Source organism: Euphorbia lathyris, chromosome 2, assembly GCF_963576675.1.
Source record: "Euphorbia lathyris chromosome 2, ddEupLath1.1, whole genome shotgun sequence".
Classification (NCBI taxonomy): domain Eukaryota; kingdom Viridiplantae; phylum Streptophyta; class Magnoliopsida; order Malpighiales; family Euphorbiaceae; genus Euphorbia; species Euphorbia lathyris.
The window spans coordinates 107,241,452-107,313,540 of NC_088911.1; the positions used below are offsets into that span (position 1 = coordinate 107,241,452).

The 72,089-nt window shown below is 33.9% G+C and overlaps 3 protein-coding genes across 3 annotated transcripts; 2 read left to right on the forward strand and 1 right to left on the reverse strand.

The window, feature by feature from the left end:
- Positions 1–4,425: 4,425 nt before the first annotated feature.
- Positions 4,426–7,187, forward strand: LOC136219348 (elongation factor 1-alpha). The gene is made up of 3 exons (XM_066006729.1): positions 4,426–4,579; positions 4,932–5,402; positions 6,032–7,187. Exons 2-3 carry the CDS (start codon positions 4,941–4,943, stop codon positions 6,911–6,913), a joined length of 1,344 nt encoding a protein of 447 aa, XP_065862801.1. The 5' UTR covers positions 4,426–4,579; positions 4,932–4,940; the 3' UTR covers positions 6,914–7,187.
- Positions 7,188–14,214: 7,027 nt separating this feature from the next.
- LOC136219350 (3-hydroxyisobutyryl-CoA hydrolase 1-like) lies at positions 14,215–19,528 on the reverse strand. Its single transcript, XM_066006731.1, has 14 exons — positions 19,448–19,528; positions 18,766–18,846; positions 18,541–18,609; positions 18,216–18,279; positions 17,820–17,899; positions 17,643–17,726; positions 16,619–16,703; positions 16,413–16,498; positions 15,628–15,749; positions 15,464–15,524; positions 15,242–15,340; positions 14,678–14,779; positions 14,541–14,582; positions 14,215–14,413 (listed from the first exon to the last, which is right to left on the reverse strand). The coding sequence occupies exons 1-14, from the start codon at positions 19,484–19,486 to the stop codon at positions 14,282–14,284; spliced, it is 1,146 nt and encodes a 381-aa protein (XP_065862803.1). The 5' UTR covers positions 19,487–19,528; the 3' UTR covers positions 14,215–14,281.
- A 6,281-nt stretch (positions 19,529–25,809) lies between these two features.
- Positions 25,810–28,546, forward strand: LOC136219351 (borneol dehydrogenase, mitochondrial-like). The gene is made up of 2 exons (XM_066006733.1): positions 25,810–25,870; positions 27,649–28,546. Exons 1-2 carry the CDS (start codon positions 25,833–25,835, stop codon positions 28,427–28,429), a joined length of 819 nt encoding a protein of 272 aa, XP_065862805.1. The 5' UTR covers positions 25,810–25,832; the 3' UTR covers positions 28,430–28,546.
- Positions 28,547–72,089: the final 43,543 nt, after the last annotated feature.

Here is a 72,089-nt window from a genome sequence, read left to right on the forward strand (position 1 = left end):
ACTATTACCAATATGCCAATTTTCTATATATTTACTAACATTTTTAGTTAGTAGGCTGTCATTTAAGGGTAATATAAGTGATGATAATAATAAATAAATAGTCATCGAAATACGCATAAGATGACAACGTACCAATATACTTATGTCATGTGAGATTATTTCAGATAACAGAGCGCAACTGTCATCTAAAGTTCTATTAGACGACAACGAACCTCATGACAGTTTTATTTTACATGAAATGACGGTTTTGAACCGTTGTCTGAAGGGTTTGTCAACGTAGTGTTGTTTTTAAATATTTGAGATAATGTTTTTTTTTTTTTTGCATTTTTCAAATGGATATTTTTTAAAAGAATTCAAGTATTACATGCTAAATAGGTTTTCCCTTTATTTCCCTACAATATGTATATTAATATATTTATGGAAAACAAAATTATTTATAATAAAATTTATTCCCACTGTTATTAAAAATTGACGTGTAAGAGAATTCATTTAGTTTCATAATGTTTAACAATTTACACATATTAATAGGGATTAAATGCATTGAATGTTTCTTAAAAAAATGCATTGAATGTGTAAATTACCCATAATACCCTTACTTATTGATTTATCTCTTTAAATGTATAACTAGTCGAAAACCCGTGCGATGCACGGGGTATGAAACTTTTATATAATTTAGATAAATAAATAAATTGACATATTTACTTTTAAATAATTTTATATCATGCTATGAAAAAAATTTATATTATGTATATTTGAAATTAATATATATTTTTTTAATGATAATTCAAATTAAATTAATTTTAAAAATAATTGACTACTTTTTTTATAGAATTTTAACTAAAGATGAATGTTTATTTATTTTTACAAAATTCAATGATTTGTACTTTTTAGGAATTTTAATACATTTTCATACTCCAAATATTCTGTGAAACAATAATAATAAAATAGCAGATTAATTAAGAAATATATTAGAATATAATAAAAAATCAAAAATTGAATTAAACTATAATTAAAATTAAATATTATATTTACGATACAAAAGAATTACAATATAGGTTAAACAAAAATTGAATTAAACTATAATTAAAATTAAATATTATATCTACGATACAAAAGAATTACAATCTATGTTAAAATGGAAGCAACATCAATATATTATTCTATAAACTATTACAATCAATTCAATATGTTAGATATAAAAAAATAAAATTCGTAAGAATTAGTCACAAATTCATCTTGATGATAATTATTTTGGTTGATGGAATTTCATGATCACCAAATATTCGAATTCAATTATTCATTCTGCTACAATAACCCAATATATCTAATTGAATCAGTTTAAGATGATGATTTCTCATATTTTCATCTCGTAATATCTCATCAAGACATTCGATCAATTTGTTCTTCATTCTTTCACTATATAGAATATCAACCATACTCGCAGATATCACTTATTTGACTTCATTAATATTTTCTAATAATTATATATTCTTGAATTTTGTAAGTAAGAAAAACAAACAAAAGAATCGAAAAAAAATGAAGGGACGAAAAAAATAATTAGGAGAGAACCATCTTCCTCTCGGGTTTTTTTTTTTTTGAAAATAAGAGAGAATGTCGAGACATAAGCGTATAAAGAGGAGAGTGAAAATATTTTTTGCCCATTAATTAAACATTTTATTTTTTCTTAATGAAGTATTAAGTCCATAAATTAATTTTAGTTAAATAGAATTAAATCGCAATTGTAACCACTCAGTACAAAAAAAACGTTTTATAATTAATATGTGAAATTAATTATATTAATTAGAATCATTATGCTCAACATTTGAGAATTTGAAGAGATTCAAATAATAATATTTTCTTAATTAATATTTTTCAATAATTTGTCCTATGATCATATTTCATTTTCATATGTTAAAAACTTTTGAAATACTAACAATTTTATACGAACCATAATATAATAGTTAAAAATTATATAAGCCAATGTTGCAAAAGCAATTATCTCAATATCCATAATTAATGTACATTTTTAGGATTTTGAGCATCAAAATTTATTTTTATTTACCTTGATTTTGAATTCGTATCTAGCATAATCCACATTCTTGAAGAATAAACATCTTATCAAGCGTATTAGACGCTTACAATCTCCTTGTCTAGAAAATTGGGAAAAAATAATTTTTTGATAATAATAACAATAATAATAATAATAATAATAATAATAATATAACATAATTTATATTGAAATAAACTTCATTGTAAGTATAATATTCCAATATCTCTTTAATATTTTATTTAATATGTCTCAAACTTCAATGAACAACTATCGTGTGAAACTTTATATCTATTTGTACCAAAATGCATAAAAATAAAAAATACAATCCATATCAATTAGCTAAACTCAAACAAAAAAAATGAGTGGATTTCAACATGTTCCGAATTAGAAAAATTAATCTAACTTCAATTAAAACTAAAAATTGAGTTCATAAAAAGCCGAAAATCTAAATTTTAGTTAGAGTTAACAATCAAAATGATAACACCTAGGAACATATACTAAAAAAGAATGCAAATATACAAAATCTTTATTTTAGTCATTTTGAAAAATAAATAAATAGAAAAGAAAACATGGATAAAGTAGCGAGAGGTATGGAATCTGGATAACGACAGAAATGGAATTTCATCTCTGAAAGATGAAACTATAACAACAATTGTTTAATAAAAATAAAACAACATAATTGAGAAAGACAAAAATTGAGTTCATATAAAGCCGATAATCTAAATTTTAGTTAAGAGTTAGCAATCGAAACGATAACACCTAGCAACATATACTAAAAAAGAATACAAATTTACAAAATCTTTATTTTAGTCATTTTGAAAAAAAAGACAAATAAAAAAGAAAACATGGATAAGGTAGCGAGAGGTATGGAATCTGGGTAACGACATAAATGGAATTTCATCTCTGAAAAACGAAACTATAACAACTATTGTTTAATAAAAAGAAAACAACAACACAATTGAGAACAAAAATAATTACAACATATGAAAAAAATCAAATAATTACCTTGAGAAACATAAGAATTTCTTGTAATTTTTGACACTTTCGTGTTTTCCGGTTTTAGTTGTTCATGCATCTTCTATTTCTGTCGGATTTCTTCAATTGAAGCTATCAGTTTGAAAAAAAAAAGACAAATAAAAAAGAAAACATGGATAAGATAGCGAGATGTATAGAACCTGGGTAACAACAAAAATGAATCTGAAAGATGAAACTATAACAACTATTTTTAATAAAAATAAAACAACAACATAATTGAGAACAAAATAACTACAACATATGAAAAAATCGAATATTTACCTTCAGAAATATAATACTATCTATCGTGACCAATGAATATAATGGTGGAAGACTATCTATCATGCTTTATATAGAAGTTTATTTGCGACTTTTGGATTTCCTTTGCTTTGTGTTTTTTCATCTTCCCGTAACTCTTGTTTTCTTTTATTATTTTAATTAATAGGCTAGTAATTATTTAATATATTATAAATATCAATTTGTTATTTTTAATTAATTAAATATTTATTTTTAATTAATTAAATATTTTTAATCTGATTTTTTACTACATTGACAACTTATCAAAAAGACCTCTAAAACACTTCTTCTCATTTCTCTCTACTTCCGTAATTATATATAGTATAGATATACAACCTTAATTCATTCAATTCAATTCAATGTATGTCATAAATTAACCTTAATTCAATGATTACTCCTAATCTCTTTAAATTATCCATAATACCCTTTCATATTAATTATCTAATACTCCAAATCGTTCATAAAAACACACCACATAAAATAATGGTTACTTTTAACTATGGAATCTACCTAAATTTATTTATAATTTAAAAGTAAAGAGCAATTTTACTTCTAATATTGATAAATTGAATCAATTTTAGACTTATAAAACACAAATATTTTTGTTTATCATTCTGCACCAATTGCATGACAATTCGTTCTAAAAAAGGAATTCGTGTTTTTTATAATTTAATAATAGAATTAGAACTTAATATTTATAAATTCGGTAAAGTTTTTGAATATTTTTTGTCTAATTCATACAAAAAAGACAGTATATTTTTTTTTAATTTTTTCACATTTCAACATATGTTTGTGATTTGTTGCTGATATGACACACATGTGAAGCGTAGATACCATCATTCATAATCGAGAAGACAGTTTAATGAATTATTTATCAATTTGATCCAATTTATCAACGTTAAAGGTAAAATTGCTCTTGACTTCTAACATTAAGGATAAAATTGTATTATTTTAGACGTTAAGAGTAAAATTGCTCATGAGTCAAAAAGTTCGAGGCTTAACCATTGTTTATATAAATAATTGTAAGCTTGGAACTCAAGAAATGACGCCACAGTGGCAACATCGTCATTTTACTTTAACACAGCCGACCAAGAGGAACCCTAGCTTCATTTGCCACTATATATATAAACATATACTCTTTACTCTCATCTCACTCTCTTCTTCTTATCTTCAGGTTTTGATAAGGTGTTGTAGCCGCCTCGTCAAGCTCTCTTACAGGTAATCAATTTATCTTCCTAATCGCTCTATACGTTCTACTCCCAATACTGCTGTTGTTTAGGTCTGTTTAGATCATGACTTTATCATCACTTCTCTACGCTTCTTAGTTCTTATTTCAATTGTTCCAATTTTTTGCTGCTTTTAAGTTTGGGTAGCTTGATTCTTCATATTACAATTGTTTTTTAGGTGAATTTGTGGTCTGGTTCCCTTAGATTAAGAAGCACGAGGCTATGCTAGTAGATTCAATTTTTACTGTGATTATAGATCTTGATTGCCTGATTTGTGGCTGGGGGACTTTTTCCTTGAGTAGTTAACTGAATTTAGTTGTGAATTTTGTTTGGATGAACTGTAGATATAAAAAATGGGTAAGGAGAAAATTCATATCAGCATTGTGGTCATTGGACATGTCGACTCTGGCAAGTCTACCACTACTGGCCATCTGATCTACAAGCTTGGAGGTATTGACAAGCGTGTGATTGAAAGGTTCGAGAAGGAAGCTGCTGAGATGAACAAAAGGTCATTCAAGTACGCTTGGGTGCTTGACAAGCTTAAGGCCGAGCGTGAGCGTGGTATCACTATTGATATTGCCTTGTGGAAGTTTGAGACCACTAAGTACTACTGCACTGTTATTGATGCTCCTGGACATCGTGACTTTATCAAGAATATGATTACTGGAACATCTCAGGCTGATTGCGCCGTTCTTATCATTGATTCCACCACCGGTGGTTTTGAAGCTGGTATTTCCAAGGATGGACAGACCCGTGAGCATGCTCTCCTTGCTTTCACCCTTGGTGTCAAGCAAATGATCTGCTGTTGCAACAAGGTAATCCCTAACCTGTTACTATTTCTGATTTTGCTGCTTATATTCTTGTGGCCGATTTTCAATAGAGGATATCCTCATAGGACATGTGCTTGTTGAATTTCAATGTATGGAATGTCCAGTTCTATGACGGGTGTTTACTTTGTTGGAGATTTATGTTTTTGCCTTTTGTGGGAGAGATAGCCTAATGGTTGATGGCTCCGGACATAACCCGGTTATTCTTGAGGGTTCGAATCCCTCTCTCTCCTCTTTATATGAACTAACTTCTATTTATTTGTTTCATAATCCCTGATTGGTTTTAACATTGTAGTCCGTCTTTGAGAGCAACTGTCATGTAGTTTGTAGTAGCAGTTCATTGTACTACTATATTTGCTGCTGCTGCCATTAATTTGTAAATGTTTGTGCTATATAGCTAAGCCAATTTCCCGTTTGCTGCTGCTGCTCAGGTAGTTTAACTTAACACATCAATGTTTATGTATTGAGATTTAAATTACCCCCCACTGTTCGCATAATTGTTCATTGGTCCAAGGACAAATTTCTCTTTATTGTAGCTGTTCTGGGTCATTAAAATATTTCAGATCTTATCTTTATTAATTTCGTGGCTTTCTTCAAATCTTCCTCTTATTTTTTAGATGGACGCAACAACTCCCAAGTACTCTAAATCCAGGTATGAAGAAATTGTCAAGGAAGTCTCCTCCTACCTCAAGAAGGTTGGATACAACCCTGATAAAATTCCATTCGTGCCCATCTCTGGGTTCGAAGGTGACAACATGATTGAGAGATCAACCAACCTTGACTGGTACAAGGGACCCACCCTGCTTGATGCTCTTGACCAGATTAATGAGCCAAAGAGGCCATCAGACAAGCCCCTTCGTCTACCTCTTCAGGATGTTTACAAGATTGGTGGTATTGGTACTGTCCCAGTGGGTCGTGTTGAGACTGGTGTTATCAAACCAGGTATGGTTGTGACCTTTGGTCCCAGTGGACTGACAACTGAAGTTAAGTCTGTTGAGATGCATCACGAGGCTCTACCAGAGGCTCTTCCTGGTGACAATGTTGGGTTCAATGTGAAGAATGTGGCAGTGAAGGATCTTAAGAGAGGTTTTGTTGCATCCAACTCCAAGGATGATCCTGCCAAGGAAGCTGCTAACTTCACATCTCAGGTGATTATCATGAACCACCCTGGGCAGATTGGAAATGGGTATGCCCCAGTGTTGGATTGCCACACCTCTCACATTGCTGTCAAGTTTTCTGAGATCCTTACAAAGATCGATCGCCGATCAGGAAAGGAGCTTGAGAAGGAGCCTAAATTTTTGAAGAATGGTGATGCTGGTATGATTAAGATGATTCCAACCAAGCCTATGGTGGTTGAGACCTTCGCAGAGTACCCTCCATTGGGTCGTTTTGCTGTCAGGGACATGAGACAAACAGTGGCTGTTGGTGTTATCAAGAGTGTTGAGAAAAAAGATCCATCTGGAGCCAAGGTCACCAAGTCTGCAGCCAAGAAGAAATGAATGGTGCGGTCTGCAAGTTCCATTATCGCTAGTATGAACATTTCATACTACTATCCCAGTCTTTTAAAATGTTCAATTAGTTATGATTTGATGTTTACTCATCGTCCATTCTCCATCTGTTGTACTCAGAATTGGGTGCTAGACAGGCGGTGGTGACCTTGTGTGGGGATTTATGTTTTTGGGTTTTGCATTTTTCTTTCTGAACTTGTTGAGTTGGATTCTATGTTCTACAGAATTTCATATTTTACAGACTATTGATTTTCTTTTTCTGTCACTGTGTTGTATCTAATATTTTGACGTCCTTGGATTTCTTTTGCGAGTTCATAATATATCATTTCTGGTGGTTACTTTGTTAAAAACAAAGTAACTATAGTGTATCATTTCTGGTGCTTACTTTGTTTTTTGTGCTTACTTTTTTAAAAACAAAGTAAGCATAGTGTTTCCCATCATTTCTGTTTTGCAGGTGGTAGTTGCATTTTGTATACTTTTGATTGAATCTGATTTTAATTACGTGTAAAAATGGGCAACCTGTGCCTGTTTGATTTTACTGTAAGGCAATAGGTATTAGTTGTTTTTTTTCTGTAAAAATGTAACTGTTTTGGAATTTTATCAAATATTTTTTATCTTCCTTTTCGTATTGAAAGGTAAATAGTAATTTCAAAAAATTATATTAATTGCCTTTTCTATAAAATGTAGCTCTTTTGAAATTTTATCAAACACTTTCAAAGATAGTTAAGGTTTATGGATAATCGTTTTCTTCTCTTATGAGAAGAGCAACATACAATCTTACGATTACCTTATTTTTTTGAGAATTAGCCTTCACTTCAAGCGGATCTTCCGACACACGGAATGGACTATTTTTTCTATTATCAGACTTAGCCGATTGGACAGCTAGGATGGAATCGAAAGCATTCCGCTTCACCAAAACAATGAATGGGACTAGACCTCGCTACAAGAATTGACTCTTACGCGAAACTCAGTCTACGTGAAAGCAGAAACTTCGTTTCATCTCCATCCTGCGAAGTCTTCATCCTCTTACCCATTTGTTTAGTATTGAAAAGTAAAAATCAGTTTTGAAAATTGGAATGTTGTACTATTGTTCATCTTCAAAATTCAGCCAGAAAAGATGATGGTGATTGTGGTATTAGAATCGCTTTGTCTTGCAGCTGCATGAGCTTAAATATACATCCCTGTACTTGTTCTTAGAGAAGTCCGACTCTTTTGCATAATTCTCATTGAAGAAAATGCAAAAGTAGACCTGTTTTATGTTTCAGGCTGTGCGCAGTGGGCCTTTCTTCACGAAAATGCTCTCCCAGCCCATTGTTATTTTAGACTGGTTCCAACATCAAATCCTTATCAAGTCCAAATAAACCCACTTTTATATATATATATTAAAAATTAAATTTATATTTAAAAATAAATATTTAATATATAAATTTAATGATTAATATTGATAGAATGGATCGGGTGAATTTGGTTGGTTTGTGCTATTTTTATAAATTTAAATTTGTTCTCGGGTTGGGTTAAGAGTTATATTTTCTTGTACAAGTCTGGCTCACTTAACCGTGGGTAGGATGGATACCTTAACTCGTGAAATATCTATAATCCAATAGTTCATAAAAAAGAACTATTATAATCAACGTATTTAAATCATTTCCTATTTTAACTTTTAAAACAAAATAATTAAGATAATTTAATATTGCCTAAAATAATAAATCACCGATGAATGCGAGAGTCCTAACTTGGAAGAATAACAAATCAAGAGAGTTTTTTTTTAATCCAGTAATTACAGTAGTTTTTTTATGAACCATTAGAATTGGATTATAACCACCTAAATCCAATGGTTAGTGACCAAATACTTCTTGGATCTTAGGTCCATATGATCAGAACTGATGGCATGTATATGTGATTCAATAATGATGATGATGAGTATTAATTGTTGAACGTTTTTGCTTGATAATCTATAAATGAAATGTACGAAAACTATTGTATGCATATGTGGTTGTATTGTATATTTAATTAAGGGTAAATTTTAAAAAAACCCCCTGTGGTTTGATGTTCTTCCAAAAAAACCCTTGTGGTTTGTTAATACAAAAAAAAGGACTGTGGTTTGCGCCGTTACCCCGAAAAACGGAAAATGGCTTAACGGTGTTAAAATACTGACGTGGCACAGGGGTAAAGTTGGAAATTCGATTTTTTTTTATTTTTTTTATTTTTTTTCCTCTCTCTCCTCCTCCTTCTTCTTATTCTTCTTCTTCTCTCCTCCTTCTTCCTCTCTTCTCTTCTCTTCTTCTTCCTCCTTCTTCTTCTTCTTCTTCTTTTTTTCTTCTATTCTTTTTTTTTTAATTTCCGATTTTCGAAGAAATCTGGAAATTTCCGAAATCTAGAAATTTTCCAGATTTCTGGTCCAGATTTCAGGAAATCTGGAAATTTCTGAAACTTAAAAAAAAAAGAAAAAAAAAAGGTAGAAGAAGAAGGAGGAAGAAGAAGAAGAAGGAAGAAGAAAGAAGAGGAGAGAAGAAGAAGAAGGAAGAGGAGAGAAGAAGAAAGAAGGAGAAGAAGAAGGAAGAAGAAGAAGGAGGAGGAAGAAGAAGAAGAAGGAAGAAGAGGAGAGAGAGAGAGAGGGATAAAAAAATAAAAAAATAAAAAAAATTCGAATTTCCAACTTTACCCCTGTGCCACGTCAACATTTTAACACGGTTAAGCCATTTTCCGTTTTTCGGGTAACGGCGCAAACCACAGTCTTTTTTTTTGTATTAACAAACCACAAGAGTTTTTTTGGAAGAACATCAAACCACATGGTTTTTTTTTGGAATTTACCCTTTAATTAACTATTTTATTGAGTTGACAACTCACCTCTTGCCACCGCCACCACTTTTTAGGAACAAGAGATTAGTAACGCTCGCTTCGGATCGACCAGTATGTGGAGTCATTACCATTTAGGAGTTTTCTTTATTTAGACTATCATATTCAAGTTTATGAAGTGTTGAATTTAATTAATTAGATTTTATGTGAATTTATATTTTTTATGGAAGTTTTTAATGAGATGAATTGTATCGTTTCGAGGTTATATTGAATCAAATTTATCACCGTTCTAGCTATTTATGGTTTGTGAAAAAGGTTGTAACAACCTGTGCTAATACCATGGAGATATTGTCCTCTTTGGTATAAATCCAACACCTTGTGCCTCACGGGTTTAAAGCGCGTTTGCATGTATTAGGTTCCCACTTTACTAATAAGCCACAGTCACTCTCTCTCAATTTCCGATGTGAGATTCAGTTCATTCTTGGTCCCATCGTCATCCCTTAGGTTGCTCCTTGCTAAAGACTTCTACCCGGACACCACCCACTCCAGACCCAGTCATTACAACCCCACCAACTTATGTCTGGTTCGTTCCCGAACCACACATCGTACGCATGCGGAGAGTCGACCAATTTGTAACAACTTGTCTCAATACCATGTAGATATTGTCCGCTTTGATCCAAATCCAACACACTGGGTCTCACGCTTTAAAAAATGTTTGCATATATTAGATTCCCATTTTACTAATAATCCTCACTCTCTCTCTATTTCCGATATGGAATTTAGTTCATTCCAATCTTTTCCATCTAGTCTAGTTTAGAATTACAGGTACAAAGGTTTATATAAGGGTCATATTCTAATTAGCTTAATATTTAAGGAGTGTGGAGGTAGTTTATTGATACAACAGTACAAAATTATACCGTCATAAATATACAGTTACAATTCTTTCGTTAAGACAATTATAAAAACTTAAACTAATAAATACTACTCCCTCCGTTTCATAATAATTGTCGTTTTGAGGAATTTTTTTTGTTTCAAATTATTTGACGTTTTACACTTTTCAATGAGCATTAAATGTGTTTTTTCCAACTTTGTCCTCATATAATAAAAGGAAAGAAATTTGTAGAGAAATTTAAATATTAATTGCAAGAGGGTAATAAGGTAATGTTTAACTACCTTTTAGGCTAATTAATAGGTTTCTTAATATATGTGTAGAAACCTTAAAAGACAATTAATGTCACGTCCAGGTCTAAATTTCTAGAATTTATACCTTGATAGTAGTATATATTATAATTATTGGGTGTGTAATTTTTATTTGGTGCTATGGGAAAAGTTTGGAGTTAATTTGATGGTTTTAGGTGTAAATTAAAAGTTTAGGATAATTTTTAAAAGATTATATAAAGATGGATGACCAAACTGGATATTCGCCAGATTTGGATATATATGTATACGAAGAAGTGGGAGATTATCTTTTCTTTTTATTTCATTTTCTTTTCTGCTTCTTTCATTTTTCATCTTCTTCGTCGTTCTTCGATCGTTTCTCTACCGTTTCTTTGATTTACGGAGATTCAATCGTCCGAATAACTCACAATTGGAACTATAGCATCCTTATGTATAAATCTAAATCCTAACCGAAGAGTTTTTGAGTTTCGGCGGTGTTTGGAGGGAAACGTCTTAGACAGAATTTAGATGAGAATTGATCGGGTGTGTTTTCTTCAATTAATAGCCAAGGTAAGTAACTATCAACTATATTTTGAGTTTTATGTATATAGATATATATATTTTTTTTTGAAAGAAAGAGTCACTTTAGGGTTATGCAGGAATTTTGTAAATTGATATTCATGATTTTGATATTTTAGGAATTATGTATATAGATATATATATAATCAAAGAAGTTTCAGAAATTGATATTTTAGGGTTATGCAGGAATTTTGTAAAATTGAGGTTTTTTATGATTTTGCTTTTTATTGTGAAATTACGGTTCAAATGAAGCTATTGATTATGCTTCTATGTGAATTTCAGATTTTACTTGATTATGTTGATTTAAGGCTTAATTTGGTTGATTTACATATATACATATATGTTTTTTTTTGTTCCAATATATATATATATATATATAGTGAATAAAATGAATTTGATGATTTCTTACGAATTGTTTTTGGATTAAGAAATCTGTTGCGGTTATTGTTGTTATTATTTTGGATTGAAGTCCAAATATGATTTTTATGATACAAAAGGGCTAATTGAAGCCAAATGATTTATGGTTATAAAATAGTTTGGAATTTGATTGTGAAAGGAAATTTGAGCACGTTATGATTTTATGATTTTATATCCATCGAGAGTTATCCGGATCGGTGGTTTTATATTTGAAGACCATGTTCAGTGAGGGACATGGCCTGTGTACACAGTCTGAAGACCTATTGGGTATGGCAGCGAAGTGTTGGGTAAGACCATATGGGATAGGCAATGTTAAGAGACGTCTCGACTATATATGTGGTTATGGATTGATACTTAAGGGGAGAAACTCGAGGATGGATACAATGTTTTAAGTTCATTTGGATTATGTTTTCGGTTATGATTGATTTTGAGATAACGTTTTACGTTTGATTAAATACGAGTTGGTTTGATAAAACACTTATTTAATTACAATATTTTATAAGGTTTTGAATTCAATAATGGATACAAGATTATATATTTTTATGGTTTTGGTTTACTACTTTGACTATATTATGAACTTAAGTTTTGAGTATATTTTATAAGGTTTTGATTAAATCCCTTTATAAATGTATATATGTAGATATGTTAAATAAAGTTGGTTTTTATAGCTGGTAGTTTCTTACTGAGATTTTTGTCTCACGTTTTTAAATGTTTTAATGTTTTTAGGTGAGAACGTACAAGATATAGAGAAGGTTACCGACCGTTTAGGCGAAGTTTGGAAGTTGGCTGCTTATTGTTAGAATTATGGTTAGAACTTTGGTATTGCAATTGTATTATAATGATATTTGGTTAAATTGGAGACTCCTAAGTATTGATTATGATCTTTCTATTTTACGCCCGATGCCGATTGAGGTCGTTTAGGGTCGGGTGTGACAATTAAAATGAAACACAGGGAGTAATATTATTTATTTATTATTAACTCTTGCAAAACAAAGAAGAATTTATTGCAATTATCAATTGTCCTCAACCACATAAGTTTTAGGGTAATTAATTTATTAGTCCCTATATTTTGACAAAACACACTGTTTAGTCCCTGTATTTTCAAAAACACATGATAAAGTCTCTAACGTTTTTCTCGATGAACTGTTTAGTCCCTAATATTTTTCTCGGTGAACTGTTTAGTCCCTGCCGTTAGACTCTCATGAAGATTTTGTTTGTCAATTTGGATTTGCGTTCTTCTTTTCCTTTCCTTTAAACTCTAATGCATTTGAAATCAACTTTGAGTGTTCTTCTTCTTGATTTTCTTCTTAATCGTTTAAATTCGTAAGCATTGAGTCTTTTCTTTTTCTTATTCTCCATACAAATAGCTTCTTCTTTTAAATTGGATATCCTCTTCTAAAGTTTGAAGGTAAATAGTAAAGGGTAATTTAGTCATTTCCGAACTCATAAACGGTAAAAAAATCTAACAAACAGACGGAAGGACTAAACAGTTCATTGAGAAAAAGGTTAGGGACCTTACCATGTGTTTTTGAAAATACAGGGACTAAACAGTGTGTTTTGTCAAAATATAGGAACTAACAAATTAATTACCCTAAGTTTTATCAAGTACTTAGACCCCGTTTGATACGCTGTAATGGACATCGTAATGGAATGACCATTATAATAGAGGTTCATTACCATGTTTGATTAGTCATATCATTTTTATCGTAATGGAATCACCATTACATCATTCAATTTTTCTTCGCAAATTTATGTAATGTCCATTACAAACAAAATAGTCATGAATCCACATTACAATTAGCCATTGTATTTTTATTACTAACGATGAAATACGAAAAAAAACATGAAAACATAAAAACCGAAAAAATGCGAAAATGTGAAAAAACCGAAAACGAGAAAAAAATGCAAAAAAACGAAAAACCTGAAAACGAGAAAAAAATATGAAAAACACGAAAATGGTAAACGAGAAAAACACAAAAAAATGTGAAAAAACCGAAAAACGAAAAAACACGAAAACAGAGAAAAATATGAAAAACACGAAAATGGTAAAGCGAGAAAAAACACGAAAAAATGTGAAAAAAAGGAAAAAGACAAGAATGAGAAAAACAACGAAAAATGAAAAAAAAAAAATTGAAGAAAACATGAAAATCTGAAAAATGCAAAAAAAAAAAAAAACATGAAAATTGTATTTAACTAATATAAATATACGTATTGTAATGATAATTGCATTTTATGGATTTTATTAAAATTTGTCCACCAAACATGGTAATGTAATCATGATTCCATTCTATTACATTACACATTTGATTACATTACAACTTTGATTATATTACGTTTGCATTACAACGTACAAGACGAACCCTTAGAAATTAACATAATTGAAATTTAATGTAGTTTTATGAATAGAAATCAAAGTTTGGAGCTGGAAATTGCATGATTTCTAACAGGAAGCTGTAGATATTTCCAATCGTCTTCATCGATTCCAGAGAAACAAATATCCACCGTATTAAACTTCACTAATTCCAGTTTTGAAGGTTCCCACTACTTATTGCATAAATACAATCAGCAAACTTTATATTATAATTGAAAAATATTCAATTTTTATTCATATATATTTGAAGATCCAGTCCAGAGATGGAAATAAAATAGAAAAACTTATAAATCATACCTTTGGTTTTTTGTCTTTATCAAATAGCATTGCTCTTGAACCCTGCAAAATATTCCAGTATTTAATACAATAATTAACTTAATTAAGATTTTAATTATTAGACGTTAAAAACTTCTGTATAGTAATTAATAAACTACCTCAAAAAAATCGGCACTAGCAGTTGTCCGTAAGATATTACAACAAATTGTATATTCACGGATAAGACATTCACTCAAGCTTTGCCTTCTTCCTTCTCTAATCTATAAATTAATTAACACAAATTTCAAAATCAACTATAAATAACCATAAAAAATCAATTATAATAGATAACATTTTATCTTCAAAAAAAAAAAAAAAAAAGATAACATTTTGTTTATTTCATTTTTATTTCATTGATAGAATATAGATTTTTTAAAAAAAAAAATTTGTGCGCAGTGCACTTATATTAAATAAAGAAAAATTATGTTAAAGACAAAAGAAAACCCTCAACCCACCCCACCCCATGTGATTCGAATCCATAATACCCGAGTTTTTATTATTATTAATTAGAATTCTTTTATGATTTACTATTTCTTTATATTTTAAAGAAAATAATTAAATTCTGTTATTTAATGTCTTCCAAATAAGAAATTTACATAGAAAATAGAATTCAAATTTTCTAGAATTTTCATCAAAATAAATAATTCCAGATAAGAGATAAATGAAAATATAAAAATAGTTACCGATCTAAGAGTAATTTTGAGGCTTATTGGACTTCCTGACTTGATGGATTTAATAGCATCAGTAATCCAAGTTTCTGCTTTATTTTTTGCCTCTTGCTCCTGTAATAAGGAAATGGTAAGAATTTATAAAAATAATAATAATTAGGACTAAATAAATATAGATGTGCAAATAAATATTTGAGTAAACTAAGAGTTGGTATTTTCCAAAATCTGTATACTTACAAGGGCTAGCAAGATTTCTTCAATAGAATCTTTGGAGAAACATTTGTTAATTATCTCCAATCTAATTAGAAATACAAAACAATAAATTTCTCATTTATACAAAGACAATAAATAATATCTAAATAATAAATTCAAAATATGAAAATAGAATGAACTGAACATACCTTTTTAAAGAGCTGTTTTCTTTTATGATTGGTTTTTGAGCAAAATTGCTAAGAATTTGATTAATTGATGTTATATCCGGTGACTTTAGCGTTTTGAGTGTATTCTCCAGCAAATCCAAATCCTGATATAGCAAAAAGGAAATCGAAAGAATTAGACCATCATATATGATTTTATCGCTATCTATATTAAAAAAAATTAACTTTCATATATACGTATAACACATAAGAAAATAAAATTTTAGGTCCCTCCAACCATGGACCCTAGGTCGGCGCACCCATGCCTAGACCCAGGACCAGCCCTGACATTAAAATGTTAATTTTAAAAGATTTATTATATTTTGAAAATACAGATTCAAACTTTTCGATAATGTATTTTTGGATTATAACTTTATAATATTTTGGTTTAATACATATGCAGCTCTCTGAACTTGTCATTTTTCATTTTACCTCCTAAACTTAAGGGACAACCTATTAATCTCATAAACTTCCAAAAAGCCATCCAATTTACCCATCTTTTCCGACGTGGCTGCAATAATCCAAGCGCCAAGTCGGAGAGAAGGGATAAATTGGGTGGGTTTTTTGGAAGTTTAGGGGGTAAAATGAAAAAAAAGGACAAATTCAGGGAGCCGCATATGTATTAAGCCTAATATTTTTTCTAAAAATAAAACAATTATCTTTCTTAAATTTTTTTGTTATAAATGTCTTTAATATTATATCACATAAAATAAATTATTAGAAATTATATTAATATTTATTAGAAGAGTAATGCACATGGAGATAATTACTTTGGAGAAAACAAAATGAGTTGCCAAGCCACAATGAAGCATTTCTACTCCATCTAGTCGAGCTCCTGTTACTCCCAAAAATTCTCCTACATAATACATAATTAAATATAATTAAAGTTAACAAAAGAGAGACCATTAAACTTTTTTTTTTTAAGATCAAATAAAAATAAACATATAGTATATATAAATAGAGAGAACAAAGTTACCAAAATGTCCAGGAAGCCTAGAAAGAAAATGTGAAGCTCCACAATCTGGAAATAGTCCTATAGCAACTTCTGGCATGGCAAACACCTGTTTACAATTATACATTTTTTTTAATGAAAACAATTATACATTATTAATTCCTACATTTACAACCAACAACAACAGAGCCTTAGTCCCGAAATGATTCGGGGTCGACTAACATGAACTATCATATGAAACTATTGCAATCAAATCATGTCAGCGACACAAATTTTCTCCCTCCACTCTGTCCTATCTACTACCATATTCTCCTCAATCCCTAATAAACTCATATCACTCTCGATCACCCTCTTCCAAGTTTGCTTAGGTCTACCCCTACCCCTTACCGCTACATCCCTTTGCCACTTAGTCCTCCAAACCGGCGCATCAAGCGCTCTTCGTCTTACATGACCAAACCACTTTAGTTGGTTTTTCCTCATTTTTCTCAATAGATGTAACCCCTACTTTTGTCCTAATTCCTACATTTACGTGTCAAAAAATTCTTATATTTATAAATATTAAATTATTATAATTGTATTCCATGATATTTTGATATGTTAGTATTATTTCAGTACAATATTCCATATGTTTCATATTACATGTCTTTCTAACGAATTATACAGAAATTAAAAATATTAGAAAAAAGACTTTACTGTCTCTTATTTATTGATTCCACTGTGTTTATTTATTGTATAATAAGTCCATTATTCTAATTAATCTCCATAAATCCACGTTTTATAGCAGAAAGAATGTGACTTAATATGTATTTATCATATTAAATGACATGTATTATAAAACAAAAAAAATCTCTAAAAAAGGCATGTAATATAAAACACAGAAAAGTAATATATATAAAATATAAATGTAAATAAAGTAAATAAATTATTACAAATTTTATTTGGTTATTATATTATATTAATAATATTTTATATTGTTACCATTTTACCATGATTTAGCTAATTAATTCATTGCTATTTTGATAAAAAAAAAAAAAAGGGGGTAACTTACAGTTTTTTCAGTGACTATTTTAAACCTTCCATGCAAAGACAGGCCAGCACCACCACCCATCACAATACCGTCAATAAGTGCAATCTTCATGGTTATAATTATATACATAAATAAGAAAAGGTCAAGGTTTTGTTGCAAAATAAATAAAGGTTCATAAAAAATAAATATTAAAATTACCAGAGGTTTTTTATAGGTGGCAAGTAAGTAGTCCAAGTTAAACTGCTTTTCATAAAACCTTGCTCCATAACTCCAATGTCCTAAATATATTAATCAATAAAATCAAATTATTAACAAATCTTTTAAATAACTAAAGTTTTAAAAGTTAATTATTTGTCATATGCTTGTGCTAATTTTTTTTTTTAAAAAAATTTACGCACAATGCGCTTACATTAAAGAAGAAAGAAGAATCTCTACCCCACCCCACCCGGATGTGATTCGAACTCATGAATTCCCTAATCATAGGTAAGCTCCCAACCACAAAGCTAAGATCATATTACACTGACAAGATTAATTATTTGTCATATGCTTGTGCTAATTAAGTGAGAGTAAAATGAAGATAGAACAAAGCCTCACCTGATAGCATAGAAGTAACGATTGCAACAACATCACCTCCAGCACAAAATGCCCTTCCGTTTCCCTATTATTAAAATATAATTGCTGTTTTACTTATACATCATTCTTTATTTATAATAATAGAAACAAAATTGAAATTCAAAATGTTATAATGTATTTGTAAAATAAATTAAGCTATTTTACAATAATTAAGGGACTAAAAAATTATTCATTATTGAATAATTGAAGTAATTTTGGAAAATGCATGGTAATTTATCTAAAATCTCAACAAATTATAAAAAAATTATAATAATAGTGTAGAGGTGAAGTTTGTAATTCTTTCCACCTTGAGAATTACAAATTTAACAGTAGAATCCATTTCAATAGCTCTGAGATGTTTTAATAATTGGAAAATCTGCATCCAAACCAAACATTAAATAAATTGCAGAATTAGTATTCATGTTTAAATTATCATTATAAATAATAATTTTAATTATTTATAAGAATAAAAATAAAAAGTTAAATACAATTCACAATGGATAATTAGAAAACATATCTAAAAAATGCATACCATCTCAGAATTGAGACTGTTTAGCTTGTCGGGTCTATTCAATATCACTTTTTTGCAAAATGAATCTCCTTCAAATAATATCTGCTTCCATCGAACAATAAATATTGATTAGTTTTTTTTTTTTTTTTTTTGCTAAAATTTTGACAGAGTGGGGAATCGAACCTCAAACCTGTCAAGCAAAAGTTCAACACCTTACCACTCGGACCAACCCTCATTAGCATAAATATTGATTAGTTAATTGGACTGTTTTATTTTCTCATTTAGTTTGAAGTGTTTGATTTGACATGTTTTGTTTGCCTTTTACCATTAAAAAATAGCTTTTTAATCCATACTTTTTAAAAAAAATCAGTTTTTTTTTTCCTAATAACAAAGAACAATAACAAATAGTAAGTAAACCAAAAAGGCTTTAGTTTGCAAGACAACTTATTCCATTACAGATCTAAGATTTATTGATAAAGGTGTTCTAATTTCTATAAACATTTAATTGAATATTTTTAGTAGTTATGCCCTAAAAAATTAAAACTCTATATTCATTTCGGTAACCAGTGGATGTTGAAGCCCTTAATAACCACTAGACCCGTCACTGAACTTATTGGATCTCGATATTTAATAAATATTAGTTTATAATATCACTTAGGAATATATATATATATATATTAAATAATAATTAATATCCGTTTACCTGATTAAGCTGTCTATTGAAATTGCAATGGGAAGCCATGGTGATTAAGAAGTTGGTTCTGTGGTTTTCAGTTAAACTATAGAGTTGTTATTGAGATTATGAGACTAATTAGTTTGTTGGATTCATGAATTTATAGAGCAATAATATGAATATATTGCCAAAAGGAATGGATTAATGAATATCAATTAATAATTGACGTCTCTAAAAATAATAATAACTAATAATTGACGTAATGTGAAAACTAACAAACAAAACTATAATGTTTCAGATTACATCACAAATAAAATAACATAGCACCTAATCAAATAATCATATACTAATTGTTTCAGCTGCTTAAAATATAACCAGTAGCATTGTTCAACGCTTCTCGTTTTGGTCCATGAGATAATTAATTAATTGATTTGTTAGTTACATGAAATTTACAAATTGCTGTAAAAAATACAAATGTGATTAATTTTAAATTTCTCGAAAATTTAATAAACTTATATTGTAAATGTCACAGAATAAGATATCCCTTAAGTTTTCTTGTTTCATAATACAAGTTGTTTTATAAAAAAAAAAAACCATAAATAGAAAATTTTATCAACTAAAATAAGCAACTGCATTCTTCACGCTTATACTAGACTTTCCTTGAAACCATCTTTATTGCTTTTCAAATCCAACTCGGCCCAATAATTCACTGATCCGCTATGAAATGATATAAGCCCCTTGTTCTCTCGAAATACCTGATACGACAAAATGTAAAAATTGCGGGGGAGGGAAATAACTCAGCGGTAGAGTGTCACCTTGACGTGGTGAAAGTCATCAGTTCGAGCCTGATTATCTATCTTTAGCTTTTCATATGTAACAATTTCATTATTTTAGTTTTTTTTTATTTGGATTACCTAAAATCTCATTAATTTCACTATGTAAAATAATTTCCCTTGTAATTAGGGTCAGAAGGTTTAGAAGAATTATATTATGTAAAATAATTTCTCTTCGTGTTACCGTTTGTATTAAGTGTTCTATTTATATAAAATATACATGTAGCCCTAACCCTAAATACATCAGATATAAAAAAGTTTAACCATCATTCTCTCTTATAATTTAAAGTATTTAATTAATAATTATCTTAGAGATAAATTTACTATTTATCTCTAACACTCATAAATTGAATCTAAAAAACCGCTACAATTCATTCAGATATTCGAATATGAATTCTTTTTTTATTTGCAACCACGTAGATTTATACATCTATGGACAAAATAAACATTTTTCGCTTTTGCTACAAAAAAGTATAAATGAAATAAGTATGATTAACAGATGTAAATCAGATGGAAAAAGAACTTCGATAAGATGTATAGATTTCAAACTAATAAAAAACTATAAATACTAAGTTAAAAACTAAAATTAGAATATAAATTGGAGGAAGAATTCCTTTAAAAAATTCGGTTCAAAGGTTAAAAATGAAGAAAAAAAAAATTGTGCTTCAGTAGTCTAATATATTGCTTTTTAAAAGAAATTTTTGGTTAATTTGTAAAATTAAGTTGATATATGATGTTTCCATCTAATTTCCTTTTAATCAACGATCTGAAAAAAAAATAACTTCCATCATTCTCATTCTTCTCTTCCCAAATCAAAGTGAATCTACTTTGAGGAGAAAGAAGGAATTTTCCTCCTTCCTCCTCCCACCGGATTAGATTGTGTGTTCTTTTTGTTGTTTTTCTTATTCAGTGTCCATATATTTTACAGATCTCTATATCTGTCTGAATTATATCTGCTCCCAATCATTCTTTTATTCATGTCTTTTTTGGATTTAGCAAGTGCGGAACGATTTATTTTATACGTGGATCAATAGATCTATGTACTCTGATCCGAATATTCGAAAAGGTCTGAATGATGAAGATCAGATTGCAGTTGCTCTTCTGTGGATTTTGATTTCTAAGAAGTATATGTTGCATTTTTTTTTTATGTTTTTTATACTTTTATGAGTTTTTCAGGGTAAATTACACCTATGGCCACTGAGCTTTACCAATTTTCACATTATGGCCACTGAACTTCATTTCTTCCCGGTATGGCCACTGAACTTTACACTTTTTAACACCGGTGGCCACTTAACGTCTCAAAACGACCGTTGACGGCTAAAAATAAAAATCCAAAGTGTTAATGATATTCTAAGGAACTTTAATTCCTCAAAATTTTCGTTTTGAGGTCATTTGGATGTTGGTTGGTTAGGAGAGAGAGAAAGCTCTAAAAAATGTTATTTTCGAAAATAAAAAATGTGGTTTCATGATAAATGTCGTTCTGAACAACTTTAATTCTTGAATATTTTTATTTTGAAGTCGTTAACGATCGTTAACGGTCATTTTGAGAAGTTAGTTAAATTTGAGTGGCCACCGGTGTTAAAAAGTGTAAAGTTCAGTGGCCATACCGAAAAGAAATGAAGTTCAATGACCATAATGTGAAAATGGGTAAGTTCAGTAGCCATAGATGTAATTTACCCGAGTTTTCCATACTATTTATAGTCATTTTCGTACCTTTTTGGTTCTGTTAGGATTTTATTCCTCGTGGTTTTGTCATTGTATTATTTTATAATAGTTTTGTCATTGTATATGTATTATTTTATAATAATAAAAAACATGGTGTAAAACAATTGCAATTTGCGTTAAAATATTTCCGACATTTTGGACTGAATGCTTAGGAGGATAACAGTTCTGTTCTAAGACTGGACATATTCCTTAATTATCATGCGACAATACGTTTTGATGTATAAAGACTATATACTGTATATCCCTTAATTATTAATAGTTAAATGTATACTAAACTTTTATTATTATTTCAAAATGATCATCAATTTTTATTTATCTCAATAAAAAATTTCATTTGAATTATGTTTTAATTAAGTCATTCCATCGACTTCAAAACCTCAAAAGTATAATTAAGATACTGGAAAAGTGACGTGACTACCACATCAGCAATATTCAATTTTCACCGCTGATCAAAACGATATGTGGTTGCCATCTAAATGACTGAAACGACACATGTCAGTTAATGACAAATCCAAGATTCACAAACATATGGTACTTGTAGTAGTCTTGTGATTGATGAGTGCTAAAGTGATATTTTTTTTTTTGTGTTTTTACATAAAAAAAAATTAAAGCCTCATACACAGTTTCCAATAAAAAATTATATTTTACAGCGACCTGTGGGTGCTCAAGGCCCCCTAGACCCATTCCCCGGTGGGAGCCACATGTCTTTTTGGTCATCTAGGTGGCAGTCATGTGTCGTTTCAGTCTTCGGTGAAAGTTGACTAGTGTTAATGTAGAAGCCGCATCATATTTTCAGTGACTTTTGCTCTTGAAATCCCAAAGTGATTTTATTAAGACAAATTTCAAAATTGAATAATTTTATTGAAACAAATTAAAATTGAATAACCATTTTAACTCTTAAAATTCAGTTACCAATGATGGACAAATTTATTCTTAGAGTTTCTAACTAAAATCGATTTTTCGGACAAATTTAACATTCATATATAGCGTGGCATGTTATATCAAATGTAGAGTGAGAAAAACTAGAAACTAAGGGTAAATTACACCTATGACCATTGAACTATATCTGTTTTCACATTATGGCTACTGAACTTCAATTCTTCACGGTATAACCACTGAACTTTACACTTTTTAACACCGGTGGCCGCTCTAACCGTTGACCATCATTTCTTTTACCTTTGACTCTGCTTTTTGATCGATTCTCTCTCTCCTTTCCCCTTCTAAAATCTAAAATACTCATTTTACCCTTAACAAGTTCAGTGGTCACAATTTTAACATTCATCCCCTTCGCCCATTTCTTTCTCTTTCTCTGTATTTTCTTTCTCACTCTCATCCCTAACTCTAGATGTGACTTAACTATGGAAGATTTTGTTTTCGACCTTCTATGAAGGCTAAAAATTTAATTCCCTCACCGTCCCAAACTTCTTCTCTTTGCTCTATCACTCCCTCACCGCATTTAATTCCTCTACTCTCTCCTCTTCTTAATTCAGCATTTCCTTATGAATCCATTCTCCGATTTCAATAATTCCTTAATCCCATCTTTCTCTTCTCCATCTTCTCCCAAATTCCACCCTCCCCTACGTATATCCGATATCATTCTCTGGCGCCGACCAGGATCACCATGATATTCAGACCGCCATGATTTGAATTTGATGGGTCGGTCCACAAGTTTGTCGAGAGGATAAATTGTTCCTCACTCTGAAAAATTGTTTCTCAATGGCTTTCTAGGTTGAGACGGAGTCGGGTGAAAAGGGTCATGGGGGAAAGTGTAAAGATTGAGGAAGATGAGAATCGAGTTGATGATCAGATGGCGAAGGCGAGTTGTCCGACGATTGGCCTGAATGAGAGGAATTTGGTGGATTCTTCTTCCTCGGAGATTGATGGGTTATTTTTCTTTAAACATCAATATTCTCGATGATAAATAGTGAAAGAGAGAAAGAAATGGATGAGAGAGAAAGAAAGGGATGAAAGGTAAAATTGTGGCCATTGAACTTGTCAAGGGTAAAATGGTAAGTTTAGATTTTGAAAGGGTGAAAGGAGAGAGATAACCGGTTAAAAGATGAGCCAACGGTTGAAAAAAAACTAGTCAACAGTCATAGTGGCCACCAGTATAACAAAGTGTAAAGTTCAATGACCATATCAGAAAGAATTGAAATTTAGTGGCCACAATGTGAAAATGGGTATAGTTCAGTAGTCATGGGTGTAATTTACCCTAGAACTAATGAAGAAGACAATCATATATCTTTATTATCAAAATGTGAACACAAAAATGTGTAGTTAGTGGTTATATAGAGTTTGTAACTAACTTTAACAAACCTGACAGCTTACAAGTAAAACTTCACTTTTAATCCTTAAACTATTTACTACTTACAAACTTTTCTTATGTCATGGAAAACAGAAAAAAGCATGCCACAATGAGTCAATCATTAGCTGAGTCTGAGTATAGAAGCATGACCCCTATCAGTTGTGAATTGAAATAGATCCAATACATATTGATAGACTTTAGTATTATAATTGATCTACTTATCATTTTATATTGTGATAGTAAGTTTGCAATTGCTTTGGCTCAAAACCTTGCATCACATGATTCTACCAATCATATTGACAGTGACTATCATCTTATAAGAGAAAATATAACTTCTTGTTTTATACAGACACACCTCACAACAACTAGTTGGTCTCTTCACCAAGTTACTCAGCTTTGAGCATATGATTCCTGTTCTATCCAAGATGGGATTAACAGACTCATCAGTAATACATGTTTCAATTTGAGAAAGAGCTGTAATATTATGCATTACACTCAATCAAATCTCAACCATTCAACTCACTCACTCAAGATTCTATCCTAACCATTCATCTATAACATAATTAGTTATTAGTTTATGTTTTCTTTCCATCACAACTTATATATAAACACTACATGTTTCATGTACACATTGAATAAGATGAATATTGATATTCTTTCTTTAGTTACTCACATGCTTTTCTACCTATCACAACCTATATATAAACACTACACGTTTCATGTACACATTGAATAAGATGAATATTGATATTCTTTCTTTGGTTACTCACATGCTTTTCTTCCCAACTTCTGTATAAACACTATACGTTTCATGTACACATTGAATAAGATGAATATTGATATTCTTTCTTTGGTTACTCACATGTTTTTCTTCCCATCACAACTTATATATAAACACTACACGTTTTATGTACACATTAAATAAGATGAATGTTGATATTCTTTCTTTTCTTTCTAACTAGATTTATCATTATTTTCATAAAAACATAATAAATAGTTAAATAGTTTTTTTATCTTAAAAAACTATTTAAATAGTTAATTTTAATAAAACATATAAATTTTATAATGTATTTTTGAAAAAAAAAAAGGCTAATTAACTATGAGAATAATAAATTATTTACCAAATTATACATTTTTTTATCAATAAACCTCGAAATTAATTGTAAAGGTTGGTTATTGAATTCAGGACCTTTCCATCTCTATTTTGTAGAGATGTTGAGATTCAACTAGAATATAAATGTAAGGATTTATATATATTATCTTTGAAAAAAAATGTTTTTCATTGTTGTATTTTTATTTTTCTTGTATGCATGAATTGACTTTTTCACATGACGTGTAGCTTGTAGTGTACAAGTAATTGTGCATTAGAATATGCAGTATCTAATCTACAAAAAAAATTGATTATTCAAAACAACATGTGTGTACAAGTAGTGTTCATTATCAATTTAATTTAATTTAATTTATTATTTTTGGCCTATAAAAGGAAGGTGTAAATAGTTGCTTCTTATGTCTCAAAATAGCCTACAATAGTACAATCTCTCTAATCTAAAGAATGGCATCCAACTCATTTTGTTCAGTAGCTGCAAGAAGGTTTGCCAACTAATTAATCATCCAATCAATTTTTTTTGAATAAAATTTATTTATTTATTTATTTTATTACTATTATCAAGAGCTTTATGTGTTAATTTGTATAAACAATTCATAACACTTCGGTAATTTATTTATGATTGCATAAATAATATAGAAAAATAATTTTATATATTGATATTTGATCACTTACCTTAGAGCTGGCTCTCAATCTGGCTTATTCATTTTATTTTATTAAAAGAGACCTTCAATCTAAAACTTTATCAATATAATTAATTCAATAACATACATATTACTATATAATAATTATTAAGATCTCAATTATTATCGATATAAATAATTATTATCTTATATCTAAATTTAATAATAGTTATATATAAAAAATAATAATAAAATTAGTTAAAATGAAAAAAAAAATCGATGCTATTATTAGTATCTCAACAACAACAATATCGGGTCTCTAAAATTAATTTGGTAATTTCTCTCTTAACAATAGGATAAAGTAAGTAAAAAAACTGTGGTTTGTCTGATTTTCAAACACATTCTCGTAATTTAAAAACTTATATACATGAATCTGCAATTTATGCAGTTTACAATAAAAAGGATTTATGAGTTATTTTTCAAGTCAAAAAATAGTTTTGATTTAGTTAATTTACAAAATCAAGAATTATATAGGATAATTTGTAAATTTTAGACTTTTTAATTGCTCTAAGGTAAATAGGCATTATAATAATTTTTGAGAGAATATTTAGTTTGCAAACTACACAAACTACAAATTTATATTTTCAAGTTTTAAATTTCTGGGATTGGGTTTAGATAAAAAAAAGCAATCATACGGTTTTTTAATACTTGATCCTAGATCTGTACATGAGCTCGTTGGCCCGTCTAAGCCTGTTTAGCATTTAGCCAGTCCGATCTGAGCCCGCAAAAGCTCGAACTTAAAATGGGTTGGGCTTGGGATTTATTTCAAAACCCAAGTCTAGCCTTACCCGACCCGAGATATAAAATAATTCTTTATAATTTAATTACATTTAGTATTTTATTTATATTTATAATGTTAGTTTAATTATTCAATTTTAAGTGGTGAAACTCTTAGCCTGTTGGCTAATAGTTTACCTATGTGTATAGAGGTCATGAGTTCGAATCATATTCAGGTGAGTTGGGGGATTTTCCTTTGTCTTTAATATAATTTTCCTTTGTTTAATGGTAAGTAGATTGATCTTTTGTAAAACAAAATTACGTGCTTGCAAACTTTTTTTTGGTTTTACACACATGCTTGCAAACTCTTATTTATAAATTATAGTTTATAAATATATGTTGTTACATTTTTCTTATTTATAATAATATTTTAATATGTGAATTGTTATTATTTATAATAACAATTTAATTTTAAGTTATATTAAGAAACTTTTAATATAAATATATTAGGTGGATGGACCGGGCTGGGCTGGGTTTGAGAATTAGTTTATTTTGTCTAGCCCAGCCCGGCCTGAGCCCGATGTAAATATACCGCGGGCTGGGTTAGGCTTAGACACAGTTATTAGATGTAAAATCCGGTTAGGTCCGGCCCGGTTCAGCCCATGAATAAGTCTACTTGACCCTAACAATAAATATAGTTGTTAAACTGTTACATTCTGTGGGAATTATCCTAAACGTTTGATCTTAATCTTTTTATCCAAGTCAAGAATTAAATAAAACAACCTAATAAATTAGATAAATTCTATAATAGTTGCTTAGAATTAGCTATATAACTAACTTTATCACACATAAAAATGTCACAGATTGGAAGGCAAGGTTGCAATCATCACAGGAGGAGCTACAGCAATAGGCGAGTGCATAGCAAGAACCTTCTGCAAACACGGTGCCAAAGTCATAATAGCTGACATTCAAGACAATTTAGGCCAATCTGTATGCAACGACATCGGAAACCAATCGGCAGTGTTCATACACTGCGACGTAACCATAGAATCGGACATCGAAAAGGCGGTGAACACCGCAATCTCCAATTTCGGAAAGCTTGACATCATGGTAAACAACGCAGCCATAGCAGATCCACGCAAAATCAGCATAATCGACAATGACATTACTGATTTTGAAAGAGTAGTCAAAGTTAACCTAATCGGACCTTTCTTAGGCACTAAACACGCTGCTCGAGTCATGATTCCGGTTAGCCAAGGCAGCATTATTACGCTTGGAAGTGTTTGTTCCAGCGTAGGGGGTGTGGCTTCTCATGCGTACACCAGCACTAAGCATGGGATTGTGGGGCTGGCGAAAAATGCTGCCGCGGAGCTTGGCCCGTATGGAATACGAGTGAATTGTTTGTCGCCTTATTTTGTGGAAACACCGTTGACGGTGAATTTTTTTAAGATGGAAGAGGATGGGAAAAATGGTGTGTATTCGAATCTTGAAGGGGTGAAATTGACGGAAGAAGATGTTGCTGATGCTGCTGTTTATTTAGGTAGTGATGAATCTAAGTATTTCAGTGGCCAAAATTTAGCCTTGGATGGAGGTTTTACCACCATTAATCCTGCCTTTGGAATCTTCTCTAGGTCATCAAAATAATTTATATGTGTAATAAGAAGGGTTTGATTTTTATTTACCTTGTTGTTGACATTATCAGGAATAAACATTGATTGTGTGGAATGTAAAATACATATTTTCAGCTAATCCAAACGGTGAAAGGTTCGAGCAATGCACGGAATTTACAATACATATTTTGAGCTAATCCATTTGTAGTTGCTCATGGGTCAATTGTACTATAATTACTAAGTTTGAAATTACTTTAAAAAATGTTACCGTATTTCATTTTGTTTCAGTGAAGTTGTTGAACTTTCATTTTTATTTCAATAAAGCCATTCCGATCATTTTAGATAGAAAAAATCACTCATATGAGAGAACAGTCGGATAACCACAATAAAGTTAAAAATTATATTTATTTTTTATTTAATTCAACTGTTTGAAATTGTCAAGTAGCACTAAAATATATAAGTATTCACGTGGTTGTCACATAGTTGTCATATTATATGTAGTGGAATTCTTTCTATTTTAATGTCACCTCATTGTTACAGTGAGGTGACATTACATTAGAAAGAATTGGTTCAAATGAGTTTATTAAAATAAAAAAAATAAAATTCAATAGCTTTATTGAAACAAAATAAAATTTTATACATTTTTTTAAATTAATCTCAAATTTTAGTAACTATTATTTTGAAAATAAAATTAATCTTAGTTGAAAATATAAATTTGTATCATTTCGTTTATTATGATCAAATATGCACTTCATCTGAATATTTTTATATGAAACTCCGATTAAGTTTCAACCATGCCATATAAAGTGCTCAAATGGTACTGTATGATAGTTAAAGTTGTATGAAATTTGCAAACTCTATCAGATTTTTTTTTTTGGACAAAAAAACCCGTTAAATAGTATCATAAGAAAACAGTTTGCAATAAAAGGACTCCAAATTAAGTACAAAAATAAAGCTTATAGTTATACCTGTTTTTTGATCGGTACCTTTATGGTTTAAAAATTTATAAAATAGTATTTTGAGGTTCATTCCATTAGCAAACACATTCTAAATTAACTAATGGTGTTAAAAGTCAAAGGAAAAAAAATTTATTTGGTCCTTATATTTATTTATTTTATAAATTAACCTTTTTATTATCTAATTATCACAAATAAATCCCAAAATAAAAAATAAAAATCAAATACATCATTTCCTCTCGTCTCTCTTTAATTTCTTATTTTTCTTTTTCTTTCTCTCTCCTCCTTAATAGAAACAAACCTAAAGAAGAGAACAAAACTAAAAGACCTAATATATCACCAGCTCCATGAACTTGTCCAAAATAGTAGATTCGCTCTCAGAACTTTGCAAGTATCTTATTAGCTCCTTAAACTTGCTTATTTCGTATCACCAGCTCCTTAAACTTGTCCATAAAAGTATATTAGCTCCCTGAACTTTGCAAGTGTCTCACCAACTCCCTAAACTTGCTTATTCTGTAACAACTAAATACAAAAACTTATTAAACTTAAATTCTAAAAATATGTCTTCATCTATTCGAGAGATAATTTTTTCGCTTCTCGTACCTTTCAACCTATTATAAGAGTTAGTGTTGCAGGTTTGAGAAATTGAATGGATGAAGATCGAGAGTTAGTATTATGGTTTTTGTATTTAGTTGTTACAGAATAAGCAAGTTTGAGGAGTTGGTGAGACACTTGCAAAGTTCAGGGAGCTAATCTACTTTTATTAACAAATTTAGAGAGCCGGTGATACAAAATAAGCAAGTTTAAGGAGCTGGTGAAACACTTCCAAAGTTCATGAAGCCAATGTATTAAGCCTTAAACTAAAAAAAAAAAGAAAAAAGAAAACAAACCTCACCTAACCTGCATTAATGGGCTTGATTCAGCTACCACCAAATCGAAACGCAGAGAAGGATAAGATCGTCTTCTGTGAGAGAACAGACACTCAGGGACGGGGCTGATCATCCTCACTTTCCAATTCAGCTTTTTTCCGGTAGAAAATCAAGGTTTTGGGGATAACATTTTGACCATTTTCCGGTCAATCTAGCCATCGACGGCGATTACGGAGAACAGAAATAGGCTCGGGTTTAGCGTGAACAGACTTTGACGAACCTGCCAGCGGTCCAACCGAGCCCCATATCAGCCTCACTCGGTTCATTCGTGTCGCAAGAAGGTTAGAACCTCGTAGGAACCATTTTTTGTATTCTTAAAAAATCCTGGAGTTCACATTTTGGATATTTATGCGAATTTTTGTTCAATTGACTTAGTTGTGCCTTTGGAAGGCTTCAGGAAATGTATTTGAGATTGTTGATTGATTTTCTTACTAATTATTTCTTTGCAATTAGATTTGCTGGGAATGTTGGTTCCGTTTTTGAATAAATGTGCATCAGATTACCTTATTCTTCATCATGTATATCTTTTTAATATCAAATAACACGAATCTCTTAGTATTTAGATCACAGAAGTGTATTACAGTATTTGGAAATTCGGTTGATTTTAGAGAAAGAAATTAGCAAGGAGGAGGGAAGGAAGCGAGAAAGAAAGAAATTAAAAAGTGACGAAAAAAATGGTGTATTTGATTTTTATTTTTTATTTTGAGATTTGTTTGTGATAATTAGATAATAAGGTTTTAATTTATAAAACAAATAGATATAAAAACCAAATTAACTCTTTTTCCTTTGACTTTTAATACTGTTAGTCAATTTGGCATGTGTTTGCTAACGGAATGAACCTTAAGGTACCATTTTATAAATTTTTAAACTACAAGAGTACTGAAACAGGTGTAATCACAAAGTTTATTTTTGTATTTTTCTCTTTAATATATATATTTTGTCTAAAACAAAGTAAGCATAGCCTAACCCATTCATACACCTTTTCAATTAGTATTTTAAGAAAACAACTTGCAATAAAAAAGAAAAAACTTTCAACCACTGTTCAAAACGAATGCCGCTTGGACCGCCTAGGCGTTCAAAATTGAGAATCCTCCCTGATTTTCTCTGATTAGTCCCTCTAGACGTTTTTCTGGTCCCAAGACGATACTTAGCTGATTGGGTTTCGCCTAGACTGCCTAGACAGTCTAGGCGCTGCCTAAGCGATGATGAACAAAAGTGTTCTTTATTTATGAATTTATTTTTTGCTTTATTATAATTCACTTTTAAGTTGTTTCAATTATTTTGTTGTTGATATGTTGATGTTTGCACATTTTAAAAAATATGCTACAAATATATGTGTTTTTCTATATTACTTTTAAATAGTACTACCATACATATTTAAAATAAATTTATATAAAAATTTGTTTATGAACAAACAAAAAATACATAAATAGAAATCCGATTAATCCCGACCAATCCTTGATTAATTTTCGAGGGCCATGTTCGCCCAACTTAGGCCCATCGTTTTTTACAACCTTGGTCGTAACACATTAAAAATTTATAAGTTAATCAAAATAAAATGGCATACAAAGTGCTTAAATATGGTAATATTAGAAACAAAACTATATTATATAAAATGTAGAAAATATATTTTCATTGAAAATTTCCAAATAATTTACAAATACATGTTTTTATATTAGCATAATAACGATTTTACAGTTTTATAGTCTTGTGATGTTTATTGATATAATTTCTCTAAGATGTTTCTCTTACTCATAAAGACTTAATTGCATGCTATCATATACGTCTTTAAACATGTCTTTAAGCCGAGTTTTTTTTTTCTTTGCGCAACTTGAATTGCTTGCAATAGCAGCATAAAATAACATAATACTAGTCGAAAACCCGTGCGATGCACGGGGTATGAAACTTTTATATAATTTAGATAATTAAATAAATTGACATATTTACTTTTAAATAATTTTATATCATGCTATGAAAAAAAATTTATATTATGTATATTTGAAATTAATATATATTTTTTAATGATAATTCAAATTAAATTAATTTTAAAAATAATTAACTACTTTTTTTATAGAATTTGAACTAAAGATGAATGATTTATTTATTTTTACAAAATTCAATGATTTGTACTTTTTAGCAATTTTAATACATTTTCATATTTCAAATATTATGTGAAACAATAATAATAAAATAGCAGATTAATTAAGAAATATATTAGAATATAGTAAAAAACCAAAAATTGAATTAAACTATAATTATATATTTACGATACAAAAGAATTACAATATAGGTTAAACAAAAATTGAATTAAACTACAATTAAAATTAAATATTATATCTACGATACAAAAGAATTACAATCTATGTTAAAATGGAAGCAACGTCAATATATTATTTTATAAACTATTACAATCAATACTTTTCTAATGTTGTATATGAAGAAACTTTATCAATTCAATATGTTACATATAAAAAAATAAAATTCGTAAGAGTTAGTCACAAATTCATCTTGATGATAATTATTTTGGTTGATGGAATTTCATGATCACCAAGTATTCAAATTCAATTATTCATTCTGCTACAATAACCCAATATATCTAATTGAATCAGTTTGAGATGATGATTTCTCCTATTTTCATCTCGTAATATCTTATCAAGACATTCGATCAATTTGTTCTTCATTTTTTCACTATATAGAATATCTACTCGCAGATATCACTTATTTGACTTCATTAATATTTTCTAATAATTATATATTCTTGAATTTTGTAAGTAAGAAAAACGAACAAAAGAATTGAAAAAAAAAATGAATGGACGAAAAAGATAACTAGGAGAGAACCATCTTCCTTTCAGGGTTTTTTTTTTTTTGAAAATAAGAGGAGAGTGAAAATATTTTTTGCCCATTAATTAAACATTTTATTTTTTCTTAATGAAGTATTAAGTCCATAAATTAATTTTAGTTAAATAGAATTAAATCGCAATTGTAACCACTCAGTACAAAAAAAAACGTTTTATAATTAATATGTGAAATTAATTATATTAATTAGAATCATTATGCTCAACATTTGAGAATTTGAAGAGATTCAAATAATAATATTTTCTTAATTAATATTTTTCAATAATTTGTCCTATGATCATATTTCATTTTCATTTGTTAAAAACTCTTGAAATACTAACAATTTTGTACGAACCATAATATAATAGTTAAAAATTATATAAGCCAATGTTGTAAAAGCAATTATCTCAATATCCATAATTAATGTACATTTTTAGGATTTTGAGCATCAAAATTTATTTTATTTACCTTTATTTTGAATTCGTATCTAGCATAATCCACATTCTTCAAGAATAAACATCTTATCAAGTGTATTAGACGCGTACAATCTCCTTGTCTAGAAAATTGGGAAAAAAAATAACTTATTGATGATAATAATAATAATAATAATATAACATAATTTATATTGAAATAAACTTCATTGTAAGTATAATATTCCAATATCTCTTTAATATTTTATTTAATATGTCTCAAACTTCAATGAACAACTATCGTGTGAAACTTTATATCTATTTGTACCAAAATGCATAAAAATAAAAAATACAATCCATATCAATTAGCAAAACTCAAACTAAAAAAAATGAGTGGATTTCAACATGTTCCGAATTAGAAAAATTAATCTGACTTCAATTAAAACTAAAAATTGAGTTCATAAAAAACCGAAAATCTAAATTTTAGCTAGAGTTAACAATCAAAACGATAACACCTAGGAACATATACTAAAAAAGAATGCAAATATACAAAATCTTTATTTTAGTCATTTTGAAAAATAAATAAACAAAAAAGAAAACATGGATAAGGTAGCGAGAGGTATGGAATCTGGATAACGACAGAAATGAAATTTCATCTCTGAAAGATGAAACTATAACAACAATTGTTTAATAAAAATAAAACAACAGCACAATTGAGAAAACCAAAAATTGAGTTCATATAAAACCGAAAATCTAAATTTTAGTTAAGAGTTAGCAATCGAAACGATAACACCTAGCAACATATACTAAAAAAGAATACAAATTTACAAAATCTTTATTTTAGTCATTTTGAAAAAAAAAAGACAAATAAAAAAGAAAACATGGATAAGGTAGCGAAAGGTATGTAACCTGGGTAACGACAGAAATGGAATTTCATCTCTGAAAAATGAAACTATAACAACTATTGTTTAATAAAAAGAAAACAACAACATAATTGAGAACAAAAATAACTACAACATATGAAAAAAATCGAATAATTACCTTGAGAAACATAAGAATTTCTTGTAATTTTTGACACTTTTGTGTTTTCCGGTTTTAGTTGTTCATGCATCTTCTATTTCTGTCGGATTTCTTCAATTGAAGCTATCAGTTTGAAAAAAAAAGACAAATAAAAAAGAAAACATGGATAAGATAGCGAGAGGTATAGAACCTGGGTAACAACAGAAATGAATCTGAAAACAACAACATAATTGAGAACAAAATAACTGCAACATATGAAAAAAATCGAATATTTACCTTCAGAAATATAATACTATCTATCGTGACCAATGAATATAATGATGGAATACTATCTATCATGCTTTATATAGAAGTTTATTTGTGACTTTTGGATTTCCTTTGCTTTATGTTTTTTCATCTTCCCGTAACTCTTGCTTTCTTTTATTATTTTAATTAATAGGCTATTTTTAATTAATTAAATATTTTTAATCTGATTTTTTACTATGTTGACAACTCATAAAAAAGATTTCTAAAACACTTCTTTTTATTTTTCTCTGCTTCCGTAATTATATATAGTATAGATTTTCCTCCTTAACAATAAAAAGAGATGATTGTGACATTTATGAAACTCTACTTGTGCTATAAAATGATTCACCAGCTTCTTGATGCTCTGGTTATCAGCTCCACTCTTCGAACTGCTCTGAAAACGACAAGAGCCTCCATAACTGCGAAAGTTTAAATCAATAATCTTTATAACATTGTTTTTGCAACCACGTGGTTAAAAATAATATTTGATTTAGTAATTAGACTTGTTTTTTTTTCATATAAATACATAATGTCGAATCCATTTTGCAACTGTAGAAAAGAAAATCAATTATTTAATACATTCAAATTTTAAATTAACTTATAAAATAAACTTTAAATCAAAATTTAGTTCACACAAATATGTAAAGACCTAAACCTCTCCTAGATGCACGCCTGATATGGAAGGAAAGCAACGATAACAATGATAGAGATAAAAAAAAAGTAATAGAGCTAATTCAAATTTTAATAATAAACAGACTTGACTTAGTTCGATTACGGACATCTATCAATTTAAAACAAAATCATAATATTAATTGTGAAAAGAAATGAATTACCTTCTTTATGGGCGGTTCTAAAATGAATTAATGCCTTCAATAACCACCCACCTAAAACATTCACTAGAAAAGAATGTGTCAATTACTCATGTATTTAGACCCTCGGAGAAAGTAATTGGCACAATAAAAGAACATAACGATAGTAGATCAAGAGCATCCAACATATCGTTCCCTCCCTCCCTACTTCTCCTTCCCTTTCTTTTTATCATCTTCAACCTCCATCTTCCCCTCCATCAAATCATATCCCTTCAAAGCCTTCTCTTTGTTTGCGGGATCTTATCAGGCTGAATCTCTCTTATATCAGCCAACGACTCACTTCCACCGCGGAAACAATAACATCAGTTGAAGCAGCGGAAGAAGCATCCCTAGAACATTGTATCCAAACTCAAGTTTGAATTGCTAAAGTGTCACAAACTTAAAAAGTTTAAATATCGAGATGAACATCATATCTAACATAATAATCCATATATAGAGAGAAAAAACATCCAGCAAAATTGATAAACAAAATAATTGATAATAAAACCTAATAACTATTCAAACAATTCCTTAAACATGAATAATTAATACTAACATAAGCAAAGGAAAATATCACAACAACAATCTTGTATTGATATTAGTTTGAACAGAAAAGACCACAATCTTATCAGATACGTTTTTGAATTTTGAGCCATTATACATTTTTTAACCATATTCATAATGGTAAATAATTTATTATTCCCCACCTTTTTATGTAACATATTTTTTAGTCTCCTATTTTGAAAAACACATTAGAAAGTCCATATCTTTTGTCAATATTGACCTTTGATCATTTTATGTATTTTTTAAATTTTTAACCGAATATATCTTAACTTTTAGGATAGCCATAATTAGATACAAAATGGTCATGTTACTATATTATTCTCAAATGGTTAACAATGACAAGGGATATGGACCTATTCATAATTATATATTTTAAAGAGATGCATTATGAAAAAAATTAAATAAAATCAGTTTTAACTGTAACAAACTGCAAATTAGCTTTTGAATGTACAATTATCCATATAACTATATTACATAGGAAAATTACAAAATCGGGTCAAATGGGAAGTCCATTTACATATTTAGACCAATTACCCAAATCAGTGAAGATATTGCCGAGTCTCTTGAGTTCGTTAATAATGTTGGTGAACCTTGAGTTCATGTCAGAGATTCCTTCACCATCATTCATCTCGAACAGCTCGTACAGCCTCATATGTTGGTTCACCTTGGATTCTTTGACATTACTGGTTCCTTCATAGGCGACCTCTAGCTTCTTCCATATCTCCTGTGCTGACTCGCAACCTCAGATTTTATTGTACTCTGCAGCATCTAACGCACAGTGAAGCATATTTATGGCAGCGGCATGATTTTGCAGTTTCTTGAGGTCATCCTCTAACCACTTAGCCTCAGCTTTGACAGACGTTTGTCCATCAACAGTTTCAACAGGAACAAATGGGCCTTGGACTATTGAGAGCCACGCACTCATGTTTGTTGCTTGAATGAAGTTTTTCATTCTATTCTTCCAAAAGGTATAGTTAGACCCGAAGAATAGAGGAGGCCTAGTAATAGACAGTCCCTCAGGAAGAATCTGAGTTGTCTGATTTCCTGGGAGGAAACGAGTGCTATTCTCAGCCATTGTGGGGATCAGCTCAAGATAGTTATATCTTGTTCAGCGAGCTATTGCAGCTCTGATACCACTTGTTGGTCCCATGTAACGTGATAATATTAGTTCCAAGGGGGGGGGGGGGGGGGTTAGGGACTATTTAAAAAATTTCACGTGAGGCTGACTAATATTCTAGAACTTAGACTTTCTAAAGTCCTTTAGCACAGCAGAACTGAGTAAGTCTTAGACGCAAGCTTAGTCAACAGGTGACTAAGTCTGAATCTAACCTTGAGTCAGAAGATAGCACTTTAAGTCTATCCCTGAACTCAGCTTCTCAGTTCACTTAACTCAGCTTATGTTCTTTTTGGTGTTCAACTAGGCAGTGTTATAGCAAGCAATAATTTAAGGAGATAAGGGTTAGAAAGATATTACTCAGCAGACGTATCCTGGTTTGGCCTCTCCGCCTACGTCCAGTCCCCGAAATTCCTTCCGAGCTTTTTGAATTCTCTACTGAGCTCTTTAAAGGTAGAGCACAAACCTTTTACAATAGCAAGCTGAGTATACAAGAGTACATTCCTCTATTCCTCTACTCACTCCTATTACTAACGCTGAGTACTATAACCGAGTACTCAGCTTCTCCTTTCTATACTTCTAGAAATGATGAGTGTTTGTTTGTCCTAAACAACAATTGCTAAGACACTTTAGATGATTCAGATCACTCTAGACTTTTACCTAGAATTGGAATTGGTGTAAGATTTGCTATGCTTTTCTCACAGAACTTCGAATATCAAATTGGTCAGCGTTTTGACTTAATTGAAGATCTATGTTGAATGAAGCATTTGAGAGGCCTTTTATAGTGACACTTGATGCACCGGTGATTTCGAATTTCGAAATAACCGTTGGAGGGAAACGGCTTCCTATCGCTTTCACTCAGTACGTGCTCAGCGTCCTCGGCCAATAACATTCTTGTATCTTCTGTCTTCGGCAGTGCTCAGCAGCTTTTCGTCAGACAAAACAGAATGTTTCCACATTTATAATAAAGTCTTCCAGACAACTTTCTGCGTCTTCTGAGCTTTACCCAAAGTAGAAATACTTTGTCTCTAAGTTTGTTTAGGTCAACTGCTGACCTGACTTTCTTGTCGCTCAACTCAGCAGCTTCATCTTGAAGCTATTTAGACGAAGGCTTCTCGATCCTTCTTAAACTGGGCTTGTGTTTTACTCAGTACGACTGCGTTTTGGTCTTCTTGGGCCGTGAGACTTTGATCTGTTGACTTGGGCTTGACTCTCTTTCATGGGCCTTGGGGCCATTTAACTTAATGTCTTATAAATCAAATAACTTAACATTGAACAAACACATTAGTGTGAATAAATCAAAGCATTTAAATTTTAATGTGTTAGAATATTTTTATCATTAATAATTTTGTCAAATCAAAATCATGTGGAAAGGTGTTTCAACAAACTCCCCCATTTTGATGTTGGCAAAAATATTCAGTAAGGAACTCAGTGTTGAGCTCCCCGTGATAGTTGACCTTGATTTCTCAAGATACTCCCCCATAAGGGTTGAGCCGCTGACTTAGTTTTACTTTAAACATTTCAAGGTTTAATCAAGTAAGTCTAAAGTCAGTTTTTAGAGTTAGGTTAGCTTTAGGAACATTTTCTCTTTACTTAGTTAAGTTACGCGGAAGGTTGAGTTCAGATATCAGAGTAGGCTGAGTAGGTAATTGTTCAATGAGTTTTAGTTAAGAAGACATATGAGAGAGGTCATATATTTAGATCAACACAGCAGATAAGCATAGAGCGATATGAACAAATATCATAGATGATTTAATGAAGATATGATGATATTTAGCACAAAACATGTCATCAGCAAATATACAAGTTTACAAATATCTATCGCCTAATGTTGACAGACACTTGGTTTGATTTGGGCTTGGTTTGCTGACTAGACTTGATTGTATCTTATTACTGGGGTTGATTGCTAGGAGGGATAGAAGAAGTCGAACCAAGATGTTGTTTCTTCGGTTGAGTTCCAGCAGGGTGTTTGTCTTTCTCCCCCTTTTTGCCAGCATCAATTGGCTGAGGGACAGCAGCATAAAACTTCCCTTGATTAACAACATGAGTTAGGGCAACCGAATAGTGTTTGAGTTGACCCGTACTATGCTTAAGGCCGTCAAAGACTTTGATCCCACCAGCCATTTCTGTCGAAGGAATTTCCATATGTGAGCTGATGATGCTGAGGATAAACTCAAGTGACTTGCCCATCCAGGTGATGGAGTCTGTAATGTTTGTGTAAGATTGATGGTACATCCTGAGTAAGCCAGCATCATAATGGTGGCACTGATGAGATTGGTGTGTGACATGGTCATAAGTGGCCTTGGCAAGTTGAAAGATCTCAGATGAATTTGCCTGGTCAGTTTGCATCTCTTCTCTTGATAAGCTGAGCATGCGAATGGCTTTAGCAATTTGTTCTATTGTGCATTGGGAGGAAGAGGCAACCAGTTCTCGAGTGGCAGTCAGCTCAGTGAAGACTTGAGTGACTTGAGCTGACTGAGCCACACCGGAGTTTGTGGCAGATAGATCATTCAACTTTCCTTCAATAGTGTCCATGTGATGCACCATGTGCAGATGAAGGTTTGCCATTTTTGTAGCGAACTCCTGCTTTGGCTGCTGAGCAACCATATTAGTTAGCACACATAAAAGCTCCTTAAGACTTTTGAGTTCAGTCAGAAGTTGCATGATGGTGCTCAGTTGAGTCGGCTCAGCAGAAAGATACTCAACATCAGAGGCATGAGTTCGTTGTATGTCTGCGATCAGTTCTTGAGCAGCTTGGAGGAATCTTTTTCCAGAGGCGGAAGTAGTAAGGAAGTTCAGTGGATCAGCTGATGGAATCTCCGAAACTGAGTTCTGGTTAGCAGCAGGTGTTTGAGTATTGGGTAGCTCACTAGAAATGGAGGTGCCCTCTTGATTATGTGAAGGTTGAGGAATTGGAGTGGCAGACTCAGTGTTGAGGCCAGTAGCAGGCGCTGACTGGTTTGCTGACTGTTTAGTAAGAGGATTGGTTTGCACAGCAGCAATATCTACCTGCTCAGTATCATTCTAGAGCTGAGTATTGACTTGTGGAGGAGTCAGCTCGAGATTGTCCTGAGCAGGAGTTTTCTCAGGTACTTGTTCATTTTCTTGAACAGTAGGTTCTTCGATCACATGCTCAGTTGAGGCATGAGCAGCGGTGTCGACAGACTTCTGACCTTGAGGAGCGTTAGTTTTGGCATGTTCCTGATCGTGAGAAACAGAGGCTTGATTTTCCTTGACTGGCGTGGATTTGGCAATTGGTTTGGAGAAGAAGTTGAAATCCAAATCAGTCAGGTCAACAATTGGTTCGTGAAGAGAGGAATCATCTAGAATGTCAAACACGGGTGGTTTGCATGACTTCTTCTTGAATCGTTTGTCACTGCCTTCTTTAGATAGTTTTGGAGAAGGGATTTGGTCAGTGGAAGTGGTGTTGGATGATTCAAGATGAACATGCTCAGGCTCAGCAGTGGTGGTATCAACATGTGAATTAGGCTTAGTAGCCGGTTCTTTGGTGGTCGAGTTACTTGGTTTCTTTCTTCTTAGTCTGCTCAGCGGAGACAGACGTTTTCTGTTGACTGCTTGGCGGTTGAGTGCTTTTATCAGGTTACTGAGCTCGTAGAAAGAAGGAGTCCTTAGGAATAGCGAAATCCAGAGGAGTTGCATTCAAATGAGTAACTCCGGAGACCTTCTTCCTCTTTAGGGGTGGCTCAGTATCTTCCGGTTCATCCTCAATTTCCTGGTCAGTGGCAGGTCATTTTTGGGCAGCTTTGGTAGGCTCAGCTTTCTTTTTAGTTGACTCAGCGGGAGAGGGATTTGTCATTAGTACTTTTAACCTCTTGACGGTTTGGAGTGTAGGCTTAGCTTTTTGTGTAGCTGATGTGTCTGTCTTTCTCTTTTTCCCTTTACAAGTCGGCTCAGCTTCCTCTTCATCTTCGATCATTGTATCCTTTCCTTTCTTTGATTTGAAAGGGAGAATGTGTGCGAGGCCAACAAGATTTTCAACGGTGATTTCCATTCCTAGTATGCTTTCTTCATTCTTAAAGTTGATCTTGTGATCCTTGAGAATCTCGGTGATGAGAGATCCCATTCGTAGTGCTCCACTGCTTCGTTGAATAGCCCCGATCAAGAACACATGCATATTTAGAGGTTTGTAGTTCAGCATGTGCCATAGGAAACACTGCTCGAAGTTGGATGCAGAGGATGTGGCATTGACCTTTGGGAACAAATAGTTGGTCAGTAAGTAGTGGGCGTGTCTTTGATGCTGAGTAAGCGAGGTGCATGAGACTTCACCGACATGCCCTTCAGACTTACAGAATGTAGCGGTGTACTTGACCCGCTTATAATCACTGGTTTTTCTAAGCTCAGCTCCTTCGTCCTTCAAGTCTAAAAGGATGGCCAGATATGAGTGGTTGATGATGATTTGCTTTTTGTTGATATATATGACCATAAAATCAACATCGTCTATAGAAACCAGTAGATTTGAGTAGAACTCAGTCACAAGCCTTGGGTAGGTTAGCCCGTTTAAGGAAAAAAGTTTGGTCCATCCGTTTTTGGATATCCAGTCACTGTAGGGTTTCTCAACTTCGATGAAACTCTTTGAGAACTATCGTGAAGCCACGACATCAAGTCCTTCAACGTCCGAGAACACGGATCGAAAAGTTCTCTCCTCAGGCTCCTTTGATTTCTTGCCCTTGTCCTTCTTCTTCTTCTTTGAAGGAGTTGAGTGTTCAGTGTTGGGATCAATACCGAGGATGCTGACTTTATCCATAGGTTTGTCATTATGACCATGACCAGTGTGATCCTCATCTTCTGGGGTCTCAACATATTCTTGCTCAGGTGGAGAGTCAGGATTGATTTCTGAGCGATTATCTTCATATTGGTCACCAGAGAGATTCTGGGAATCAGACATGGTGTTCTTGAGAACTTCTTTGCAAAAACTTAGAGATTAGGGATTTAGAGAGAGAGAGAAGGTTCGAGTGCAAAATTCAAGCGTAGAAAGTAAATAGTGAGAAATCGTTCACTATTTATAGATGATAGGTGGTGACTTGATAGGTCGGAAAGAAAGGTGGGAATTTGAACCATCGATCGTCAGTTTAATACTGTCATTAATTGCGAGAAGCGGCACGAGTTTTTGCTAATGATGACGCTTACGTCATCCTAGAGGCTACTTAGCTACGCGTGCAAACCCTAATTGTGCAAGTTGCTTTACTTAGCAACGTAGTTACTCAGCAGTTCAGGTTCTGAGTGCATAAGTCAGCTTTATAGCTTAGTATGGTAAAAAATACTCAGAGTTCATAGCAACTCAGCATGTAATAAATCACTCAGCATAAATTATACTTGGATTTTATTGAAGAGGATTAAACATACCGATAGCTTCTCTAAGTATGTTGAATTGCTCACGAGCCAGCGGCTTGGTGAAGATATCGACAAGCTGTTCATCCGTTGGGACATAGGTCAGCTTGATCTCTCCCTTGAGTACATGGTCTCTGATGAAGTGATGCCTTATACTGACATGCTTCATCCTGCTGTGCTGAATTGGGTCCTTTGATAGGTCAATGGTGTTGAAACACCTTTCCACATGATTTTGATTTGACAAAATTATTTAAGTAAAATTAAATATATTCTAAGCACACTAAGTTTAAATGCTTTGATTTATTATACTAATGTGTTTGTTCAATGTTGAGTTAAATTGTTTATAAGACATAAAGACTAAAAGGCTTAAAGCCCAATACGGAAGTCAAAGCCCAAGTCAAACAGATCAAGACCACTCGGCCCGCGTGTGCAAAACGCTGCCATTGTGTACAAAACGCAGCTCAGCGAGAGAAGGATCGAGAAGACATTTGTTGAACAACTTCGGAATGAAGTTGCTGAATTGTATCGACAAAGAGTACAAGACAGCAGCTGAGCAAGAACAACTTCCAGACAAAGTATTTCTACTTTGGGTAAAGTTCAGAAGACACAGAAAGCTATCTAGTTGAAAAAGATCAATTATGCCACGCATGCCAAGCTGGAAAACAAACCAAACAATCTTTTCATAGCAAAAACATTGTCTCAACTAAGCGTCCATTAGAGTTACTACACTTGGATCTCTTTGGTCCAGTCCAGTCGCTGAGTCTGGGTGGAAGAAGATTTTCCTTGGTCATTGTAGATGACTTTTCTCGGTACACTTGGATCATCTTGCTGAGTAGCAAGGATGAGACATTTTCAAACTTGGTTAGAAAACTTGAAAATGATAAAGACCTAAAATTGGCTCACATCCGAAGTGATAATGGTGGAGAATTCAAAAACCAACAGTTTTTTGAATTCTGTGAAGCCAGCGGCATTGACCATAATTTTTCTGCTCCTAGGACGCCTCAACAAAATGGGGTTGTTGAAAGGAAGAACAGAACCTTGGTTGAAATAGCCAGGACAATGCTGAGTGAGCATAGGCTTCCAAAATACTTTTGGGGAGAAGCTGTTAACACAGCGTGCTATATTCTTAATAGGGCTCTTGTTAGACCTATACTAAAGAAAACCCCCTACGAACTTTGGAAAGGACGAAAGCCCAACATTGGATACTTTCGAGCCTTTGGCTGTAAATGTTTTATTTTAAACACCAAAGATCGCTTAGCTAAGTTTGACTCAAAAGCTGATGAGGCTATCTTTTTAGGCTACTCAACAAACAGCAAAGCATACAGAGTTTTCAATAAATGAACTCAAGTTTTAGAAGAGTCAGTACATGTTGAGTTCGATGAAACTAACCCTGCAGGAAGATATCTCCCGCTGACCGAGGATGATCCACACTCAGTACCCGCTGATCAAGATACAGTCGCTGAGTCATTCCCTCAAGGGCTGACCAAAGGTATAAGTGAACCTCAAATTGTTTTCACTGACCAGTCTACACCTGCAGAGATTGTTGAAACACAGATAGCACAAGACATCAATCTACCAAAGGAGATAAGGATACCAAGAGGACACTCAAAGAGTGCTATTCTTGATGCCGCTGAGAATACCCTGATGACAAGAAATCAACTCAGGAGATACCTCAGCAACGTAGCCTTCGTCTCAGTTCAGGAACCAAAGAACTTCGCTGATGCTGAGGATGATGAATTCTGGATGAGCGCAATGCAAGAGGAACTTGATCAATTCAGAAGAAACGATGTATGGGAGTTAGTGCCACATCCAAGGAGTCAGAAGACCATTGGAACAAGATGGGTCTTCCGCAACAAGCTAGATGAACAAGGAAATGTAGTCAGGAACAAAGCAATGCTTATAGCTCAGGGCTACAGTCAGCAAGAAGGTATTGACTACGGTGAGACCTTTGCCCCAGTGGCAAGGCTAGAGGCTATTAGAATTTTATGCGCTTAAGTAAAATTATTTAAGTAAAATTAAATATATTCTAAGCACACTAAGTTTAAATGCTTTGATTTATTATACTAATGTGTTTGTTCAATGTTAAGTTAAATTGTTTATAAGACATAAAGACTAAAAGGCTTAAAGCCCAATACGGAAGTCAAACAGATCAGGACCACTCGGCCCGCGTGTGCAAAACGCTGCCGTTGTGTACAAAACACAGCCCAGCGAGAGAAGGATCTAGAAGACCTTCGTTGAACAACTTCGGAACGAAGCTGCTGAATTGTATCGACAAAGAGTACAAGACAACAGCTGAGCAAGAACAACTTCCAGACAAAGTATTTCTACTTTGGGTAAAGTTCAGAAGACACAGAAAGCTGTCTAGTTGATCTTACCATAAATGGAGAGACATTCTGCTGGACTGACTAAAAGCTGCTCAGCTCTGATCGAAAACAGAAGATACTTGAATCTGATTGGCCAAGAGCACTGAGCAGGACTGAATGACAACGACAGGAAGCCGTTTCCCTCCCACGGTTATTTCAAAATTCGAAATGACTGATGCCTCAGACGTCTCTATAAATAGGGCCTTTCAGTTGCTTCATTCTATGCAGAATTTTATCAAGCCATTACGCTGACCAAAATTCTACTCAAAGTTCTGTGAGAAAAAGCAAAGCAAATACTTACACCAAATTCTATATCTTTCGTGTAAAAGTCTAGAGTGATTATTCAATCATCTAAGGTGTCTTAGCAATTGTTGTTTATGACAAATCTTTATCATTTTTAGAGATTAGAAAGGAGAGGCTGAGTACTCGGTTATAGTACTCAGTGAGAGATTAGGAGTGAGTAGAGGTATAAAGGAAGGTACTCTTGTTATACTCAGCTTCTAAGTTGTAAAAGGTTTGATGCTCTACCGTTAAAGAGCTCAGTAGAGAATTCGAAAGCTCGGAACGTGTTCCGGGGACAGGACGGAGGCTTAGAGGCCGAACCTGGATAAATCTGCTGAGTAACATCTTTCTAACCTTAAACTCCTTAATATATATATTGCTTGCTTAAACAAAACTGACCAAGTAAAGAGGTCACGCTGAGTTGTGTGTATTGAGTATCTGAGTTCAGGAATAGACTCAAGTGCTATCTCCTGACTCAAAGAAAGAAGCTGAGTTAGTCACCAGTTGACTAAGCTAGTGTCTTAATTTACTCAGCGCGCTGTGTAATCCTTTTTCAAAGAAAAAGAAGTCAGCTTTAACGTACTAAAATTTTAAATAGTTCCTATCCCCCCCTTGGAACTAACTTGTTACGTTATAAGGGACCAACAAATGGAACTCTTGTTGTCACATTTGACTTCAATCATTTTTGTCTGAACCCCATAATCTTCTAATTGTTGCTTAATCCAAAGGACTTAAGCAACACAACTTCCAGCAGCAATGTACTCAGCTTCAGTGGTTCATAGGGCTACTGACGACTGCTTTTTACTAAACCAAGACACAAGACAGCTTCCAAGGAAATGACATCCTCCTGAAGTACTTTTTCGCTCCAGCTTGTCTCGTCCGTAGTCAGCGTCAGTGTATCCGAGAAGTGTAAAATCATGAGTGTTGGGATACCATAGACCTGCATTTACTGAGCCTGGCAAGTATCTAAGGATTCTTTTTACAGCTATGTAATGAGATTCCTTAGGGTTAGATTGATATCTAGCGCAATAACATACTGAGAACTGAATGTCCGGTCTACTGGCTGTTAAGTAAAGTAGAGAGCCAATCATACCTCGATATAGTTTGCTATCTACTGACTTACCATTTTCATCAACACAGAGGACAGTGTCAGTGCCCATTGGTGTAGATATCGGTTTACAATTTTCCAGTTCGTATTTATTCAATATCTCCTTAGCATACTTTGTTTGACTGATGAAGGTGCCATTTTTTCCTTGTTTGATTTGAAGTGCAAGAAAGAAGTTGAGTTCTCCCATCATTGACATTTCAAACTCAGTTTGCATCTGCTTACTAAATTCTTTGCACATTGACTCATTAGTAGCACCAAAAATGATGTCATCAACATATATTTGAGCCAGCAGGGTGTCTTTACCCTTTTTCTTAATGAATAAGGTTGTATCAGCTTTTCCTCTGACATAATTTCTGGTCAGCAGGAAACTGGTCAGCCTCTCATACCAAGCACGTGGTGCTTGTTTGAGACCGTACAGAGCCTTTTTGAGCTTATAAACATGGTTTGGGAATTTAAGATCCTCAAACCCTGGAGGTTGATTAACATAGACTTCCTCGTTTATAACTCCATTAAGAAATGCACTCTTAACATCCATTTGAAACAATTTAAAATTCATGAAACTTGCATATGCACACAATATTCTTATTGCTTCAAGCCTTGCCACTGGGGCAAAGGTCTCACCGTAGTCAATACCTTCCTGCTGACTGTAGCCCTGAGCTACAAGTCTTGCTTTATTTCTGACTACATTTCCTTGCTCTTCTAGCTTGTTCCGGAAGACCCATCTCGTTCCTATGGTCTTCTGACTTCTTGGGTTTGGCACCTAGTCCCAAACTTCATTTCTTTTAAATTGATCAAGCTCTTCTTGCATTGCTCCCATCCAGAATTCATCGTTCTCAGCTTCTGAGAAATTCTTTGGTTCTAGGACTGAGACGAAAGCTACATTGCTGAGGTATCTCATGAGTTGATTTCTTGTCATCAGGGTATTCTCAGCAGCATCGAGAATGGCGCGTTCAGAGTGTCCTCTTGGTATTCTGATTTCTTTTGGTAGTGTGATATCTTGAGCTGGTTGTGTTTCAACAATCTCTGCAGGTATAGATTGGTCAGTGAAAAAAATTTGGGTATCGTTTTTACCTTTATTCAGCCCTTGAAGTGGAAACTCGGCGGCTCCACCTTGGTCAGCATCTGCTGAGTATTGATCATCCTCAGTCGGTTGACTGACTTCTCCTGCAGAGTTAGTTTCATCGAACTCAATATGTACTGACTCTTCTAAGACCTGAGTTCGTTTATTGAAGACTCTATATGCTTTATTGTTTGTTGAGTAGCCTAAAAAGATCGCTTCGTCAGCTTTTGAATCGAACTTAGCAAGGTTGTCTTTAGTATTTAAAATAAAACATTTACAACCAAAGGCACGAAAGTATCCAATGTTGGGTTTTCGTCCTTTCCAGAGTTCGTAGGGAGTTTTCTTTAATATGGGTCTGACTAGAGCCCTATTGAGTATATAACACGCTGTGTTGACAGCTTCACCCCAAAAATACTTTGGAAGCATATTCTCACTCAGCATTGTCCTTGCAATTTCAACCAGGGTTCTGTTTTTCCTTTCAACTACCCTATTCTGTTGAGGAGTTCTAGGAGCAGAGAAATTATGGTCAATGCTGCTGGCTTCACAGAACTCAACAAACTGTTGGTTTTTTAATTCTCCACCATTATCACTTCGGATGTGAGCTAGTTTTAGGTCTTTATCATTTTCAAGTTTTCTTACTAATGTAGAAAATGTCTCAAAGGTCTCATCCTTGCTACTCAGCAGGATGATCCAAGTGTACCGAGAGAAGTCATCTACAATGACCAAGGAAAATCTCCTACCACCCAAGCTCAGCGGCTGGACTGGTCCGAAGAGATCCAAGTGTAGTAACTCAAGTGGACGCTTGGTTGAGACGATGTTTTTACTATGAAAAGATTTCTTGGTTTGTTTTCCCTGCTGACAAGCATTGCATAATTGATCCCTTTCGAACTTAAGTTCGGGCAGTCCCTCAACTAATTGCTTTCTTGCTAATTTGGCCAGGAGGTCCATGCTTACATGACCAAGTCTCCTGTGCCATAGCCAGGAATTTTCTTCCTTTGACACTAAGCATATATTTTTTGAAAATTTCTTTTCTAGACTCAGCATAAAGACATTGTCAACACGAGGGGCGGTTTAAATCAATTCATTTGTTTTCCCTTTGAGTATTTTACATCCAGTGGCATTGAATATAACTTTCCTACCGCTATCACAGAGCTGAGATACGCTCAGTAGGTTATATTCAAGCCCTTTGACTAGGGAGACTGACTCAATAGTAGGATTACCACTAATGGTTCCTGACCCTACTATCTTACCATTTTTGTTGTCTCCAAAACTTACACTTCCTCCTCGTTTAAGCTTAAGTGTGATGAATTGAGTTTCATCACCCGTCATATGCCTCGAGCATGCGCTGTCAACGTACCATAACTTTGACTTTTCCGCACACCTCAGGCCGACCTGCAATATAACTAGTTATCTTTAGGTATTGCTTCAGCTTCTGATGAAGATGATTCATCACTATCGCTCCAAGTATCCACCATTACTTTCCTTCTACTTTTCTTGTCCTTCTTCAAAGTAGGACAGCTTGACTTGATATGGCCAGTTTGATGACATTCAAAGCATGTGATAGGCTTTGAGCTTTCTTTCCTGTATTTGCTGTCGCTTGACTCAGCTTTGTTGTTGTCATATTTCTTGAATGGCTTTTTGCTGTACTTGTCATTCTTCCAGAACAGCCTTTTCATCTTTCTAGTGAACATGGCCATTTCTTCATCATCAGATGAGTCACCATCAGTGGAGTCAGCTTTCATGACAAGAGACTTTTGCTTCTTATCCTCAGCTTTTTCTTTCACCTCAAAGTTCTTCATTGATATCTCATGGGTCAGCAATGATCCGATGAGTTCATCATACTTGTAGGTGGTTAGATCTTGGTCTTCCTCAACGGCTGTCTTCTTTGCTTGCCAGCTTTGTGGAAGGCTCCTCAGTATTTTCTTCACTTGCTCTTCCTCAGTGAAGATCTTGCCGAGTCTCTTGAGTTCGTTAATAATGTTGGTGAACCTTGAGTTCATGTCAGAGATTCCTTCACCATCATTCATCTCGAACAGCTCGTACAGCCTCATATGTTGGTTCACCTTGGATTCTTTGACCTTACTGGTTCCTTCATAAGCGACCTCCAGCTTCTTCCATATCTCTTGTGCTGACTCGCAACCTCAGATTTTATTGTACTCTGCAGCATCTAACGCACAGTGAAGCATATTTATGGCAGCGGCATGATTTTGCAGTTTCTTGAGGTCATCCTCTGACCACTTAGCCTCAGCTTTGACAGACGTTTGTCCGTCAATAGTTTCAATAGGAACAAACGGGCCTTGGACTATTGAGAGCCATGCACTCATGTTTGTTGCTTGAATGAAGTTTTTCATTCTATTCTTCCAAAAGGTATAGTTAGACCCGAAGAATAGAGGAGGCCTAGTAATAGACAGTCCCTTAGGAAGAATCTGAGTTGTCTGATATCCTGGGAGGAAACGAGTGCTGTTCTCAGCCATTGTGGGGATCAGCTCAAGATAGTTATATCTTGTTCAGCGAGCTATTGCAGCTCTGATACCACTTGTTGGTCCCGTGTAACGTGATAATATTATTTCCAAGGGGGGGTTATGAACTATTTAAAAAATTTCACGTGAGTCTGACTAATATTTTGGAACTTAGACTTTCCAAAGTCCTTTAGCACAGCAGAACTGAGTAAGTCTTAGACGCAAGCTTAGTCAACATGTGACTAAGTCTGAATCTAACCTTGAGTCAGAAGATAGCACTTTAAGTCTATCCCTGAACTCAGCTTCTCAGTTCACTCAACTTAGCTTATGTTCTTTTTGGTGTTCAACTAGGCAGTGTTATAGCAAGCAATAATTTAAGGAGATAAGGGTTAGAAAGATATTACTCAGCAGACGTATCCTGGTTCGGCCTCTCCACCTACGTCCAGTCCCCGGAATTCCTTCCGAGCTTTTTGAATTCTCTACTGAGCTCTTTAAAGGTAGAGCACAAACCTTTTACAATAGCAAGCTGAGTATACAAGAGTACCTTCCTCTATTTCTCTACTCACTCCTATTACTAACGCTAAGTACTATAACCGAGTACTCAGCTTCTCCTTTCTATACTTCTAGAAATGATGAGTGTTTGTTTGTCCTAAACAACAATTGCTAAGACACTTTAGATGATTCAGATCACTCTAGACTTTTACACAGAATTGGAATTGGTCAGCGTTTCGACTTAATTGAAGATCTGTGTTGAATGAAGCATTTGAGAGGCCTTTTTATAGTGACACTTGATGCACCGGTGATTTCGAATTTCGAAATAACCGTTGGAGGGAAACGGCTTCCTGTCGCTTTCACTCGGTACGTGCTCAGCGTCCTCGGCCAATAACATTCTTGTATCTTCTGTCTTCGACAGTGCTCAGCAGCTTTTCATCAGACAAAACAGAATGTTTCCACATTTATAGTAAAGTCTTCCAGACAACTTTCTGCATCTTTTGAGCTTTACCCAAAGTAGAAATACCTTGTCTCTAAGTTTGTTCAGGTCAATTGCTGACCTGACTTTCTTATCGCTCAACTCAGCAGCTTCATCTTGAAGCTATTTAGACGAAGGCTTCTAAATCCTTCTCAAAGCTGGGCTTGCGTTTTACTCAGTACGACTGCGTTTTGGTCTTCTTGGGCCGTGAGACTTTGATCTGTTGACTTGGGCTTGACTCTCTTTCATGGGCCTTGGGGCCATTTAACTTAATGTCTTATAAATCAAATAACTTAACATTGAACAAACACATTAGTGTGAATAAATCAAAGCATTTAAATTTTAATGTGTTAGAATATTTTTATCATTAATAATTTTGTCAAATCAAAATCATGTGGAAAGGTGTTTCAACAATTACTGTAAGCTCTCCAGTAATAATTAGTAATGATAGTCAATTTGGTATTGCTTTTTCTAAGGATCAAAGGTTTCATAGCAAAGCGCATTGAGATTAAGTACCACTTTGTTAGAGATTCAGCAGCACGCAAAGAAGTTTGTATGAAATATGTTTCAACTCATGACATAATTTCTAACCCTCTAACAAAACGTATCTAGATAGATGTTTTTGTGAAACATATTAGGTCCCGGAGATTGCTTAGGATTTAAACATATTTGTTTTACATGTAATTTTTGGAACATGTATTTTGAATTCAATAACATATCTTTGAATTACTTATAATACATGTATATGTAAATGTTGTATGTTAAAGTTCATAATTGAGGATATCAAACATATAAGTAGCTCACTCACACGAGTGTTTACCCTCATTTTGTTAAATGTGGTGACAAAGATAAGGATGAGGCGAATTTTTGAGTAAACGAGAACTTGCTCAATAATTAACGTCGTCTTGGAGTAACAATGAATGAGTTCATTAGTTTGCAGGACAGAGATATACATACAAGTGGATAAGTGTGTATACAAAAGATTTATTTATAATCCGAGATATCCATCAGAGTTTTTTGAATGAAATCTCCTATCTAGTATAGCCGAAGGTAGTACTATCATGAGAGCGACTAAGGTTAGATGGTATGGCACATCAAAACTGAAACCTTTGTATGGTGTTGTTTTGAGCACGGACATACGCTTCCTTTAGATGGAAGGATTTGAACACCATAACACGTGTTTTTCATATCATATGTGCTTTGTGACCAAGAGGTGGAAAAAAGACAATCTCATTTTTTTCCTAGTATGAGACTCTTTTCGTGAAAAACATGTTTTTCTCAAAACGTTATCCTTGATACCATTGACTAGTTCAAGACTTGTAATTCAGTTTGGTTACTTTAGAAGGATTCTCTTTAAGAGCTAGGTGCTAATTCAGCTCCAAAAGGGGGCCGACTAGGTAAGAAAAATGAATTATTATGGAAAAACGTAGTAAGAGGGAAATACTTTATCAAGTTCACATCTTATAGTTCTATATTTCACGAATCCGGATAACTATGCATGTGTGCACGCTTGTGAAAATAGATAAACTATTAAGATGATAATGGTTATAGTGGATGTGATATAAAGTCTAGGATAAATCAAACTATTTCTTAATTACACACGTAATTCGAGAGGTTGTATATCTCCAACGAGTATACAACATTTGAGTCCTCGATTGTATGTCGGTCGCATGAACTATTTATGAGTATGAACGAGACAGAGTAATAGAATATGTTTCTGCTACGTGCGAGTGGAAGATGTAGGAATAAACAGGTCTAGTCCATTTACAGATCAATTTATGGCCTTCCCATAACCTGATCTGCTAGGGTTAGGGTTAGCCTTTTAGGTTTAGCCTAACTATAAATAGATAGTTATGAAGGCTAAGCCTAAGACCCTAATTAATCATTCATAGAGAATTAGAATATTGCAAAAGGTAATTCCACTCTCCCTAGACCCATAGCCACCGCCCTCTCTGTTCATTGGTGTGCGTTTTTAGTTTGTGGAACAACGGTGACTGCTGTTGTGATGTAGTAGTCTCCTATATCAGTGATACGGAGCCAAAGTTATTTTCTTCCACTGTTATTCAACGGATGTGCGCTACAAGAGGTAAGCCTAAATTTGTTCTTTGTTTATTGATTGTTCCGGGTTCATTACCAGTCCCTTTGAGGTTAAAGATAATATCTATTGGTTGTATTAGAGCCTTCAGTTTGATTTGAGAACCTTAGTTGGTTAATCAAATGGTATTCTTTCAGATTTATTTTTCAACTAACACTAAGAATATTGGTTTTTTCTTCATTTAAAATTCTTATCGAGGAAAGTATGTTACTTGAGTAATTATGAATGATTTTCATTCAAAAATTTAGTGTTATTAAAAATTAAGATAGGGTTCATAGTCAACATTATAGTTGGTTAGTTAGGCTGAAGAGACAATAATAACCATTAACACTAGCAATTGATGATTCACGACTTTTGAAGTTTGAATATTTAACCTATTGTTCTACATCATTATATACATGGCGTGCAAGTGGATCAATACGAAAATTTTGAGCATTTACTACTGAATTTGGTGAAGGTTTTTTTTATAGAGAACTAAAAACCTACTATTTTGAATCATGATCACCATGTTCATTTGATTCATCCGTCTTCTAGTGGAAATTAATTGACATGTAAAGGTTTGTTTCTGCATCCCATTGTCTTCTAAACCGATGCTTTTCTCTCGTTTTTTATAAAAAAAATTCTACTTTCCATTCTATTGTCATACTTTTCATTTTAAAAACGCCGACTGAGTTCGCTTTCTAATTATGACCATACAAATGCAATTCAACTACTCGTTGAAAGAGAAACAACATTTAAGGGGACCAATTGAAACAATTTAATTTGGTAAACTTCATTGTTGATGAGACTGAGATTTAATATTAATTTTTTTAAGATTGGAGGCCTATTATATTTTTGTGGGATAGTAGTTTCAATTTTAAGTTTCAACTAATTGTTAACTTTCGAGTATATTCCTATATTGTGAATAATAACCACATATGATCCCTTGAGGGATTCTAAAACTTCCCTCTAATTTTGACTCTGCCTTTGTCGTCCTATTGACTAAGCCCTTTCAATTTCATTTCCTTTAGTAATGGGTGTGTTACAAAACATTTGTAGTTTTGTTTCTTTTATATTTGATATGATAGATTATTGTTTGTGATCACTTTATTGTTATTTTCGTTTTACTTAGTAGTCAATATGGGAGATTTTTAGTCCAATTTCTTTACTGGTGGTGATCATGATATTTAGTGCTTTAACACTATTTTAAATAGTCAAATCTCTTTCATGAGATTTCATGTCCCTTTTGTTTATGTTAGTTTGTAATATTATGCTCAAGTTGATTTCAATTTTGTTTTTAGAATTTAAGAAGTCAAAGAAATGGTGGCGGTGGTCAATAAACTAGTGCCTAATTTCCCAAGATGTTGGCATGCTCTTTTATGGTTAGGATCTTCTTACTTTATTTAACAAGTTTAGGATTTCCTCTTGCAATTTAATCTTGCTAAATTTACTGATGGCTCCTCTAGACACAATACAGGGCCAACTAAAGATTATTGGCCAATGTATGTTGTTGTTGGTGAAATTGGTTGGATGGTCTTGGTTGTTGTTACTTAGTTCTTATGCAAATCATATGACGAAGATCTCAGTCCATGTTTTGGATGCTTATCTTGTTGTGATCAAAAAATCATGCTGCTGTTGTGAGCGGGTTTTAAATGGTGCTATAATGTATGTCTTATAGGTCATAAGACAAGTAACTGAGGGCCTGTTTGGTTCAGATGTTGCTGTTTGCTGTTTACTGCTGCTGTTTGCTGTTGCTGTTGCTGTATGCTATTTGCTGTTTCATTATTAGTGTTTGGTAAAATTATAACTGCATATTGATGTTATTATGTGAAATGACTAATATGGACATGCTTTAATTTCAAAATTCATAAAAATAATCTAAAAATAAAATAAAAATTACAAAAAATAATAATATATATGTTGAAATTTAAACTATACTAAGAAAATGCTAGAATATTGGCACATTTCAAAGATTAAAATTTATCTCCAAATAGCCTTAAAGCAATCTCGTCTCTTAAAGCATTCATCTGAGTTGATCGAGTTTTCTCATGATTTTCATCTGTATCAATATCATCCGAATTACTCAATGAGTCGTATGGTACAAAATTGGGATCTTCATCTAAATGTTTAAATCCTGGATCCACTAATGCATTTCTTCGAATATAATTATGTAGTTCCATTGAAGCGATCACGATATCTCTCTGTGTAGGAAATGGATATGAAGGCATTGCTCATAAAATTCTCCATCTAGCCTTCCAAACACCAAAAGTTCGTTCGATACAACATCTAAGAGATGAGTGCCAACGATTGAAAGTCTCTTTTGGTTGACCACCACGTTGAAAATCAGGCAAATGATATCTTGTGCCCTTATATGGTGCAAGATATCCTTCATATCCAGCATCCAGCAAATAATATTTCCTACATATATCAGTAAGCAAATAAATAAATAAATAAAAGGTATGATATATATTCAAAATATAAAATTGTAAAAAAAAAATATATGATTACCTGGAGGTGGTTTAGGAAAATTTACTTCTTTTTTATTGATAGCATACTGAAAGATGCGTGCATCATGAGCAGTGCCTTCCCAATCAGCCATTACAAATGTGAATAACATGTCAAAGCTGCAGACAACCATGATATTTTGTGTAGGCACTCATTTTCTACCAATAAATCGAATGATCTCTTTTTCTTTTACAAAAACTGGTATATGAGTTCCATCAATAGCTCCAATACAATCCTAAGATTTCATTATATATAGTTGTTAAAATTTGATGATAAAAAAATTAGAATGTATACAAAAAATAATTACCTTGAAATATGGCATATATCTCTTATCGTTAAGTATTTCGATAGGTATTGTGGAAAATGTATGGTCTTTAGTCTTTATCAAATCCATTGAGAATTTTATCATTGCCCTTAACACTTCATGAAAAATCCTACTAACTGTCTCACCTGAGTGTTGAAAACGCTCTTGAACTGCTCGATTTGAAGCTCCTTGAGCGAGTACATATAAAAATATACCAACTTTCTCCAAACTAGACATTCTATTTGAGTGAACTAGTCCATAACGCACTTCAAGATCGCGACAAAGATTTATCAATGTCTTCTTGTCCATTCTAAACATATTAATACATCTTGTTTCATTGCCTTGCATTATTTCCAGCAACCATACAATCCCTGTTTGAAATGAATCCATACATGGATCTTTTTTAATATATCTCAAATAATGTTGAGATAGAATTTCAACACTATATATTGTTGTTCTCCAAATATCATCATCTCCATTGTCATCATCAAAAATATATTTATGCACAACATCCATATCTACGAAGAAAAAATAAAAATATATTTCAGAAACAACTTTATTATATAATAAAAAGTCAAAATTAAACTAAACAAAGTTCACCCAAATCTAAATCAATTTAAAAGTCAATAATTGCAAAAAAAACGCTAAACAAAGATAAAATATGAAAGACATTAAATGAGTCTTCTAACAATTTTTCTTATTTTTTGAATCATATTTATATTTAAGCCATTTAATCTTCAGATCGGCATTCTTCATTGAGTTGTACCTTTTCCTGTTCGATTTATCAGCAAACAAATCTGCACAGAAAAAATGAATATCGGTACCCATTTCTATTTGTGGCAAACCCAACGCATCCTCCAAGACCTCTGTGAGAGAATCACCAGGTCGTTCTCCAAACATTTCACGCATTGCAATAGTTTCCTTTTCCATACTTACTTCCATGCTTTCCTTTAGTTCTCTCATAGCGTCTATAACTTCTGTAGTACTAGACTTTTTTTTTCCTTTATCACATTTCTTTTTCTTAGTTATGCTGCCTGTAAATGTTTTTGTTCTCTTTTGTTTACCCGTATTCTCCTGAGTATCAATTCTATTAGTGTTTCCAAGATTCATAGTATCACCACCCATCTGAATAGGCGAACCTCCCAAAACAGAATCTGGATTCATCATCCTTTCTAAATGATCTTCAAAACTGTCTTCTAAGTCATTGTTTTGCACCAAATTAATCACGTTGTCATAAATTGGATCCTCCTCAACATCATTAGGTAAAATTCTAGAAGATGGCGCATATGCATATTCACCGGTAGCCACCGTATCCATAAATAAGATTTCATATTTTTCATAAATATCTGTCCAATTCCTTTATCACGCAATGGAGCATAGCTTGCATTTTCCTAGACATTAGAATTGTAAATAAAATTATTCATAAATTAACTAAATAATTTAAATTTTATATTTGAAATAAATATTATCAAAAACCTACTTGTATTTTTGTAGCCCACCACTCATCAGAAGCATCTATCGTGCCTTTAATAGGATTCCATCCTAAACCGATCTCTTTTCCCTTTAGATCTTTCCATAATTTCCATTGTGTTTTCATCCAATCCCATTTATGTCTCAACTGTTCTTTAGTAAATATATGGCCAATTGCTTTCATTTCATTTTCTACCCACGACCATCCTTTACCACCCCATCCCCCCATCCCCATTTCTTTTGCCAAGATTAGTGCCTCGAACACATATATCAAGAAACGCATTAAATTCTGTATCACCCCATTTCTTTCTTAGAGCATATTCATTTTTTCGACTCGTATTACCACCTATCAATTAAAATAGACATTCATGCCATGATTTAGAAAATTCACGCTTTTGTTAAGAGAAAAATATGACAAAGGAGGACATAAAACTAAACCAAAATGGGAACACAAATTATAAAGAACATATCAGTTGGAGTTTGACAAATTGTATCTAATAATAAATAGAGCTAATACTAATGGAGCAAGAAATAAGATTTTAGTATTTCTTTGTACACATATTTAATGATTTTGGAGACAGTCACAAACTAAAACTAAAATAAAAGTTGAAGTTGAGAGATACTATCTGAATTAAACGTTAATTTGGCCTTTGGAGTTGGCAAGCAAGCAAGGTTCTGTTTAGTCCAAAACGAAGTTTATGTATCAATTCAGTCTTGAAGTTGATAATATTTTATTTTATCATCCCAAATACAATTAATTTAAGTACTTCAAAATTTGTTAAAGTGATCGAGATATCGAATTCTGACAACCTCATTTAGTGATGAAATTTCAACAAATGGTAAAGTGAATTTCTGTGGTGCAGAGGTGTGTCAAATATTAGAATCGAAACTATCAATTTAGGCTCCACGTATAAAATAGCACCAATATAGGCTTAACGTTTAAAAAAGAGTATCAATTTAGGTCTCGATAACGGAACGAGCAAGTCATTAATATTACTCCGTTAAGTTGTGTCTAAGGGCAAAAAAACAGAAATAGAAGGATCAAACCTCAATCAAAAAAATTAGAACATAACAAAAAATCAACTAGATATGTACAGGTTAAGAAAAAATTAAAAGGATCGGCCTCTTTTATTAAAAATAAAATAAAATTGTTATTGCATCCATTAACAATGAAAACAATTAAAGCTAGGAGAGAGTGAAAATACATACCTGCCTTCGATGTTGAAGCCATAAGGAAAGAAAAAGCCAAAGAGAGTGATTTTTTTTTGAAGTTGACATTAATTTCAGATTGGATTAAGAGAGGGTATTTAAAGGAAAAGTTGGCGAACGTGTATAATTAGAATAGAAAAGCAGTATCCTACTGCTGTTGGAATCAGCAGCTGATTCCTTGTCCAACATGAATAAGCAGTTGTGTTTTAATTCTAACCAAACGGTATAATAACTCCTGTTTAGAGTGAAAAGCAAACAGCAGCTGATAAGTAAGTAAACAAACGGGGCCTGATTGTGTTTCTGTGATGATCCTGAATTTTATCAATATTATTATCATTATTAATATTAGTATTATTATTGTTATTATTATAAAAATTACCCACTTTTATTTTTTTTACCTAATATAAAGTATCCTTTCTAAAATTGCTCACTTATCACGCAACTAACCCTAAAACAAAAAGAAAATAATATTCTTTCCTCTTTTTGGTTCAAGAGCCACCATTTTACTTCTCCCACCCATTTAAATTGTTTTCTCACTGGTTACTTTTTTTGTTGGGTAAAGCTTTTTAAAATATTTAGGTTTGTATTTTATTTTGTTTGTCTAATTTTAGAGTCTTCATTATGACTCTATTGTTTTACTGCAAGGGCTATCTGATGTCTTTTCAATTGAATTGCTAGAACTGTATACTTTTGCTGCAAAGATGGAAGCTTTTGTTGAAACACCTTTCCGCATGATTTTGATTTGACAAAATTATTTATGTGAATGATAAAAATATTCCAACACATTAAATTTAAATGCTTTGATTTATTCACACTAATGTGTTTGTTCAATGTTGAGTTAATTGATTTATAAGACATTAAGATAAAAAGCCTAAAGGCCCATAAGAGGAAGTCAAGCCCAAGTCAACAGATCAAGACCTCACGGCCCAGGAAGACAAAACGCAGTCGTATCAAGTAAAACGCCAGCCCAGCATGAAGAAGGATCGAGAAGCCTTCGACCAAATAGCTTCAAGACGAAGCTGATGAGTTAAGCGACAAGGTAGTCAGGTCAGCGGCAGAACAGAACCAACTTAGAGACAAAGTATTTCTACTTTGGGTAAAGCTCAAAAGATGCAGTAAGCTGTCTGGAAGTCTTTACTATAAATGTCGAAACATTCTGTTCATCTGATGAAAAGCTGCTGAGCACTGCCGTAGATAGAAGATGCAAGAATCTCATTAGCCAACGACACTACGCACGTCCTGAGTGAAAGCGACAGGAAGTCGTTAGCCTCCAACGGTTATTTCGAAATTCGAAATCACCGGTGCTTGAAGTGTCACTATAAATAGGCCTTTCAAATGCTTCATTCGATGCAGATCTTCAATTAAGTTGAAACGCTGACCAAATTCTTACTTGAAGTTCTGTGAGAAAAGCAAAGCAAATCTTACACCAATTCCAATCATTGTGTAAAAGTCTAGAGTGATTTTATTCATCTAAAGTGTCTTAGCAATTGTTGGTTAAGACAAACACTTATCATTTCTAGAAGAATAGAAAGGAGAAGCTGAGTACTCGGTTATAGTACTTAGCGGTAGTGATAGGAGTGAGTAGAGGAATAGAGGAAGGTACTCTTGTATACTCAGCTTCTGTTGTAAAAGGTTTCGTGATCTACCTTTAAAGAGCTCAGTAGAGGATTTAAAAAGCTCGGAACGAGTTCCGGGGACTGGACGTAGGCAGAGAGGCCAAACCAGGATATGTCTGCTGAGTAACATATTTCTAACCTTTAAACTCCTTTATATATTGTTTGCTATAAAACTGACTAAGTAACGAATTCACGCTGAGTTAAGTGCACTAAGAAGCTGAGTTCAGGAATAGACTTAAGTGTTATCTCCTGACTCAAGGAAAGAAATAGACTTAGTCACCAGTTGACTAAGCTTGTGTTTTAAAACTACTTAGCGCCGCTGTGTAAACCTTTTCTACAAGAAAAGAAGTCAGCCTTAACGGATAAAATTTTAAATAGTTCCTATCCCCCCCTTTGGAACTAACCTTTTCTACAAGTGGTATCAGAGCTTAAAAGCTCACTGAGAAAGATATAACTATCTTGAGCTGATCCCCACAATGGCTGAGAACAGCACTCGTTTCCTCCCAGGAAATCAGACAACTCAGATTCTTCCTGAGGGACTGTCCATTACTCGGCCTCCTCTGTTCTTCGGGTCTAACTACACCTTTTGGAAGAACAAAATGAAAAATTTCATTCAGGCAACAAATATGAGTGCATGGCTTTCTATAGTCCAAGGCCTATTTGTTCATGTTGAAACTATTGACGGCCAAACGGTTGTTAAAGCTGAGACTAAATGGACAGAAGATGACCTCAATAAGCTACAAAATCATGCTTCGGCTATAAACATGCTTCACTGTGCGTTAGATGCTGCAGAGTACAATAAAATTTCAGGTTGTGAGTCTGCACAGGAAATCTGGAAGAAACTGGAGGTCACCTACGAAGGAACCAACAAAGTTAAAGAGTCCAAGGTGAACCAACACATGAGGTTATACGAGCTGTTTGAAATGAATGATGATGAAGGAATCTCTGAAATGAACTCAAATTCACAAACATAATCAACGAGCTCAAAAGACTTGGCAAGATCTTTACTAAGGAAGAGCAAGTCAAGAAGATACTGATGAGCCTTCCCAAAAGCTGGCAAGCCAAGAAAACTGTTGTTGAGGAAGCTCAAGACTTGACCACCTACAAGTATGATGAACTCATTGGATCTCTGCTGACCCATGAGATCTCAATGAAGAATTTTGAGGTGAAGGAGAAGTCTGAGGACAAGAAGCAAAAGTCTCTTGTCATGAAAGCTGACTCCACTGATAGGAGCTCAACAGACGATGAAGAGATGGCCATGTTCACTAGAAAAATGAAAAGGTTGTTCAGAAAGAATGATAAATATTCAAAGAAGCCTTACAAGAAGTTTGACAAGTACAAAGCTGAGTCCAACGACAGCAAGTACAAGAAGGACAGCTCAAAGCCAATCACATGCTTTGAATGTCATCAAACTGGCCATATCAAATCAAGATGTCCTACCCTGAGGAAGGAAAAGAAGAACAGCAAGAAGGCAATGGTGGCAACCTGGAGTGATAGTGATGTGTCATCATCATCAGGAGCTGATGCCACTGAGTCAGCAAAGATCTGCTTTATGGCAGATGAGCTTGCTGAGCCTTGTGTTTCTGAGCATGCTGACCCCTCCATTGCATCTGACGATGAGGCACACTCAACTGAGGTAATATCACTACCCCTGCTCAGAAATGAAATGATAAATGCCCTGAGTGACCTCTACACACTTACCAAAAAGTGTAACAAGAAGGTTAGAGCACTCAGTAGGCGATGTGATGAGATTGAAGAGGTCAAACTTAGTGACCTTCGATATCTCCTCCAAGACAACTCAAACTTTGCATAGTAACATAGAAACTATGCACAGGTTTGTCTCTGAGGTCCAATCAGATTCTAAGAAACTGAGAAAGGACATCACATCTATTCAGAACCAATTCAAAGTTCTGAATAAAAGAAATATTCCTCTGAACACTCAGTACCGAAGTACTAGTCAGCAGAGATGGAATCCTCAGCGGAATGTCCAGTGTCACTTCTGTGGGAAGAAAGGACACACCACAAAGGTGTGCTGCATGCTCAGCACTGGGGTGCTGACCAGTCAGTGAGATATCCAAAACGGAAGGTCAGCTGTGACTTCTGTGGGAAAAATGGACACAATGTCCAAGTGTGTCGTCATAAGATTAAATATGATGCTTTACCTGCTGAGCCTAACAAACAAGGACCCAAAAAGACTTGGGTACCTAAAGATAACTAGCTATATTGCAGGTAAGCCTGAGGTGTGCTGAGAAGTCAAAGATGTGGTACATTGACAGCACATGCTCGAGGCATATGATTGGTGATGAAACTCAGTTCATCACACTTGTGCGTAAACGAGGTGGAAGCGTAAGTTTCAGAGACAACAAAAAGGGTAAGATAGTAGGGTCAGGAACCGTTGGTGGTAATCCTACTATTGAGTCAGTCTCCCTAGTCAGTGGACTTAAATATAACTTACTCACCGTAGCTCAGCTATGTGATAACGGGAGAAAAGTTATATTTGATGACACTGGATGTAAAATACTCGAGGGAAAAACAAATGAATTAATTTTAACTGCCCCTCGTGTTGATAATGTCTTTATGCTGAATTTGGAAAAGAAATTTTCAAAAAATGTATGCTTAGTGTCAAAAGAAGAAAATTCCAGGCTATGGCACAGGAGACTTGGTCATGTAAGCATGGACCTCCTGGCCAAATTAGCAAGAAAGCAATTAGTTGAGGGACTGCCCGAACTTAAGTTCGAAAAAGATCAATTGTGCAATGCTTGTCAGTAAGGAAAACAAACTAAAAAATATTTTCACAGTAAAAACATTGTCTCAACCAAGCATCCACTCGAGTTGCTACACTTGGATCTCCTCGGACCAGTCCAGCCGCTGAGCTTGGGTGGTAGGAGATTTTCCTTGGTCATTGTAGATGACTTTTCTCGGTACACTTGGATCATCTTGCTAAGTATCAAGGATGAAACCTTTGAGATGTTTTCAACATTAGTAAGAAAATTTGAAAATGATAAAGACCTAAAGTTGGCTCACATCCGAAGTGATAATGGTGGAGAATTCAAAAACCAACAGTTTGTTGAATTCTGTGAAGCCAGCGACATTGACCATAATTTCTCTGCTCCTAGAACGCCTCAACAGAATGGGGTGGTTGAGAGGAAAAACAGAACCTTGGTTGAAATAGCCAGGACAATGATGAGTGAGCATAGGCTTCCAAAGTACTTTTGGGGAGAAGCTGTCAACACAGCTTGCTATATACTTAATAGGGCTCTAGTTAGACCCATATTAAAGAAGACTCCCTACGAACTTTGGAAAGGACGAAAACCCAACATTGGATACTTTCGTGCCTTCGGCTGTAAATGTTTTATTCTAAATACTAAACACAGCCTTGCTAAGTTTGATTCAAAAGCTGATGAAGCTATCTTCTTAGGCTACTCAACAAACAGCAAAGCATATAGAGTTTTCAATAAACAAACTCAGGTCTTAGAAGAGTCAGTACACGTTGAGTTTGATGAAACTAACCCTGCAGGAAAAGACAAGCATCTGACTGAGGATGATCCATACTCAGCACCTGCTGACTAAGAAACAGCCGCTGAGTCACTACCTCAAGGGCTGACCAAAGGTAAAAGCGAAACTCAAATTGTTTTCACTGACCAATCTATACCTGCAGAGATTGTTGAAACACAACCAGCTTAAGACATCACTCTACCAAAAGAGATCAGAATACCAAGAGGACACTCAAAGAGTGCCATTATCGATGCTGCTGAAAACACCCTGATGACAAGAAATCAACTCAGGAGATATCTCAGCAACGTAGCATTCGTCTCAGTTCAGGAACCAAAGAACTTCTCTGAAGTTGAGCACGATGAGTTCTGGATGAGTGCAATGCAAGAAGAACTTGATCAGTTTAGAAGAAATGAAGTATGGGACTTAGTGCCAAATCCAAGAAGCCAGAAGACCATAGGAACAAGATGGGTCTTCCGCAACAAGCTAGATGAACAAGGGAACATGGTCAGGAACAAAGCAAGACTTGTAGCTCAGGGCTACAGTCAGCAAGAAGGTATTGACTACGGTGAGACCTTCGCCCCAGTGGCAAGGCTAGAGGCTATAAGAATTTTATGTGCATATGCAAGTTATATGAACTTTAAATTATTTCAAATGGATGTTAAGAGTGCATTCCTTAATGGAGTTATAAACGAGGAAGTATATGTTAATCAGCCTCCAGGGTTTAAGGATCCCAAGTTCCCAAACCACGTTTATAAACTCAAAAAGGCTCTATATGGTCTCAAGCAAGCACCACGTGCTTGGTATGAGAGGCTGACCAGTTTCCTGCTGACTAAAAATTATGTCAGAGGTAAAGCTAATACAACCTTATTCATTAAGAGGAAGGGTAAAGATACCCTACTAGCTCAGATATATGTTGATGACATTATTTTTGGTGCCACTAATGAGTCCATGTGCAAGGAATTTAGTAAGCAGATGCAGACTGAGTTTGAAATGTCAATGATGGGAGAACTCAGCTTCTTCCTTGGACTTCAAATCAAACAAGGGAAAAATGGCATCTTCATCAGTCAAACTAAGTATGCTAAGGAGATATTGAAGAAGTATGAACTTGAGAACTGCAAGTCAATATCTACCCCTATGGGCACTGACACTGTCCTCTGTGCTGACGAAAATGGTAAGTCAGTAGACAGTAAATTGTACCGAGGTATGATTGGCTCTCTACTCTACTTAACTGCTAGTAGGCCGGACATTCAGTTCTCAGTATGTTATTGTGCTAGATATCAATCTAACCCTAAGGAATCTCATTACATAGCTGTAAAAAGAATCCTTAGATATTTGCAAGGCTCAGTGAATGCAGGTTTATGGTATCCTAATACTTATGATTTCACACTCATTGGATACACTGACGCTGACTACGGACGAGACAAGCTTGAACGAAAAATCACCTCAGGAGGATGTCACTTCCTTGGAAGCTGTCTTGTGTCTTGGTTCAGTAAGAAGCAGTCGTCAGTAGCCCTGTCAACCACTGAAGCTGAGTACATTGCTGCTGGAAGCTGTGTTGCTCAAGTCCTATGGATTAAGCAATAGCTAGAAGATTATGGTGTTCAGACTAAAACAATTGAAGTCAAATGTGACAACAAAAGTGCCATTGACCTATCAAAGAACCCAATCCAGCACAGCAGGATGAAGCACACCTGCATAAGACATCACTTCATCAGAGATCATGTACTCAAAGGAGAGATCAAGCTGACCTATGTCCCAACGGATGAGCAGCTTACTGATATCTTCACAAAGCCACTAGCTCGTGAGCAATTCAACATACTTAGAGAAGCCATTGGTACGTTTAATCATCTTCAATAAATTCCAAGTATAATATGTGATATATGCATGTTGAGTTGATTACCATGTTGAGTGATTTGTGCTAAATCAATAACTATTACATGCTGAGTAGATATATACGCTGAGTGGTTATCTTAAGCTGAGTTACTAAGCACACGAATAATTCCTTTGCGTAAAACTGACTACTCAGAACATTAAACGTTTAGAATTCTTAACACTGAGTAAAGATCTGTTGCACAATTAATGCTAAACACGCAAATTAAATAGCCACCTAGGATGACGTAAGCGCAATAATTAGAAAATACATGCGCCGATTGTGTCATAAATGCCAGAATCATTGTCGGTTGAGTATCTCGAGGTCAAACCGCCACCTCAACGCTTCAGATCAACTCGACACCTCTATAAATAGTGGACGAATTCCCACTTGTACCTCTTTACGCTCAGAAATTTCTGGTATTCAAATCCTCTCTTTTCTAAAATTCCCAAACCTCTCAAATTTCTCTGAAAATCATGTCGGATTCTCAGAATCTCTCCGGAGGCGGTTACAACGACAACCACTCCGATGAAAATCCATCGTACCAAACTGAGCAAGAACACGAGGAGACCTTAACTGAATCTCAAGGAGAAGGTCAGCATGACCATTCTAAGGTCACAACACCAAGCAAGAAACCCCACGCTGACCAAGCTACCTCCTCGAAAGGGAAATAGAAGCAGGATAAGGGAAAGAAACCGATGGAACGTATCTACTCCCTAGTTTACAACAGTGTAAGGGGATATAAGGTTGACCACTCCCACTGGTTCTCGAAGGGATTTGTGGAAGCTGAGCAACCCTTTTGTGAGTGGATCTCAAAGAACGGCTAGACCGGGCTGTTCTCGACTCGAGAAGCCACATATCCTGAGTTAGTGAAGGAGTTCTACGCTAACCTAAGAGCCGCTGATGATGACTGGGACTACATAGTCACCAAGGTTCAAGGGAAAGATATCTTCATCAACCCACCTTACCTTGCCAAACTGCTAAAACTGAAAACCGAAGCAGCTAAACTTCGAAAAACAGGTGACCACGAAAAAATTGACTATCCCACTGAGTTTTGCAAACCTGCCGGTCATGCCGGGGAAATCTCGAGTACCTCCATGGGTCAGAATCAAAAGATGGCCTATTACATACTGACCAACTTTCTCTTTCCAAAGGTCAACTCCACTTCCTCAGCGTCGAACTTTGAGTAGTGATTCATTTGGCACATGCTGACCTACCAACCGATCAACATGCCAGTTTTTATCATCGGTGGTTTTCAAAGAAGTACTAGAACCCTTAGGTTAGGCTCCCTTATTACCAGAATCCTCAAAGATCACCAGGTGAGCCTGGTTGAGGAAATTGAAGTCCGGGGGACTGAGATTACTGCAGCTGCATTATTCGGCTTGGTCTATGACCAACCCATTGTCCCTAAGAAAGGAAAAGGGGCCGATGTTAAAGAAACAGAGGGGATGCTGACTAGAGAAGGAAGGAAAGTAAGAAAAGCCCAAGCTGATAAGCAAGACAGAAAGAGGAAAGCTGTTCAAACCTCTTCCAAAGACGCTGACGCTCCACCGAAAAAGATTTGGTTTGTGTCCAAGGGAACCAAGCCTCAAGTTCAACAAGGTCAGGTTGGACCCAAGTCAGCAGAAAACCTCAAAAGTCAACCTGAGCCTAAGGAAGAAGAAAAAGAGGACACTCCTGAGCAGCCTCTGAAGAAGAAGAAGAAAATCTCCTCTGGGATGAGTCCTATTGATGCACCCCCACTTGACGTCGTCATCTCTAAAGACTCACATTTTATGAGAAGTCAAGGCATTGATCTTGAAAAAAAAACCCACTGACCAAGATGAAGAAGTATTGGGTAATCTCGGAGGTCAGTTTGATGCTGAGGAGACAGCAGATGTTGAGCAACATGAAACAACCAACACTGAGCAGGTTGAAGAACAAGCTGAGCCAACAGCAAAGGATCATGTTGATTTAGGGGAAACTTCACCTTCTGACTCACTTGCCTCTATTCAAGCTGACCTCTCTCCTCCAAGGACTAAGAAATTAAGGAGACTTAAGAAGAAGGCTCATAAATCTCTAGTTATTGACTTGATGGATGATTCACCTCCGCGAGATCCTATTACTGACCTCACTGACCTACAGTTCAAATTCTTTTCCAAGAACACTAAGTCTTCTCCACAAAAATCAAAGAAAAAGCAAGCCTCTATTTCTCAACCTAAGGAACATACCGACTCAATTGCTACTCAACGTCAAGTTGATACCGAGCAAGTGCTCGAAGTTCCTGCTCCTCAACATACTGAGATAGCAAAGGAAACACCTGCTCAGGTCTGTTCTGAAACTCCTCCACCTCCTCAATCTAGTCAGCTTCAGCCTGACTCTGAGCAAGTAAATGATTCTGCCGATCAACCTATTCCACATCCTTAAGTGCAGAATATCAACCAGTCAGTTCTTGTTGGTGATCTGAATCAAAGTCCAGCTGCTGACCATGCTGGCACCTCCATTGACCAACGGAACCAAACACCTCCACCATCTGGGTCTACTCGTACTCCGGCAACTGGGCCAAACAATGATGGACCCTACACTTATCTGAATGCCACTGAGTCTGGTCGACGAATCATTGACTCAGCTCAAGCCTTACTCCAGGACCTTCATCAAACCAATGCCGACGTCGCTGGGTCAGTTCATGTTGAGCAAACTCAATTTTCCTCTGTCACTCAGCTTCTCACCGAAATCAAAGGTCTTAAGGAGCTTCTGAGTGTTATGACATCTCTCTAGTCTCAACAGCCCAAGCAGGAATCAATAGTAAAGCTGGCCAAACTCCAGCTGACAATGGTCAATCACATGAACTCTCTCTAGGGTCAACTTCAACACCTGTCAGCTGCGAATTCAATGTATGCAACCTCTGCTGAGGTTCATCACCTCTTTACCCAGCTTCATTCTGAGCAAGCCAAAACCAACGAGCAACTCTCTCCCTCCTCCCAATGCTCCATTGAGCAAATTAGTGAGGCTATCCGCCTACTCAACTTAAGTAAGGAAGAGATGGAAACTGACCAACTCAAGACAAATGAGCTTCTGCAATACTCCCAATCCATCTTCAAACATGCGCGTCACACGAATGCTCAATGTCAGTATTATGATTTGGCTTTGCTTAAGATGTTTCATCAAGCTTATGCCATGCTGACTGATACTATTACTTGGGTTGGGAAGTCTCAAGAATATATTCTGAGTATGCTCAGTGCCTCGGTCAGGGTTCCTGGTTCTGTCTTGGATGATGGTGTTCCTGTCTTTGATGGTCTAAATGAAAGCACGTGAAAGCTTAAGGCATATTCTGTGCGGTTAACTCATGCTACTCTCAACGACACCTTCATTCTTCCTCCTCCCAATGTTGGCAAAATGGGGGAGAAAGAACAAACTGATAGAACTCAGCATACAGGAGAAGCATCTGGAAGTCAGCAGAAACAAAAGGGAAAAGCCAAAGAGCATTCTGCCCAAGTCAACAAGAAAAAATAGCTTAACTAGAATTGCTAGATTTAGCTTTTAAAACTTGTATTCTTTTCCTGATGTATTTTGTTATGCTGGCCATTAATCCAAAACTATGCATGCATCAATTTGTCAAATTGACTAATCTTATGTGATATTACTTATGTTTTGTGCTAAACATTAACATATCTTCATTAAATCAATTGTGTTAATTGTTCACATTGCTTTATGACTGTATGCTGTGTTGATCTATTCGTTGACCTCTTTTATATGTCTTCTTAACTAAACCTCATTGAACAAAGATATACTCAGCGTACTTTGATATCTAAATCTTCTGCATAACTTAACTGAGTTAAAAAGAATATGTTCCATGAGCTGACCTATTTCTGAAAAACTGACTTTAGACTTACTTGATTGAACCTTGAAATGTTTAAAGTAAAACTAAGTCAGTAGCTCAACCCTTACGGGGGAGTATCTTGAGAAAAATAAGGTCAACTATCATGGGGGAGCTCAACACTGAGTTCCTTACTGAATATTTTTGCCAACATCAAAATGGGAGAGTTTGTTGAAACACCTTTCCACATGATTTTGATTTGACAAAATTATTTATGTGAATGATAAAAATATTCCAACAAATTAAATTTAAATGCTTTGATTTATTCACACTAATGTGTTTGTTCAATGTTGAGTTAATTGATTTATAAGACATTAAGATAAAAAGCCTAAAGGCCCATAAGAGGAAGTCAAGCCCAAGTCAACAGATCAAGACCTCATGGCCCAGGAAGACAAAACACAGTCGTATCAAGTAAAACGCTAGCCCATCATGAACAAGGATCGAGAAGCCTTCGACCAAATAGCTTCAAGACGAAGCTGCTGAGTTAAGCGACAAGGTAATCAGGTCAGCGGCAGAACAGAACCAACTTAGAGACAAAGTATTTCTACTTTGGGTAAAGCTCAGAAGACGCAGTAAGCTGTCTGGAAGTCTTTACTATAAATTTCGAAACATTCTGTTCATCTGACGAAAAGCTGTTGAGCACTGCCGTAGACAGAAGATGCAAGAATCTCATTGGCCAATGACACTGAGCACGTCCTGAGTGAAAGCAACAGGAAGCCGTTAGCCTCCAACGGTTATTTCGAAATTCGAAATTCGAAATCATCGGTGCTTGAAGTGTCACTATAAATAGGCCTTTCAAATGCTTCATTCGATGCAGATCTTCAATTAAGTCAAAACGCTGACCAAATTCATACTTGAAGTTCTGTGAGAAAAGCAAAGCAAATCTTACATCAATTCCAATCGTTGTGTAAAAGTCTAGAGTGATTTTATTCATCTAAAGTGTCTTAGCAATTGTTGGTTAGGATAAACACTTATCATTTCTAGAAGAATAGAAAGGAGAAGCTGAGTACTCGGTTATAGTACTCAGTGGTAGTGATAGGAGTGAGTAGAGGAATAGAGGAAGGTACTCTTGTATACTCAGCTTCTGTTGTAAAAGGTTTCGTGCTCTACCTTTAAAGAGCTCAGTAAAGGATTCAAAAAGCTCGGAACGAGTTCCGGGGACTGGACGTAGGCGGAGAGGCAGAACTAGGATATGTCTGATGAGTAACATATTTCTAACCTTTAAACTCCTTTATATATTGCTTGCTATAAAACTAACTAAGTAACGAACTCACGCTGAGTTGAGTGCACTAAGAAGCTGAGTTCAGGAATAGACTTAAGTGCTATCTCCTGACTCAAGGAAAGAGACAGACTTAGTCACCAGTTGACTAAGCTTGTGTCTTAAAACTACTTAGCGCCGCTGTGTAAACCTTTTCTACAAGAAAAGAAGTGAGTCTTAACGGACAAAATTTTAAATAGTTCCTATCCCCCCTTGGAACTAACCTTGCCACGTTATATGAGACCAACAGCTTTGTTACCATATTTAATTATTGTTTTTATATATTAATTTTTGTATTTGTATTAAGAAAGTTTTCCAGTCTTGGATCCAACATCAAAAAAGTTTGTCCACTTTATTGGTTTTGTAATCCACTTTCTGAACCCATACAAAATGAAAGAAAAAAAGAGCTTTATTATATATATATATAGTTTATCAAGTGGTTTCATGAATCTTTTACAGAATTAATTGTTTTCATATTTTATACTATTAGTCAATGAGCTTTTCTATGAAATTATTTCACCGACATAATTCGTTTTATTTATAAACTGCTTTGTTTACATTTTTTTGTAATTTGTATTTGTAAACAGACACATGTATCGAATCTTTTTATAAAATTAGAATTTATGGTACCACCTGATAAACTCTCTCTATATATATATAAATTCCCTTATTTTTTATTCTAAGGTAAGAATAGAATTACTCTAATTACCAAACATCATCTAATTACTTAAACAAGTCTCATCTCCCTCTCTCCTAATTTAAATAAGCGAAATTTAGGATAATTAAAATCCTAAACAATTCTCATCTTTCTCTCTTCTTATTCTCATTCTCTCTTTAATTACCAAACAACATCATATCTCTCTCATAAATTAATTAAACAAAATGTAAATGAGTTAAATTCCTAAACAATTCTCATCTCTCTCTCATTCTTCTCATGTCTCTCTCTCTCTAATTACCAAATATTATCCTAATTTAATTAATTAAAATCCTAAATAATTCTCATATCTCTCTCCTAATTTAATTAAACAAAACTTAGGAGAATTAAAATCCTAAACAATTCTCATCCCTTTCTCCTAATTTAATTTTCAGCTATATTGCTAGTAAACAAGAAAATGCAATATCAAAAATTTCAATTTAATTTTGGATTTCTTCAATATCTGATATTTCAAGTAAAATGCCACTACTATCACCATTTACTAATTCTTTATAAAGACACAACATCTATGACTTGGCCTACCTTAGATCATGAAATGCAAAGTACACATCTACTAATAAAGCTCTTTTTTATTCTTTCATTTTTCTTGGTTCAGAAAGTGGATTACAAAACCAATAAAGTGGACACAGCTTTTTTTATGTGGGTGACAAGACTTGAAAACAATTAAATACAAAACTTTCTTAATATAGATACAAAACTTAATATACAAAAACAATAATTAAATATGGGAACAGAGCTTCCATCTTTATAGCAAAAGTATACAGTTCTAG

Excerpts from the sequence above, each read along its gene's own strand:
- LOC136219348 (XM_066006729.1), top strand. The coding sequence starts at position 4,941 with ATGGGTAAGGAGAAAATTCATATCAGCATTGTGGTCATTGGACATGTC. Across the intron at positions 5,403-6,031 it reads TGATCTGCTGTTGCAACAAG|ATGGACGCAACAACTCCCAA; the intron begins GTAATCCCTAAC and ends CTTATTTTTTAG.
- LOC136219350 (XM_066006731.1), bottom strand. The coding sequence starts at position 19,486 with ATGGCTTCCCATTGCAATTTCAATAGACAGCTTAATCAG. Across the intron at positions 16,499-16,618 it reads TAGGCTTCCTGGACATTTTG|GAGAATTTTTGGGAGTAACA; the intron begins GTAACTTTGTTC and ends TGTATTATGTAG. Across the intron at positions 14,583-14,677 it reads CTAGTGCCGATTTTTTTGAG|GGTTCAAGAGCAATGCTATT; the intron begins GTAGTTTATTAA and ends AATATTTTGCAG.
- LOC136219351 (XM_066006733.1), top strand. The coding sequence starts at position 25,833 with ATGGCATCCAACTCATTTTGTTCAGTAGCTGCAAGAAG. Across the intron at positions 25,871-27,648 it reads TGTTCAGTAGCTGCAAGAAG|ATTGGAAGGCAAGGTTGCAA; the intron begins GTTTGCCAACTA and ends AAAATGTCACAG.